Raw genomic sequence first — 72,089 nt, forward strand, 5'->3', positions numbered from 1 at the left:
ACTAGCACTATTAGCAGGGACCTTATCAGTTGTAATTCTGTTGGTGAGACAAACACAGGGACATGGTGTCTATTGTTGGAATGATTTTCAGAGGAGTAAATACGAACTGTAAGTGTTATAGGGGTGCTCTCAGGCGGAGTGGTAATTCAGTGACTGTAAAGTCAGTGTGTTCAGGAGGATAATCTGTGAATACAGTGTATTTCTGTCCCTCTGTTTTTAAACTAGTATAAACTTTTCACCTGTTTATATTAGCATTCATTAATGGAGTGAACAGAGAGAGGACACTGTTTCTCCAGTTCACCGACAGTTTGTGTCTCTGCTGCAGTTTTTATTTAATACTTCAAAGAGTTTTAAATGAATTAATCAATCCATGAGTGTGGCTCTGAGAGCAGAAACTACATCAGGTCACAAACACTCCAAGGACTGAGACTCTGCTGTGGAGCCAAGGTTTGTCCAAGAAGTCGCTAAATTTGTCGCTAGGTGATTTTCTTTTTTTTTTAAGGCAGTAAATGGGTCTCAAACTCTAAATCTAGCGTCAAAGTCCCTACATCAGTGACGCTGGCTAAGATACTGAACTCAATGTCTTGTCTGTGTGACACAGCAGAAACAAAAAATAACCCAAATTACAACAGCCCACTCGAAAGAGTTTTTCCTCCATTAAAGTAAAAGTGAATCCTCCCATTCTGCCTACACTGGTTCCAGAATATCTGCTATATGACTGAGCCTTTTCCTTTCATCCCTGATGTTTCATATTTCAGAGCAGGTTTAATATCACTGAGTTACTAGAATACATTTCTAACATCAAAAATCAGGTGAAATCAGGTGTTTCATGTCTTCATATAAGAGTGTCTGTGCTCAGTGTTGTTGTGTTTGTCTTCGTCCTAATGTGATCAAACTGACTGATGATGTGAGTGAACAGAAATGTGACGGTAACATGAGGACGCTAAAAACAGACTTTGTCATCATCATCACGAAGCGTCGGCTCATGAATCAAACACAGCTGCAGAGTACAAGAAGAATAACACAGCTTTATTAAAATTTAATTTGGCTACATTTATTCGAGCATGGTCATTTCCAAGAGAAATTAAAAATTCAATAATAATACTTCAGACATTTCAGGAATTCCTTCATCATAATCATCATCATCATCAGTCCTCCATCACCTCTTCAGTGGGATGAATAAAGTGGATTTTTTTTCTTACTTCAAAAATACAGTGTTTTCACAATAATCATCGTATCAAAAGTTCCCCAAATTTAGAATTTCCAGTAGTTTAAAAGGAAATAAAACAAAAAATCAAATAACAAACAAAAAAAAACAATGAAAAATTGAAATTTTCCAAATACCATAAACGCTCTATTCATATTTTTGCTCCAATAGTCAATGACAGAATCATCATTTTACTAAAATATATCTATTTGTGAGGAACTCTAATACTGTACACTACAGTATGAAATAAATAAAATTAGGTAATATAAAATGAGTCACATAAATAAAATGGTAAATTAAAAAAACAAACAAACAAAAAAAAAAACAAATTTGTGTTGGAAAATTAAAAAAAAACAAAAAAAGTAATACTGACAAAAATACTGTCATGGAACAAAAACAAACGAAAATACAGAAATTGCACAAACATATGTAAACTATCAAACTGCCGTCTATCTATGCTAATACTGACGAATCAAAAACAGGATGAAATATTTATTTAATACTGAAGCAGAGCAGGACACAGGTGATGTACACTGTACAGGGATGGCACTTTGCAGAAACGCACAGGTGAGAAGGTTTGCATATAAGGCTTTCTCTGGAGAAAAACACACTGAAAGGCTCTGTCCTTTTTTGTTCTCTTCTTTTAAACTGAGCCCTTCATATTCCCGCTTCTCTCTCCTTTTTAAGACTCACATTGACATTTTATTTTGAAAATCACACAGGTTTAAATGTTCCTTCATATATATAAAAAAAATCAGGAGGCCCAAAATCGTGTGGTTAGTTGGCAAAAGTAATAAAACAGGATAAAAATAAAAAAGTCACAGTAAATAAAACAAGACAAAATACAACAATAACACTGACAGGATGTGACCACGTATTCGAGGCTCTTTTCCCTCTTTTTTTTCTTTTTTTTTTTTCATGAATTTTTTTATTTTGTAGTGATTCGGGGAGTTGAGTGCAATTTCCTGAAGTGGGGTTTCGAACACAACAAGACACAGGAAGTTAAGAACATTATAGCACCACACAGCTTTTAGGCCTTTATAATACTGTACATTAAAACAGCTTCACTTCATTATAATGATCATCATTATTATTTCTTCTTCTTCTTTTAATTTATTTCATTTATTTTTTTGCATAATGTGGATTTTTAAACAATCCCACCCAGCTTCATGACGTGGACATTGGCGGTCATCATCTCTGGTTAGAGACTGAACAAAAATCACTGAGGGCTCAGAGACTCCCCCCGCAGTGGTATTAGTATTCTCTTAGGATCGCCCCCTTTTTACGAGACTGTAGGAAACAGAACTGATCCTGTTTGTGACGTAAACACAGTGTAATGTCACAGATCAGTAGAACAGTCATGTTGAACAGCTGTGACCTTTGAACTCTTAGGTTCAGTCTGTGATCTCTAAGGTTTTCAGATATCGAGCATCAACATTTTCACATCCTACAGAGAAACACTGACATAATAAAGTACAGCTGCAGTGATTATTGTTTAATTAAATAGGCAGAAAGGAAATCATTTTTAATCAAAAATTCAAAGATTAGTCGAAAGGTTTTCACATTGGTGCAACTGAAAACTCTGTTCTGTCCGAGACTTTGATCAGACTGTTTAACGACAGAATCTGTGAATTAATAACTGAAGGTAAAAGTTTAGTTTCATCCCACAGACACTGGACGTTAACGGTCGTTAAATTATGGTTGGAAATCAAAAAACTAACTGACACTGTGACGTTTAGTAGATGTTGGGTTTTACTCATGACCAGAAAGTCTGAATTTTATATGTTTATATGTCGTTACTTCAGACACTTTTTCATTGATGAGTTATTATTAATTACAGTAATTTTCACCAGCTCATGTTAGCATCAGCTGTGACTAGCATGTTAGCTAACGGTTAAAATCAGCTTTTCACTTTAAATGATATTTTAAAAAGATTTTTTTTTTAAACCTGACATTGAGCGACATTTAATAAGAACAAATGAGTTTGAACTTTCTCCATGAAAGAATGAACATTAATGTTGATGTGAACATGAAACCTGATGAGGTCAAAGGTCACAGATTCTTCACAGTTTTCTGTTGACTAACTGAGTAAATTAATAATGTATAAAACTGGGGTAAGATAAGTTAACCCCCCCCCCCCGATAATTTCTGTCCAGCCCCTTCAAAATAAAAGCTCTTCCCTGTGAACCAGGAGAAGCTGAATCGCGCCAACAGGACAAATGTTCAAAGCGTTTTTTTTGTTTTTTTTGTACATGATCAGTCCTTCTGGTCCGACTTGCTGTCTGTCTTCCCTTCTCGTGAACTCTCGTCCATCAGCTGCGTTGTGTCTTTGCCCTCTTTGTCCCTCACCGCGTCCATCTGGCTCCTGCTGTCGCCTTCCTCTTCTTCCTCCTCTTCCTCTTCCTCCTCTCCTTCCCTGAAACTTGCCTCCTGTCTGTCTGTCACGTCCTCATACGTCTTGTTATCCACTTCTCTCTCCTCCCGTCCTCCTCCTCCCTCGCTGACGTCCCTCAGGATCATACCGCCGCCGCCGTCCTCCTGCTGGTCCTCAGGGTCTGAGTATCCAAGCGGCCCCAGCCCCTGCAGGTAGGCCCTCCTCATCAACAGCTCGGTGGGCTCCAGACCTCCCATCACCACGCCTCCTCCTCCTCCTCCTCCTCCTCCCTTGTCCCGGGCCTCCCTCTCGGCCGCCTCCCGCTCCTCGGCCTCCCTCTTGCAGTAGGAGTAGCGGTGGTTCATGTGCTGTGAGTACGAGCCCGAGTGCGAGAAGCGTTTGCCGCACTTGTCGCACTGATACGGCTTCTCTCCGGAGTGGAGGCGGGAGTGTTCGATCAGGTGGTGTTTGTGTTTGAAGGCCTTCTTACAGATCTGACACTGGTGAGGACGTTTACCTGCATGGGTGGGGGTGAGGGGTGGGGGTGGGGGGGGACACAGAGCTTCAGTTAAAACAGAGTCAGAGCTTCATCTGTTTGTCTTCTCACGCTTCACTTCCTGTATTGATGAGCAGAGATTCATGCAACCTCTCACAGAGGAGCATTTATCAGTTATATTTACCAAGCTATTGATCTGTTGATCAATCAATAGGATTTAAATTCTTCTCTTTCCCTGTAAGTTTCTTCAAATTAAAAGACGTCTGTAGTTTTATTTCTCATCATTAGAAGATTTCTGTTTCACATCTCATTAATTATGAGTAATTACAACATCTGGTTTGTTATAATCACATTATCATGTTACATTTACATCTGTCAGTCAAAATCATGAGAGGTGATGTCATCGATGTCACTTGACTGTAATATATAATAGTTATGTATGGTGGCCCAGAGGCTCAAACACTAACTTCACAAACATCCTCATCAATTTGACACAATCTGCAGAAACTCACAACACAACAGACGTGTTTCCAGGGGACACTAAAAAGTGACGGACCCGGCTTGGGCTCCCTGTTACCTTTGTTGGAAAGAGCTAAAGGTGAGTTAATTTTTGTTTATTATAACGTCAACATCACATGATTCAGATATTATTGCAAAAATGTGCTGCTAGCTGTTAGCTTAGCCTTCAGGTCCGTCACTTTTTAGTGTCCCCTGGAAACACTTGTGTTGTGAGCATCTGCAGCTCATGTGTCAAACTGATGGCGCTTCTTCAGTTGTTTGTGTTTTGAGCTTCAGGGCCACCGTAGTTGTGACTTCTCTTCATGACAATAACTGATTCATCGATCAATGGAAACACATATTCACACTCACTGCTAACAGCTGACAGGTGAGTGTCATCACAGACTGACTGTGAACGACTCTGAACTTTCATCAGGTAAAGTTCATACAGACAAACACCTGTAGACTCTGCCCCCACATCAGCATCAGGTCACACACAGTTCCTGTCTGTATCTGACGAGTTTAGTTCTTCATCTGTCTGTGATGGGTGATAGCTCTCCTGATGCACATCATCTCTGTGTGTACTGATATGTGACTGTATATATGTTTATATATATCTATTATCTATATTATATATGTTATATCTATTATATATATTATATGTATTATATATGTTTTATCTACTATATACATTATATGTATTATATATATTGTATACCGTATGAGTGTTATGTTGTTTGGTGAAATACAATAGTACGAATCTACACTTTTTAAACCTGTCGTCTCAGAGAGCACGTTATCTCCAAAATAAGACTCCTGGTTGCTCCATGTGTCCGTCTGTTACCGTGACGACAGTGAAGCGAGACGAGATGCCTGAGACGCTGCGAGGCAACGTCAACCTGCGACAGGCTGCGATGACATCACAGTACCAGATTTAAATCTGAGGAGGAGCAGGAATCCTTCCACAGTCGTTAACACCCCCCCACCCCCCCACACACACACACACACACTAACACAGACACACAAACTAACACACACACTAACACACACACACACACACACACACACACACTGCTGGATTTACTACGACTCCGTACGAGCAGAAATTTCTTCCATCTGACTGAACAGGATGCTTCAGTCTGCTGCCAACCGACAGGCTGAATACCATCCAAACACACGTCCTACGCACACATGGACCAGAAACACAGCTCCACCACAACCATGCCAACACACACACACACACACACACACACACACACACACACACACACACACACACACACCTCCTCACAGACACACATGCAGGGAGATCACAGCCACAAATAGACCTGGAACGCCTGTGACATCCACCATAGCTGGCATAGTTCACTGTAACACACACACACACACACACACAGTTCAGCAAAAATAACCAAGACGGCGGATTCCTGCTGGGGGGGGGGGGGGGGGGGGGGTGATGATGCAATGGAGTGAAAGAGAGGGAGGTGGAGCAGGTCCTGTGGAGAGGACGGTCCTCAGGTGAGATCAGCAGGTTGTTTTATGTCCTGATGAAGTTTCAGTCTGTTTTATTTAATGAGGCTGTTTCACATCATGTTTCTATGAAGCACTGGATGTAACATCTGATGTTCTGAAGGACAGGACTGTGGTTTGTGATTTACACTTAACTTCATAGAAAAACACAGACTTTAGTTTGTACCTCTTGTTTCAGTGTGGAGATGGACCAGAACAGAAAATTGACGTTGACTCGAAACCACAACTTTATTCAACGTTTAGATTCATCCTCAGATTAAATTTGAATTTTACTTTCTGAAATGTTTGTTCACTCTGGATCTCTGTGGTTCAGATGCTGACTGCACATTATGAATATATATATATATATATATATATATATAATAGAATTGTGTCAAACCGCACAACCTTAATTTTTCATTTTTATATTGCACATGTACAGAACTGCCTAAATTGCATTGTATATTATTATTGTAAATAGTGTTTTTATTTTAATTTATTTATATTAGATTCTGTTTCTATTCTTATTTATTTCTTATTAAAATTTTCCCCTCGCGCTGCTGTGTCAAATTTACATTTCCTCTCCAGGGAACAATAAAGATTCATCTCATCTTATATGAACATGGAGACATCAGAGGGTTTAAATGTAGATAGATAGATAGTTGGATAGTTGGCTGCTCATCACACTCATACAGAAACATAAATATCAGACGTGGTGTCTTCGGTCAACACCTAGAGTTAGAATATAAACGTATAGGTTGTCCATCAGCTGTCTGTTAGTGTGTAATGTGTTGATGTGTGTGTGCTGCAGATGGAGGCTGACAGGCGCTTCACCTCTCAGTATTTACTCCTGTGTTTGTATCACAAACTGTTTGTTTCCAGTTTAAAAATGGAAGAAATGGACCATCTCTCTGCTGTAATTAATATTTCCTTTTGATCTTCCGTACAGTCAGAGTACACACACATGCACAAACAGCATCACATGCAAACATGCACACCTCCTCCCCCTCCTCCTCCATCTCTCTCTACACAAACACATCACAGTATGAATGAGATGCCGGAGAAAATGTTGCTTATATTTGGGGCGCTGAATGTTTATGTAATCCTCTCCATATTAAATGATCCCTACCCCCTGCTGAAAAGAAAGGAACATGTTAAAGGCCATGGTTTACAGAGAACAAAACAGAAAGAACAGAAGAGAAAGAAAAACTACGAGTGGGGAGCCGTGTGACTAAAAAAACAAAGAGAATGAAAGAAAATCTGAAGACATAAGATATGAAGGGTAGGAAGGGCACAAAACCATCGGGGGTGGGGTAAAAAAGAAGTGTGCAAATGTGATATATACCTGTGTGCTCATATTTGTGTCTTAGGAGGGAACTGGTCTTCTGGAATGTTTTGTCGCACAAGTCACACGCGTACATACCACTTTCAGTCTTCTTAATCTTCTTCCTGGAGAGCAGCGAATCGCTGTCTGTCAGGTCGTCCAGGCCTGACAGATAGTCCGCCGTCCCGTCCAGCAGCTCCCCCTGAGACACAAACACACTGTTTCAATACGACTGATAATCCCACACCTGTCGGCTTCACACCCAGAGACACCTTCTGCTGCGACCCCCCCACTGCCTCCATGATCCCACGTCTGGACAGAGCTTAAAGGCCCAACCTGGGTAAGTCCCTTTCATCCAGGAGACACTTAAAAAGGGGGAAACATATGGGACAGGGAGGTTTTGAACTAGATGTTCAGATTGTGTTTCCAGATAAAAACATACATACAACAGGTGAACAAAACTGATTTTTGATACTGAATTCTGACCATTTCTCCAAGAACAGAATGGAAAAGTGCCATCACCAGAGAAACTACCTGAATTAGCTAAAAACAACCTGACAACAAGATGCATCAGTTTCTCTTCAGGATCTGGAACATCTATCAACCGTCGTCTATCAACCATCATCTATCTACTGTCGTCTATCAACTGTCGTCTTTCAATTGTTGTCTATCAATCGTCGTCTATCATCTATCAACCGTCGTCAATCTACTGTCATCTATCAACCGTCGTCTTTCAATTGTCGTCTATCAATCGTCGTCTATCATCTATGAACTGTCGTCGATCTACTGTCGTCTATGAACCGTCATCTATCGTCTATCAACTGTTGACTATCAAGTGTCGTTTATCTATTGTTGTCAATCTACAGTCATCTAGCAATCGTTGTCCATCAATCGTTGTCTATCGTCTATCAACCATCTTCTATCTACTGTCGTCTTTGAACTGTCATCTATCAACCGTTGTCTATCTACTGTCGTCTATCGTCTATCAACCATCGCCTATCTACTGTCGTCTATCAATTGTCGTCTATCAACCATCGTCTATCTGCTGTTGTCAATCTACTGTCGTCTATCAATCATTGTCAATCAATCATTGTCTATCGTCTATCAACCGTTGTCTATCAAATGTCGTTTATCTATTGTTGTCAATCTACAGTCGTCTAGCAGTCGTTGTCCATCAATCGTTGTCTATCGTCTATCAACCATCTTCTATCTACTGTCGTCTATGAACTGTCATCTATCAACCGTTGTCTATCTACTGTCATCTATCAACCATCGTCTATCTATTGTTGTCAATCTACTGTCGTCTATCAAGCGTTGTCTATTGTCTATCAACCATCGTCTATCTACTGTCGCCTGTCAACCGTCGTCTATCAACCGTCGTATATCAACCGTCGTATATCAACCATCGTATATCAACTGTCGTCATTTTACTGTCGTCTATCAACCGTTGTCTATCGTCTATCAACAATCGTCTATCAACTGTCGTCTGTCTACTGTTGTCAATCTACTGTCGTCTATCAATCGCTGTCTATCGTCTATCAACCGTCGTCTATCGTCTATCAACCGTCGTCTATCGTCTATCAACCATCGTCTATCAACTGTCGTCTATCATCTATCAACCGTTGTCTATCTACTGTCATCTATCAACCGTCGTATATCAACTGTCATCCATCTACTGACATCTATCATCCATCATTTTTCATCTATAAACCATCGTCTATCTACTGACATATATCAACCGTCATCTATCATCTATCAATCATTGTCTATCAATCGTCGTCTTTCAATCATCGCCTATCATCTATCAACCGTCGTCTATCATCTATCAACCATCATCTATTAGCCATCGTCTATCTACTGTCGTCAATCTACTGTCGTCTATCAACCGTCATCTATCTACTGACATCTATCAACTGTCGTTTATCGTCTATCAACCGTCGTCTATCTACTGACATCTATCACCTGTTGTCTATCTACTACTATAACCAATCAATTAAAAGTTACAGAACAGCTACAAATGGACGACGTGGTCAGATTCTTTTGTCTACCTACAGTAATATTTTCCTGGTGAATGACTTCATGTTCTGTCCTCTTGCAGAGGCACGAAATAGCATCACATTGACTTAGTACCTCAAATCACATGTCTATTGGTTTTATTGCCTCCACGTCAGTGGCATCATGATCCCCAAGTCAAGATAAGACACTGCCCACTTCCCAACACTGACACATCAGGTATCCATAAAACATCCACGGGCACATTGTGGCTATTGTGTCCTGACTACTTCCTCTGTGTTTCTGATGTACACAACAAATGTTGAGAGGAACCAGGTCAGGGTGAATTCCCGAACTTACAAAGTTTGCAACTTTACTCACAGATCAATGTTGACTCCGACCAAAACTCTTCACTGATTTCTTTTAACTGTGAAGGCAAACATTCCTGAGCCTTGACCAAGAGGCTTTAACTGCCAAAACTAGGGGTGTCAACCATGAGCCATGAAGGGACAAAAGGACTTTACTCCAAACAAAGAGAGGAAGAACTCATCAGTGGTTGGTTAGAATAATAACCTACTGACCTTTGATAGTTTGACAAATTACTTACAAAAAACTTAGTTTTACCTGGAAACCTGGTTTCCGCTGGTACTTCCTCCTCTGCTGCATTTCAGCAAATGTGGCTGCCCCAGTGGCATAGGTGTAGGCCATGTGAGGCAGGAAGCTCATGGGGTCGAGGCCGGCGTAGGGCCTGAGGCCTGGGATGGTGGCCTGAGCAGGAGACATGAAGGTGGGAGGAGGAAACGCTCCGTGAGGTGGCAGGGAGGTGTAGACAGGAGCACCAGCGAAGGGATTAATCCCAAAGATAGGACTAGTGCTTTTCTCCAGCTGGTGGATAGAATTCCCTCCACCATCAGAGCCCAGGACCTCCTTCTTGATGTTGATCAGATCTAAAGGCCCGGACCCCTGCTCTCGTCCATGCACCTCCCCTTTGTGCTCGATGATGAAACCATTGGGTCTGGATCGCTTCTCCCCGACAGCGATGAGCCTTTGTGCCATATGTTTCGGCAGCGACAGATCCAGTGGTATGTCCCCATGGGTGTCCTCAGAAACCAGGCTGTTTGGAGTGTAAGAGCTACTCTGAGAGTTTTTGGAGGAAGTAGAGGAAAGGTTGAGGGGTGATGGAGTGTTGCTCCTCAGGTGGTCCAAGGGGTCTAGTGGTTTGTCCCCTGTTGTCTGCCTGTTGGCTGTAAACTGGTTGGCTTTTGTGAGTCTGTGGGAGGCGTCACCGTTAGTGAAGCCTCCGTGTAAATCTAGGGCAGGGACCGACATCGGAGACCGGCTCAAACTGTGCTTGAGGTCTGGTCCACCGTGGTCGGGAGGGGGCGACTTTTTCCTCAGACTGCCTCCATGGTGGTTTTTGCTCTTCCACTGGGCAAACCACTCCTTCACAAACTCTTGAGGAAGGCCGACAGCAATTGAAATATTGAGCAGTTCCTCTGAGTTGGGCTCAGTGTTCATGGCAAAGTAAGTCTTGAGCACTGACACGTGGTCCTTGAACGGGTTGATGGGACTGGTGGCCCGGTCGTTACTCGGCAGCTCAGAGGCCATCGCCCCACTCCGGCCAGCAGGACTAGTCTCCAGCTGCAGGACTGCTTTGATCTCCTCATTCATTTTGCAAAGGTAGCGCTCATGTTGATGCAGTGGGATGGGCCCAGGGAAAGTCTCCTTGCAGTACTGGCAGGAGAATGGCAGGAACTGGTTTTGGCCATCATGGGATTTCTCTTCCCCGCTAAGATCCACTAAGTGGGTCGGTTTCTCCTTCTTGATGTCCAATTGCCTCTTAGAGTCATCGATCAGACTTTTGGCCTCATTGACCTTCTCCAGTGTGTAGTCGATTATGCTTTTTGTGGGGCTGCTGTGGCCCATCGCCTGGAAACTGGCCTGGACCAGCTTCTGTTCCTCCATCTGGGCACCAAGCTCCTTCATGTAGGCCCTGAGCTTAGATATCTCTTCTGGATTCCCGTCCATCTTCTGCCTGCACACCGTGTTGTCCACGATCTGAAGCACTTTCTGGACTTCGCTCAAGTTGTTCCCAAGATGCCCAGTGTAGCCCAGCAGGGGGAGGTCCAGCCCCATGCCTCCCAGGTGTTGAAGAGGGCTCTGGGAAGAGCTATGGATTGCCAGGGGGCTCCCGCCACGGCCGTTCAGGTAAACCCCGGGTCCCCCAAACCCGTGCTGAGAGGCCATCAGCAGCCGGTACTCATTGAAGTCCATCGGCTCGGCTTTGATGTCAAGCTGACCCTGCTGGTCTGGAGGGCCAAGCGGGCGCCCATTTTCCAGTTTGTGGCGGAGCTGGGCGAGGGCGGGGCTCCCTGGCGATGAGGTTGTGGAGTTGGGGGAAGAGCCGGGTTTGCCATTGTTTCCGTTACGCACTCGTCCGTTGACGGCAATCAGGCCGATGCATTTCTTGCTGCTGATGTGGGAGCTGTAGGATCCAGAGTGGGAGAACCGCTTCTTACAGTTGGAGCACTCGTACGGTTTCTCACCTGCAACATGACATGAGACATGATTATTGTTTCTTTTCAGACTATACGTTTCATCTTGTAGAATGTGTGACAGTCAGAGTTTGTTTCTTGTTAGCTCTGCTGGGTAAAAGTTGTTCTGGGCAGCTCATGATAACTAGACAAGTTAGATGCTAACGAACCAGCTCCTCCAATCAGTCTGATTTACATGTACAGGGCACCAATAGTACTCTTCTGGACTTTCTGTACATGTACATGTATATATTTACTCTGACATTTCCTTCTTCAACTGATTGAGCAGGTCGGAGGCTCTGAGTCAAACCTGCCCCGACATTCAATGTTTTAGTGAATTATAAAAGAATGACTTGACATAAATGTGTAAATATGAATCATTCATGTAGCTGCAGAGGATCAGTGTCACTGCTGCAAAGGAAATGTGTTCAAATTCATTGCTCATTAAAATTCATTGTTAACACTATTCAAAGAAAAGCTGTCACTAGTTTCCACTTTGATCTGATTCACTCAGAGAACCAGGTCTAAGTTCAGAGAATGAGGTGAGTCATTCAGAGCTGAGGAGGAACACTATGAAGAGGAAGATATGGATCAGCAGTGAAACGACTCACCGCTGTGAATACGAAGATGCTCCTTCAGGTGATGTTTGTATTTGAAGGCTTTTCCACACTCGCTGCATTTGAACTTGCGGTTTCCAGCATCTTCGTTGAGCAGCGGCGGCTGCATAGAAAACACAGAGTGAGATGTGATGGAGTCAGAGTGGGAGTGTGAGCAGATTACAGCTGTGGAACAGAAGCTGACGGGGGAATTTAATAGTATTTAGTGAAGCAGATCTGATGGAGAAGAGATTCTTCAACTGTTTTTATCTTCAACACGTTCTGAGAAACAGTGTGGGCTGACTTTGTTCAGAGGTAACTGTCTCTCGTGTAGGTGCATTCCCGCCATTTGAAATGCAAATCAGGAGATAAACAAACAAAACGGGGGGGGGCGCTGCAGTGAGAAGTTGATGCTGGGAGTGGGAGCTCTGCGTTTAATGAAATCCTTTGGTTTCAGACAGTTGGAAGGAGGAAGACTCCAGACTGAGCAGAGACGATGATGAAAATGTCTTTTACCTCAGTTCAGTTTAAATTATATTATTATTATTATATTAAAACAAACGGATGATTATTAACTTCACCCAAATCCTTTACATATACGTTGTAACGAGTCTGAATGTGCTGATCAATGATCTCTGGATCAGTGTCATGTGTCAATTATTTATTGGTCTTTATCAGATTGGAACTGAACAATTCATCTTCATATGAATCACAATGTGACCAGCAGCAAACATCAGACCATGAATAAAGTGTGGCGAGCTGACGAGACGCTGCGGTCCAGATGTTAGAGCAACATGTGTGTTTGGTACAGGACCATCAACAATCACTTCATCATCATCATCTTTATTTTTTATTACTATAATCATGACTCATGTCACAATACACAAATATATCTGCACACCAGACGCTGTCTCTACATATATATACTGATGATGTGACTCTTTATGTATAAATCATCACCTGCAGTTTAAAAGTGTCTGAGACCCAGTGGATGAACCGACAGTAACAGTAACTGTCTGACCTCATGAAGATGTTGCTGTTGTTGTTCTTGTTGTTGCATTTGAAACAGTGCGCCAGAGTCGGTGTTTAACAGTTTAACTCAAGGACATAAACAAATAAACAGACACTTAAAGTCCTGTGAGGATTATTGTAACGCAGCAGGGAAAAGACCATCTGGTGCGGGGGGGTGGGAGGGGGTCAGGTACACTCAAAGGGAGGCTGACGGCTTATCTCATTAAATCTCATTATGATCAGTGTAATTGGAAAATGGAATGATTCACTGCTCAGTTAGTCTGAGGAAACATTTCACAGCTGCTCATTATTAGATTATTAGCTCACAGTCTGAGCTGTGTTTATAACTGTATATACACAGAGTTAGGTGTTCACTGTCACAGAGAAAACATACACCTTTCTTAAATACTGATCATTTCTAATCTGGTCAGTTCCAGTAGCATCTGATGTATTGATCTGATTGGTTTATTAGTCGAGTTTCGCCAATCAGGTTCGGGGGGGGCGGGGGCACACTAACACTGACTCCTCCAGGACTGACTGATATACAGTTCAATTAGAGCTGTAGTTAATCATCATTTTCATTATCAATCAATCTCTAATCGATCAGTCCAGTTAGTTAACACCATTTTTTTTCTCCCTGATTTAAACTGTGACACTGAGCTGAAGACTGATGGTCAAACACCAAACAATCAATGGATCGATTTAGAGTTAAATCATCATTGAATGATTTCATATTAAATTAAACTATAATTATTAATTAATTAAATTTAATGATCATTGAATTCATCAATGGTTAAAATGATCTGCAGCTCTTCAGATGAAACCTGACTGTTCTGCTTTCTTATTGTCTGACGTGGCTTTTGATGGAGTGAAGTGAAAAGGTGGCGTTCTGGTGCAGGTGTGTCTTACCTGGTCTCTGGCGGGTTTGTGCGTGGTCATGTGACGCTCCAGCTGAGTGCGGTGGCTGAAGGTGTCAGCGCACAGCGGGCAGGTGAAGCTCTCCTCGTTCTTCTCGTGACGATACTTGATGTGTTCCTTCAGGGATGTCAGACGCTTGTAGCCGCGGTCGCAGTACGGACAGGTGAGCAGCTGGGCGAAGTCATCAGGTGTGCCAGGCGGCAGGTCTGCAGCCACACAGACACAGGTCAGAGGTCAAGTAACTTTCAACTTTAAAGTCACAACAAAGAGAAAAACAACTAAAACACAACTTTGCTCCATAGTCAAAATAATCTGCATTAAACTCATTGATTAATTTTTTTATAGATTTCTATGATTTTATGAAGTTTTTTGTTTGTCTGATCTTCTTGTCAATAAAGATTCATTCAAATTCAAAACGTTTTACTGAGAAACACGAGGCACCATGTTATTATTTTCTCCTTATCACCATAAATGTCACAGATTCACAGACTCAAAGAGTCATGAGACTTTGAAACTAACATTTAAAAGAATGTTAGTTCATCTGCATAAAAACACACCTCCCGTAGTGGAGGTTGTGTGTTCAGTGAACACTGTGACTCTTTCACTGTAAAACATTTAAAAACAATCAGTCACTCGAACAGTTTGATCATTAACATCAATGACTCACAGGAAGCTCCATGAGTTTGACAGACACTCATTTTCAACTGTTTTCTTTTTCTATTAATTTATTAACACAATTTTGATCATATGATTTATTTAGCTGTCCCTGCTTCCTTTTTTAATAGAAAAAAAATTTAAAATTTAATTCACCTACGTTCATTTGAAAATATTATTTTGCATTAGTTTTGCAGATTTTCATGATTTTATAAAACATTTTTTGGTTGTAATATTTTTACATCATTTGCTATATTATGTCATTGATGCTTTTTTTTTTACAAACAAGGTTCCACGTCTTTGTAACTTTATCAATTATATATAATTAACTAGAAAATTTAAACTGAGTCAGATTTAATTTCCTTTACATTCAGAATTCACTTTAAACTAATTTCAATAGATTTTTTATTATTATTTTATAAAAATGTTTTGATCATATGATATTTATACTTGTTTCCTTTAATTACACTTAAATTAAGTTAATTATATTTCCTCAGTGTTTCAGTGAACACATCATCTGGTCCCAGCGTGACCTTCATGTTCTTCCTTCATTAGTTTTACATGGACTTCAGTATTCTGACGTTTCCTCTCTCACCGTGTTCATTCTCGTCCTGACCGACGGCCTCGGGTGTGCCCAGCCTCGTCACCTCCTCCGGGGCTTCTGGGTAAATGATGGCGGTGTCACTGCGTTGCAGGTACTCTGCGATGGTTGTGGGGTGACCATCGCCCTCGTCCAGTTTACGTTTCAGGAAGTACTCGTCCAGCTCAGAGACACCGTCCAGCCGCCTCACTGAGCAGGAAACAGACAGGGGGTTAGCTCATTGTGTTAGCATTTAGCATGAAAACAGCTAACACTAACACATCAGCCTGTGACATATTTATTCATGAATTTAGTTATATATTAATGTATTTATTTAGATCCCCATTGGCCACTGTATTCTAACAGTGGCTAAAACAAATAAAACATAATTGTCTGCATAGAAACAAACATTTGTCTGTGGAGTTTACATTACGTTAACAGAGCTAACATCATAAACACAGAGAACCAAAGGGAGCTAACCCCCTAGGGATGTTCAGACTTTAACTTCTTTCTGCTACAGAACTCAACAACCTGTAACTGAACCTGTTTTTTGTCACACGTTCTACTTTTGTAGTAAAAAAATATATTTCAAACAGGAATGAAAAAATATAATATAATATAATAATATATAATAATAAAAACACTCATTGTATTGCCTGTACTGTAAAATGTAGGTTGATACAAATTACAGGGAAAATACAGTGAATGTTTTAATGTTTGACATATGATTATTACATATTGATCTCACCTGTCCCGTTTCCCACAGTGTGCAGTGACACCTCTGGACCCAGAGGCTGGTACTCGTCCTTCCTGTCATCTGTTCAAGAAAACAGACACAGATGTTTACTCCTCTCCCCCCCTCAGGCAGGTCAGCTGGACTCCTCCCTGACACAATCACAATTTGAAGGTATTTCCACATAATGACTGAACCTACAACTGAGCTCTATTGTGTTTGTTCCTCCTGGGCCTCCTCATGTGACTCCTCAACAGGAGTCACAAGTATCATAAGCTTCATTCAGCCCTTCAAAGGAGGTACCCCCCCCCCACACACACACACACACACACACAGAGGGAGGGGGCACTGCCTCCCCCATCATCCCATAGCCCAGAGGGGAAAAGGAAGAATAAATGAATATGAAATTCTATGATGAAGTGTGTGTGTGTGTATACAGTATATATATATATATATATATATATATATATATATACATATATATTTATTCATATATACATACATCCATGTATATTTATTTATATAGCCCACTGAAGTGACATAAATACTAATATAAAGTAAATAAATATAATAAAGAATTAGAGAATGTCTCATGACATGGTGAGATTTATCCACTGATAGTTTGAATTGAATCATTAATATAAAGATTATTGATCAGTTTAATAACGTTTCTAACTTAATTATTACTTTATTAATATTATTTCATTACAATAAAGTTATTATTTTATTACAACTGTATTTATCTACAGCAGCTGTAGAGTCACACACAGATCTGATCAATACAGATCAATACAGAGGAGGTTGAAGTGTGATGGAAACAGCCCCCCCCCCCCCCCCGTTGTTGTAAAATGGAGGCTCTTTGGCTCTTTGTGTTTTCATTCCTCTTTTTTCTGTCCTCAGAGACAAGATGGAGGTGACGGCAGAATAAAGATCTTTTCACTTCTGTTTCTGAGTCGACAGCTGCTGCTTCTCTCTCTCTCTCCATCCTTCACTTCTTCATCCCTCTCTTTCCCACCATCCACATTATTTCATTAGTTTCTCCTTCCTTCTCTCTTTCCTTCTTTCCTCTCCTAACTTCCTTTGTTCTTTCCTTCGTCATGTTGCCTTTCCTGTGCTCAGCCCCATGAAGGATCCTGACCTGGTCTGCAGGTGCATTGTGGGAAATGTAGGATCCAGTGTTTATGGAGTTCCCCTGTATGTGCAGTGGACTCTGTCCTACAAAGTCTTGATCCTGGTCCATTTTGTGTCATCAGCATCGTTTCTATGGTAACTGGAGGTATCACGGTTAACGTGGTTCCAGGTTAACTTCCTGTCTCAGATCAGATCAGAGATCCCTGTGGGATTCTGGGTAATTGACAACAACCCTGAGGTTAAATTAGGTCATTGTGGTTCATCAGCAGACTAGGACACACAGACAGGTGCCGCTCACCACACTGACTCACCTGAGGATCAGGTTCACAACTAATCAACTAATCAACTAATCAACTAATCCATGAATCCATGAGATCACTGACAGAAAATCAATCAGCTGATTCATCCTTTCAGATGGAGGATGTGTCTTTTTGTTCTGGAGCTTTTTCATCCATAACAACAAGCCCCTCAGCTGCTGAGGAAGACCATGTGATATGACAGAAAGCTCTAGAACACTCACTCTGATCTGTGGTTTGATCATCTATAAATAACATACATATAATATAAGATATAAATAACATAGTATGGTATGGTGTGTTCAGGGTCTCACCGCTGCCGTTCAGGTGTGCGTTGGTGTCGTCTCCCAGTCTCCAGCCGTGGTGGTTCTGATGGTTCTGGTGGTTCTGGGCTCCCTCTCGGCCCTCTGAGCCCTCCTGGCCCCGGTATGACAGCAGGGCGTGTGCGACCCGGGGCGAGGCCTCCAGGGTGGGCACACCAGCCGGACTGCCCACCTCCTCCTCCTCCCCTCCCCCTCTTCCATCAGCGAGGCCTCCGTCCTCAGAGACCAGGGTCCTGTCGTCCTCGTCCGTCTCTGATCCAGTCTCCACCACGTTCTCATAGTTCAGCACTGAAACACACAACAGACCTGTGTCAACAACTACATCTGGACTAGGACCAGGAGCAGAAGGAGGACCGGGACCAAGACCAGGACCAGGACCAGGAAGAGGACCAGGACACAGTCCTGGACTGTCCAGTTCAGACTCTCAGGGGACTGAAGGCTGTAAACATAGACCTGGTTCAGACAGGGGACAGAGCGAGTCCTCTGATCCTTAACTGAGGTTAAAAAAACAGTCAGTCAGAATGAATAAACAGTCAGTCCGACAGAAGAAACAGTCAGTTAGAATGAAATACAGCCAGTCAGACCAAAGAAACAGTCAGTCAATGAAGAAACAGTCATTCAAAATGAAAAAAGTCACTTAGAACGAAAAACAGTGAGTCAAATGAAGAAACAGTCACTCAGACAGAAGAAACAGTCAGTTAGAATGAAATACAGTCAGTCAAACAGAAGAAACAGTCAGTTAGAATGAAATACAGTCAGTCAGAATGAAGAAACAGTCAGTCAGAAAGAAGAAACAGTCATTCAGATTGACGAAACAGTCAGTAAGAATGATGAAACAGTCAGTCAAACAGAAGAAACTGTCAGTGAGACAGAAGAAACAGTCAGTCAGAATGAAGAAACAGTCAGTCAGAAAGAAGAAACAGTCATTCAGATTGACGAAACAGTCAGTAAGAATGATGAAACAGTCAGTCAAACAGAAGAAACTGTCAGTGAGACAGAAGAAACAGTCAGTCAGAAAGAAGAAACAGTCAGTCAGAATGAAGGAACAGTCAGTCAGAATGAAATACAGTCAGACAGAAGAAACAGTCAGTCAGAATGAAGAAACAGTCAGTCCGACAGAAGAAACAGTCAGTTAGAATGAAATACAGTCAGTCAGAAAGAAGAAACAGTCATTCAGATTGACGAAACAGTCAGTCAAACAGAAGAAACAGTCAGTCAGAATGAAGAAACAGTCACTCAGACAGTATTTTATGTGTTGACGTCTTTTTAAACACTGATGTGTTTGAACCATGTGACACATGAAGTGGTCTGTGGTGACCCTGCCTTCACAGTGTGGAGGTGGGGGGTGGGTTTACCAACCGACAGTACAGCACCATGACATCATGAGAACCAGTCAGCGAGGCCTGTACAGTTTTCAGCCTGATTTTCAGCTCAGTTGTAAACCCAGACTTCGACAGGGTCTCTGGTCTTATCTCAGACCAGGACCCAGACCAGGACTGAGGGGAGCTCTCCGTCCTCCAGGGATTTTATCTGCTGCCAGTCTGTGTAAACCTTGCCGTGGAGAGGCGTTCAGGTTCCCAGGGAGGGGAAGTAAAAGCAGCTTCCCTTCGGGAACATGGAGATTAGTGTGTGCAGATCTGTTCATAATATGATCTTTGTCTGCTGGAGCCGCCGCTCGCTCCCGGACAACTGCACAACAGGTGCAAATTAAAAAGGGGAGCCACGGTGGGCCGGGCCGAAATCTGCTGACCTGGGCTGAATACCAAGAGCGGGGGCGGGGGTGGAGGGCGTGGGACAGGCCGGGCTTTAATAAGAGGTGTGACCGGCAGGATTTAGGGGGAGTTCAGACGGGGTAATGCCCTCTGTGATCAGAACCACAGAAGAAGAAAGAAAAGAAAGAGCTGAAAAGTGAGACGTGGAGGCTCATTGTGTGGTCTAAGGTATATGTTGGGATATAATATGATCTCACTCAGCGACTTAACCCCCTCACACAGACCCACAACCCCTCCCTCTACAACCCCCCTCTACAACCCCTCCCTCTACACCCACTGCTATTGTGCTTTTTGCCTTTTGGCTGCAAGAATGTGTGACCTGCTGCAGCAGCAAGAGAAGAAGAAGAAGAAGAAGAAAAAGAAGAAGAAGAAGAAGGAGAAGGAGAAGAAGAAGGAAAAGGAGGAGGAGGAGGAGGAGGAGAAGGAAAAGGAGAAGAGGAAGAAGAAGAAGGAACAATACACGTGGAACTACACTGAGAACCAACACCTGGTGACACTTTAACAATCCTTCCTCTCAGCACAATAAAGATCAACCAATCAGCTCGCAGCATCTGAGCAATCACCAATATCTGTCTTGAGTGTCACTAACTGACAATCAATCACTGCTGTGAATGTCTTTATAACACTTCGCTGTCTGTGACACAGTTGATTTCACTGTGAACATCTTCATTATTTCATGTTTATTTAATGTTTATATTAAAATCATGTTTGTTGTTTTTATCTTGAACACGTTAGACTATAGATTATATAACTACACATACATGACAATATAAACATGTCTACATTTACTGTGTCGTCTCTTCAGTCACATGTGAACGTCATGTAAAGTGCTCAGTGTATGACATGTAGGACTGTTAATAACAGCTGATCAGTGTTTGTGACAGTGACACAGGTTTGATTTTATTACGTCTCTGTTGCTCACACACACACACACACACACACACACACACACACACAGGTTCAGTCAAACGTTCAGGGATCATTTCACCTTAAATCTGCAGCCTGCTTCCTCAGACTCATACAGCAGGGTGAGGCTGCGCCGTGATTGGTCAGTGGATGCTAGTGGCAGCAGTGACCTCCCAAACAAAAGCCATTCACAGAGCTGTTTGCCTGGAGGGTCACATGACTGACGCAGAGTGGCAGATGTCACCGGGGGCAATGCAGCCGGCTCACATCTCTTAACACACTGCTGTCCACCATTTTGTCCCTCATATGAACACATGAACACATGAACACATGAACACAGTTTGATGGAGCGTTTCCTCGTCGTGCCCCCCCCATCTCGCAGCTCCATTGTGAGCAGCCGTCACCTCTGCAGTCGTCCACTCTTTGTGTCCATTCAGGGAGTCGAGGACAAAGCAGCAACGACACATCGGAGGGCATTACCCCCCCGACCCCCCCTCCCCCTACAACCAGGGCATTTTACAAAGACACATTAATCTTCCCCCCTCCCCCTCCTCCTCAGTTTCGTCATCCTATGCTCAGACATTTCTCCGACTCTGGAGGGAAGAACACACTCTGGGTTTTTAACACAAACAAATGCCTCCAGCTGTTTCTGAGGGGGGAGGAGGAGGGGGGAGTTTCCGGGCAGGTGGTCATGGGAAGGTATGTTACATGGATCAGACTGAACACTGGGCTGTGTGTCCTGATCTGAGGCTGGAGTGCAGGTGCTGCTCGTCTTTTCTCTATGCTTTTCATCCTGTCATCATCATCATCATCATCATCATCATCCTCATCATCCTCGTTGCACACTGACAGACACACGAGAGCAGCTGGGGGGGGGGGGGGTGATTAATCTTCTGATGAACAGAAATCAATGATTCATTTTCTAACTTCTACATCACACCAGAAAATAAAACATACAACCAGCATCAAACCTTGAAGTGAGCAGCCAATCACAGCCCTCCATTTGATGAGACTCGATGAAGCGAGGCGAGGAGGGCGGGGCTTCAGGGTGGATCCAGTCGGTAACAGACTGTCAGTCCTTCAGAATAAATGAAAGCTCCACTGATCGTCACCTGACGGAGGTGATCTACATCCTCAGGTAAAACATTTAATCCTCTGATCATCATCCAGGTGTCCTCTAACACACACCAATCAGCTGTTCGTCTATACACTGATGACATCACACACACTGGTCTCTGTCTCTGTCCAGGTGCTGCGTCCACATCCTGCCGCTGACTGCAAGGTAATGAGAGATGAAACCAGCTCACGCTATCTTTTCCCTCTCTCTCTCTCTCTCTCTCTCTCTCTCTCTCTCGCCTGAGAGCACATCACCTGAGCAAACCACTAGAGGGGGAGGGGAGGGGAGGTGAGTAGGTAAGACAGACGCTGCTGTGGAGAATGAGGTCGCTGCCTAGCGGCTGTGAGCTGGAAGTGATTCATCACAGAGGGAAAACACAGGCAGGTAACAGACACCAGGACAAAAGTATGTGGACAGCAGAACAACACACACATACACTTAATATGGAGCTTGTGCCAGAGCCTGTCCACATATTATATCTGTACCACACCTGGTTTAGTTTTAACTTATTTTAACACTTTCTGCTGAACATTAGACCCACCTGAGATTAATGTGGAGTTAGGTCACCTGACACCTGTGCTGCTATCAGCCAATAATATCTAATAAATAATTGTTTGGATTTGTGCTAAGCTAGGCTAACAGTTCCCCCTGCCTCCAGCCTTTCTGCTAAGCTAGGCTAACTGTATTCCTTTACTCTGGCTCTTATAGCTGAACACGTGTTGTTGTGTTCTGGGTGTGTCTTTGTTACAGGAAGGGGGGCGGGGCCCTGCTGTGAGGCGTTGTCAGAGTCCGGCCCCTAATTGAATTAAAGTCCCATTTATCAGCGGGGGCCGGTTCAACAGGCTGGAAACTAGAGAGAGGAGAGAGCAGCCAATGCCCCCCCCCCATCACAGCCCTTCCCTCCCCTCCCCCTCCTCTGATATGAAGACACCATCTGTGCCTGGCCTGCGCACATGTTATTGCTCTCAACAAATGTTCAGGGCACCCCCCCCCCCCACACCACAAAAACCCCCCCCCCCCAACATCAACACACCCGCTCACACCCACAGAGCAGCAGAGGCTGCAGACCCTGACCCCCCCGATCCAGCTCAGCCTAACCCCACATACATGTGCAGATCAACAACTATCTGTATGTTTATGGTTTAATGTGCGAGGACTGATCAGCTGATCAAACCTCTCATCTGATTGGACGACGTCTCTGCTCCAACAGTGACATCACAGCAGATCAATTAGCAGCTTTTTGTTTCTCTGACCTGATTCACTCTGATGGATTTTAGCTTCAGGCTCAAACCAGGAAGCAGAAGTGGAGGTGTTCAACACAACTATTGATCGATTGATCGATCGATGGCTGTGTTATTGTTACGGTTTGTTCAGTGAAGCCGTCAGCTGGTTTAACATGAAGTCTATAACAGCTCAGTCAGTCTGATGACTGTGATCTAGTCCAGCTGATCCAGTCCAGTTGAACCGGTTCAGACTGGAATAAAACCAGGACAGAGACCTTGAATCTATTATAATAACATACATTTTTACACCATGTTCAGATTCTGACGGAGTGATGTGAGCTCGACACCTCTCATTATCAATCATCAATCACTTGAAAATGTTCTAATTAACGATGTTGTGATTTCTGCAACTGATGAACTCATATTCAGTTTGTTTTAATGAGAAAATCAGAAAACTGATCTCGAGTCTGAATCTCTGCCACTGAGGGAGGGGCTCATACTGAGCAGTTTTGTGTTACTGCAGCATCAGACACTGACCTGAGACCAGCTCAGAGATCTGGACCTGAGTTTGGGTCTGGTCCAGACTCAGGTCACAGGTTCTAACGCCGTCGTCTACATAATGATCACCACCTGAGATCACATGATCACAGTCTCACCTAAAGATGTGTGTCTGGAGGCCACTGTCTTCAACTGTGTCCTCCTTTCCTTCCCACCCTCCTCCTTTCCTTTCCTAACTCCTCTCTTCCTTCGCTGACTGTTTGAATCCTTTCCTACCGTCCTGTTTCCTCCCTCTTTGTTTCCTTCTTCCCTTCCTCTCTCCTCCCGTTCTTACTGTTGTACAGAAACTTTTATTCTGAAAGTATTGTGACTTCTACATAAACAGGAAGCTCTACCAAATAAAACTGTCTAATAATTACTCAAAGTAAAGAGAGAGTGAGCTGATGATAAAGAGGAGAATCTCTCTCTCTCTCTCCGCTCATAAATCTTCCTCAGTTCCATGATGAGCTGAGCCACAGTAAATATTTGAGTCTCTATTGTTTATAATGTTTCCTCTGAGACCTCGCCGGCTCCTCAGGGACGCCCGCCATCCCCGATCACATGAGCCCCCCCCCCCCGACAGGAAGGAGGCTGAGGCCATTACAGTGTAACTGAGACAACACAGAATGAGGGATCTAATGAGAACAAAGAGTTAATATTTCTACTCTTATTTATGAGTTTGATGTTTGGATGTAAAATCTGAATCAAAACTAACGACTTAAGATCAAAAGATTTATTTCTGAGTTGCAGCTGCTGAAATATTTGACTATTCAGTTAAATTCACTTTTTGCACTAAAGAAAATTTAAGAAAAGTTTAATGTCATTCTTTGGGCAGAGTTTCCATCTTTTCCCTTTCCAGTTCCTCCAGATGATCAGACTGGACTGTTCTATCACAGTGAACTGAATGTGTTCAGGTTTACTGTCCAGTGTCCGACAGAGTTTCATGCTAACAAAGGTATTTAGTGTTTCTGTGGCTAACCAACAACACCCACCATGAAACGTCTCAAAGTTAAAATGAAGGAAGGATCAGATGAAGTGGATCGGACTGAACAAACTGCTGATTCTCCTCAGTCTGAGTCTGACACAGTTCGACCTTTAGACCAAGTCCTGGCACCAGGAACCCAATCATTTCTGAGGTATGTACTGTAGACGGACGATCTAAGAATGGAGAGAAAAATCCCTCAAAGACAGTGGTGACGGGGGGGTGGGGTGGGGTGGGGACCGCGTGTTGTGGGCGCGGGGCTGAGTGAGAGTTTCCATGGCCGACCTGTTGGCAGGCTGCTGCGTAATTACAGTCACCACATCCCAGCCTTTTCCCCCATGTGGTCGACCATTTAGAAAACAAAAAAAGGAGAGTCGCTCTGTAATTCACCCCTCGCTGGGTGGGAGCACGGGGAGAGATGTCTCTGCCTAAAAAAAACTCCAACCACAGAGAGAGAGGTTCAGGACATTTTACTCTGAAACACTCCAAGAAAAATGTTTCTGCAAAACAACGAGAGAGAAGAGTGTGATTAATCTGAGTGTCTCTCGCCCATTAAAGACAAACAGAAGAATAGGGCAACAACCTACTCAGACCATACGAACCTACTTAGACTATACGAACGTACTCAGACTATACGAACCTACTTAGACTATACAAGCGTACTCAGACTATACGAACCTACTCAGACTATACGAACCTACTGAGACCATACGAACCTACTGAGACTATACGAACCTACTGAGACTATACGAACGTACTCAGACTATACGAACGTACTCAGACTATATGAACCTACTTAGACTATACAATCGTACTCAGACTATACGAACCTACTGAGACTATACGAACGTACTCAGACTATACGAACGTACTCAGACCACATGAACCTATTCAGACCATACGAACATGGACGATACAAAGTGTTCAATCATAAAACATGTTTAATGCATATAAAAAAAACATCTGAATGTACACAAACCGTCTTCACCTCTGGAAACTGTCCAAATGTATAGAAACTGTTCTAGTGTACAAGAACCATCAGAACCAGCACAAAGAAACCATATTAAATATTCTATATTATACAACAGTCAGTCTCGACCAAGGAATCTGATTGGACGAGAGTGATATATAGAACAGCAGCACTGGGACTTTAACTCCACGTATCACTCCTCTTCACAGCTGTCCTATCAACTGTTAATCAGCGTCACATTAACATCGTTACCGATCTCAGATCGTAACAAACAAAGATGAAAATATTTCAGAAATATCTTTTGAATGAAACGATGTCGTCAGGAGAGGATGAAGGAAGAAGGTGGATCCTTCAGAAACACCTGAGGGAACGTGTAGAGAAAGTAGCAGCTAGTGTCACTGTGCAGGTCAGGAACATGTTTATGTGTTGCTTAGCAACAGTCCAGTTCCGGTCCAGTTGGAGCTATTTGTGGTGATGTAGACAAAGAAATTATGAAATAAACACGTTAATCATAATCTGTAGTTGCTTATTGAACTAATATGGCGCTCGTAGAACTGTTGTATCAAAGCAATATGACACTGAGGTTGTGAAGTTGTTCTGAATATCTGTACTTGTCCTCGTACCTTTGAACGAATCACAGCTGGGCTGATATTCAGTAACATCACGACCTCAGCGTGATATTTGTAAGATAAACTCAGAGGCCTCAATAAAACCTGAAAATACTATGATTGACCTTTAATCTTAAAATACAGAGACAAAGCTGAACTGACCAGGTGAGACTGAGTAGTTTTCTGTACAGTAAATATGAAATGTACCAACAGTAAAACTGTGTGTGTGTGTGTGTGTGTGTGTGTGTGTGTGTGGTGTGTGTTCTTATCAGTAAAGGTTTGACAGTACAGGAAGGCTGAGCAGCAGAGTTCCTCTTTGAACGAGTTGAGTCACACCAAACACTCTGCAGGACTTTAATCAGGTTTTAACACCTTGAGCTCTGCAGGTCGGTTAAAAACAGAACGTTAACACCCCCCATAAAAAATACAGTCACACCCTCCTCTGCCACCTATACCCTCCCAAACACCCCTTGGTATGAAGCATCAGAGAAGAGGAGCACCAGAGAACTTCAGGTCCACACCAGACATTTGAAACCCTTTCACTGTATTTACATGTCCCGTGTCCACACTGAGGGACTCGTGTCTTCAACACTACAAACACTGTATGAGATGACTGAGCTCCAGCCGACAGAGATCCACATCAACACTGACTGTCAGCTCAGATTACCTTTACATTAACCTCAAGCTCTAGGAAACTTTTTACAATTTTTTTTACATTTTACAAAGCAATTAATTGAGAACCTGAACAGAACATGGGTCAGAACATTAAAGGAAAGCTGTGAAGAAGAAGACAACCATGATGAAGGTGAAGTGAGTTGACAAAAAACACAAAAATCTGTAAAGATTCATCAAAGATTTGAGACTGTTGAACGTGTTTTACAACAGGAGACAAATGAACAATTAACACTGAATTAAAACTGGAACATGTACCTTCATTTTAACGTTAACCCTATCAGCAGCTCAGTGTGTCAGTTGAAGCCCCGCCCCTCTCACCTCGGCCTCGGTGTGTTGCCTGATTACAGAAAAACTACAGAGAACACTGCTGCTACTCCCTGATAAGACCTGACACTGATACCAACAACACTGTGTGTGTGTGTGTGTGTGTGTGTGGGAGGGGAGAATGTGTCTGAACCAAAGAAGAAGAAGAAGAAGGTCAGAGGTGTGAACAACTCTTTTCTTTTCTTGTGTTTTTGCTGCAAAACACAATCAGTCAACCATGAAGCTGCTGCAGCAGCTCGGTGTGGTGTGTGTGTGTGTGTGTGTGTGTGTGTGTGTGTGTGTGTGTGTTGAAGGTGTGAACACACAGAACTAGTCATATATAAATAAGTGAACGGAGCAGCAGAAGGTGGAGAAATGAAAGAATAAAGATTCTGGTTTGAAGTCTAGATCTTGTTCTACATGCGTTTTGAAGCCCATCAAACTCGATCTCTGTGTAAGCTTCAATTAATCATCAGTCTCTGTGGCTGGGGGGGGGCGTGTTGAGGCTGCGCCCCCCATATGAAAATGTAGGTTGCCTTAAGAGAAGTCTTCCTCAGTGAATAATGGATACAGTTGTTCAGACTGGTGCTGGCAGTGATGAGGCGGTTAGAGGGTTTACAGCCCACCAGCCTCTCTGGAGGGTGAGGAGGGAGAGGGAGGAGGGGGGGTGGTGGTATATATCCAAAAGGTCTGAATTATTCATCTTCCCAGGTGGAAGAAGAGTCTTTACAAAAGCAGAAGAGGAGGAAGAAGAGTTATTAAACCTCTCCGATGAAAACCTTCATCCTGCGAGCAGCGGCAGAGGAAAACTTTTCCCTCCAATAATTGATGACTGCAGGTGTTTTAACTTCCTGCTTCAACACATCAGGCCAACGCCCCCTCCCTCTTGCTCTGAGTGACGCTTCACTCGGTCTGGTCTCTGCTGGATCAGGATCAGGGCTTCAGATAAAGTGAAACCTGATCCGGTTTATGAACTTTGGCTGCTGTCTCATGACCTTCAGACTCGCACTCAACGGTGACACTGAGCCACAGTCTGCCCAACTGTTACAAGCTGAACCCTCACATTCTGCTCCTCCACAACTGAAACCAGCCTGGCAGCCAGGACACAGCCAGAACACAACCAGGACACAACCAGAACACAACCATAACACAGCCGGGACACAGCCAGGACACAGCAGGGACACAGCCAGAACACAACCGGGACAAAGCCAGAACACAACCATAACACAGCCGGGACACAGCCACACCACAGCTGGGACACAGCCGGGACACAGCCAGAACACAGCCAGAACACAGCTGGGACACAGCCAGGACACAGCCAGAACACAGCCAGAACACAGCTGGGACACAGCCAGGACACAGCAGGGACACAACCATAACACAGCCAGAACACAGCCGGGACACAGCCAGAACACAATCGGGACAAAGCCAGAACACAACCATAACACAGCCGGGACACAGCCAGAACACAGCAGGGACACAGACAGAACACAACCGGGACAAAGCCAGAACACAACCATAACACAGCCGGGACACAGCCAGAACACAGCAGGGACACAGACAGAACACAACCGGGACAAAGCCAGAACACAACCATAATACAGCCGGGACAGAGCCAGGACACAGCCGAGACACAGCCAGAACACAGCTGGGACACAACCAGAACACAGCCGGGGCACAACCATAATACAGCCAGAACACAGCCAGGATACAGCCAGCTGTACGACATTCAGCCGCAATCTGCCCAAATCAGCAAATCCGAGATCACAAACATGTCTTTCCACTGATGTGGCACAACAATAACCTTATATGTAACCTGATGTAACATAAAGAAATGAAACACACCCACACACACACACTCTCTCTCTCTCTCTCTCTCTCTCTCAGGTATTGCCTCACTCTGACTGGTCTTCAGAGGGATCGTGGATCTGTTCCAGGAACAGTTTGCAGAAGTGAAACTGCTGACTGAGACTCTTCAGCTGGTCACAAGACCTCGTCCACCAAAACCTGCATCTGGACTCAAGAGGGAAACTACAGCCGTCATCAGTTTCTCCTCACACACACACACACACACACACACACACACACACACACACACACACACTTCACGGTAAGTTGCCAGAGTTTGCCCCCTTTTATTTACGGACAGTGACAGAAACAACTGGAGAGTCCTGGTCAGACTCCTCCCCCTCAGACACTGATGAAAACTGTGTAAGCTGCCCTTGAGGTGCGACTGTTCTGTCATGGACTTCAGGCTGTGAGGTCTCAGAGGTTGGGAAAGACAGAGTTCACAGAGAAGACACATAGCAACAGAAACATAAACTGTCACTTCCTTAGCAACCGCCAACATCACCTTGACGACCACCTGTCTCACATCTCTCAGGGACAGACTCATCTTTATACATTCAATCTGAATCAGCAGCGTTTCCCAGCATTCACTCTGTCTGAGTGAACCCCCCCAGTTTCTGTCCTGTGTCTAAGTCTAGATTACTTCAAAATAAAAGTCTTTTTACATACCTGATCCAGGACTAATACTGATCCAGGACTAATACTGATCCAGGACTAACACTGATCCAGGACTAATACTGATCCAGGACTAATACTGATCCAGGACTAACACTGATCCAGGACTGACACTGATCCAGGACTAACACTGATCCAGGACTAATACTGATCCAGGACTAATACTGATCCAGGACTAACACTGATCCAGGACTGACACTGATCCAGGACTGACACTGATCCAGGACTAACACTGATCCAGGACTGACACTGATCCAGGACTGACACTGATCCAGGACTAATACTGATCCAGGACTAACACTGATCCAGGACTGACACTGATCCAGGACTAATACTGATCCAGGACTAACACTGATCCAGGACTGACACTGATCCAGGACTAACGCTGATCCAGGACTAATACTGATCCAGGACTAATGCCAGGACTGACACTGATCCAAGACTAATACTGATCCAGGACTAACACTGATCCAGGACTAACACTGATCCAGGACTGACACTGATCCAGGACTGACACTGATCCAGGACTAACACTGATCCAGGACTAATACTGATCCAGGACTAACACTGATCCAGGACTAACACTGATCCAGGACTAATACTGATCCAGGACTAATACTGATCCAGGACTAATACTGATCCAGGACTAACGCTGATCCAGGACTAACACTGATCCAGGACTAATACTGATCCAGGACTAATACTGATCCAGGACTAACACTGATCCAGGACTAATACTGATCCAGGACTAATGCCAGGACTAACACTGATCCAGGACTAACACTGATCCAGGACTAATACTGATCCAGGACTAACACTTATCCAGGACTAACAACAATCCAGGACTAACGCTGATCTAGGACTAAAACTGATCCAGGACTAACACTGATCCAGGACTAACACTGATCCAGGACTAACACTGACCTGATGGAGTCCACTGCGGATCAGGACCTGGTCCAATTGATTGATTATTGATGGTGTTGCTTCAGTTTGTGACTCTTCCAGCCAATCACAGAGCAGTATGGTCACACATCATGTCGGGGTTGATAACAGTGGGGGCTGGCTGCTCATCAGGGGTGAAGGACAAACTTGAAGTGAGGTGTCGTTGGAGCCGGTCATTGCCCGGGGCCACACCTTTGGACTGACAGATGTGTCATGTGACCTGGGAACAACCTTCCTGCCCCCTGTTCCAGGGGGGGTGATTACCTCCCCTTCCTCCCCCCTCGCTCCCATTTCCCACCATCCACGGCGGTGAGCTGAGGTGACGTGAACTGACAGGCGTTCGGGCTCCGGGGCCGAACTCTCCAGTGAAGTGGAGGAGCAGCCGCAGGGCCTCAGAAATCTAACAAATGACTCATGAATTGTCACTTGGTCACTGAACGCCTCACTTTCGTCCACTGGTCAGCTGATCCGACATGTGATGTCACCAACAGTGACAATGTAATAAACTGTGATGTCATAATGTCACAAGATGTATCAGGAAGTAAGCTGACACTAACCCAGACCAGAAAATTAATGTAACGATTTAAAAAGTAACAAAACAAAACATGTTATCATGATTTAATCTCCCATAATGCACTGCAGTGTGATGTAATGTAACATTCAGCTTCTCTTCCTCTCTGCAAACTTTAATCAAACCACATCCAAATCCCAGGTGGAGCCAGACCAGGTCCAGCAACAAACCCAGAGCCACCTGCTGCCTCTGCAGCAACAACAGGCCATCTGTTCATCCAATCAGGAACCGGCGCCTTTGGCTTCCTCCAATCACAGAAACAAGCAGAAATGTAAAGATGAAGACAGTGAGTCTGTCATAGACACAGGGACCAGTCTGGATCTGATCTTCAGAGTCTCTGGGGTCTGATTGTGATGCTGCTGCTGTCCTGAACAGAGCAGCATCTCCCTGCTGACAATAAGAGCTGAGGGGAGTCAGGGGGGGAGTCAGGGGGGAAAGGGGTGGAGAGGTGGGAGGAGGATGTCGGTACAATGAGCCCAGTGTTACCGCGATGTGGTCTCCATTGTACCTCTAAGCTGAGAGGTGTCTCCACTTCCTGCTGCCGGCTTCACAGAAAAACCACCAACCCCTTTGAGTCTGAAACCAGCTCAGCTCCCAGAGATCCTGCTGGTCTCCACTCAGACCTGTGTCCAGGTGCTGGACCACCTCAGGTCACCTGGACACAGGACGTCTCAGAGCTTTAGAGTGAGTCCAGGTCCAGAGCTCAGGCTCAGACCTGTGACCAGGACTTCAGGTGGTGGACTGACTGATGCAGGTTCATCAACAGAAACTGGATCAACAGTCTGAACTACATTTAAGACTGAGCCTGCAGTCAGCTGACAGGAAGTGAGTCATCAAAACTTCTCTGGTTCTTAACCGATGATCAAATGAAGTGATGAACTGATGAAATGATTAAGTGATGAACAGATGAAGTGATGAACTGATGAACAGATAAGCTGATGAAGTGATGAACAGATGAAGTGATGAGGAGATGAAGTGAACTGATGATGTGATGAAGAGATGAAGTGATGAAATGATTAAGTGATTAACAGATGAAGTGATGAACTGATGAACAGATAAGCTGATGAAGTGATGAACAGATGAAGTGATGAGGAGATGAAGTGAACTGATGATGCGATGAAGAGATGAAGTGATGAAATGATTAAGTGATGAACAGATGAAGTGATGAACTGATGAACAGATAAGCTGATGAAGTGATGAACAGATGAAGTGATGAAGAGATGAAGTGAACTGATGATGTGATGAAGAGATGAAGTGATGAAGAGATGAAGTGATGAACTAATGCACAGATAAACTGATGAACAGATGAACTGATGAAGAGATTAAGTGAACTGATGAAGTGATGAACAAATGAACTGATGAAGTGATGAACAGATGAAATGATGAAGAAGTGAACTGATGAAGAGATGAAGTGATGAACAGGTGAACTGATGAAGTGATGAACAAATAAAGTGATGAACCGATGAAGTGATGGACAGATGAACTGATGAACAGATGAACAAATGAAGTGATGAACAGATAAAGTGATGAAGTGATGAACAGATGAACAGAGGAAATGATGAAGAGATGAACTGATGAAGAGATGAAGTGAACTGATGAAGAGATGAACTGATGAAGTGATGAAGAGATGAAGTGAACTGATGAAGTGATGAACAGATGAAGTGATGACGAGATGAAGAGATGAATTGATGAACATGAACAAATGAAGTGATGAACAGATAAAGTGATGAAGTGATGAACAGATGAACAGAGGAAATGATGAACAGATGAACTGATGAAATGATGAACAGATGAACTGATGAAGAGATGAAGTGAACTGATGAAGAGATGAACTGATGAAGTGATGAAGAGATGAAGTGAACTGATGAAGTGATGAACAGATGAGGTGATGACGAGATGAACAGATGAAGTGAACTGATGAACCGATGAACAAATGAAGTGATGAACAGATAAAATGATGAAGTGATGGACAGATGAACAGATGAAGTGATGAACAGATGAACAAATGAAGTGATGAACAGATGAAGTGATGAACAGATGAACAAATGAAGTGATGAACAGATGAAGTGATGAAGTGATGAACAGATGAACTGATGAACAGATGAACAGATGAAATGAAGAGATGAAGTGATGAACAGATGAAATGATGAAGAGATGAAGTGATGAAGAGATGAAGTGATGAACAAATTAAGTGATAAACAGATGAACAGATAAAGTGATGGACAGATGAAGTGATGAACAGATGAAGAGATGAAGTGAACTGATGAAGTGATGAACAGATGAAGTGATGAAGAGATGAACTGATGAACAGATGAAGTGATGAACTAATGAATAGATGAAGTGATGAAAACATGAAGTGATGAAGTGATGAACAGATGAAGTGATGAACAAGTGAAGTGATAAACAAATGAACAGATGAACTGATGAGCAGATAAAGTGATGGACAGATGAAGAGATGAAGTGATGAACAGATGAAGTGATGAAGAGATGAAGTGAACAGATGAAGTGATGAACAGATGAAGTGATTAAGAGATGAAGAGATGAACTGATGAACAGATGAACTGATGAACAGATGAAGTGATGAACAGATGAACTGATGAAGTGATGAACAGATGAAATGATGAATTGATGAAGTGATCAACAGATGAAGTGATGAACTGATAAAGTGATGGACAGATGAAATGATGAATTGATGAAGTGATGAACAGATGAAGAGATGAAGTGATGAACTGATAAAGTGATGGACAGATGAACTGATGAACAGATGAAATGATGAATTGATGAAGTGATGAACAGATGAAGAGATGAAGTGATGAACTGATAAAGTGATGGACAGATGAAGAGATGAACTGATGAACAGATGAAATGATGAATTGATGAATTGATGAAGTGATGAACAGATGAAGTGATGAACTGATATATAATCAATAATAACCAGTCAGCTCTCTTCACTCTGTAACAAACTGTTTCTGACTTCCAGTAAAACCGTCGCCACTTTCTTCTTCTTCACCCTCCTGACCGCAGGCTGCTCCTTTAACATCATCATCATCATCATCAGACCCTGGAGGAAGTTAAAGGCTCTTAGCGCCGGGCGGCGGCTCCACCAGCCATTTGTGGTTTTCAGGAAATGTGTAACATGAAATATGAATGTGATGGATGAGAGAGTGAAACAGGCCGAGGTGCAGAGACAGCGAGGTGACGACCAGGCACCTGTATGACATCACCTTCATCTTCATCATCCTCCTCTGCAGCAGGTTCACAGTGATCTGAACTGAACTCAGAATCTGATGCAGAATTAAACAAAAACTATTAAAAACTAAAAAAATGAACTAAAAATGTAAAAAAGTGTTTTCAGAAGAATCTGAAAATCACGTCTTTGTGAAGAAATAAAAGCTTTTCTTTAAACTGTCTGTCACTGAACGACAGAGACTGAGTGAAAGTGAAGAATTCACGCGTTCATCAGAGACTGTTCTTGTCTTTAAAACAAACAACTCTCATTCTGATTCTTAAACCTGAACCTTCCTACAGTTGGTTTGTTGTGTTCCCTTGACAACGAGCAGCAGAGGAGACACTGCAACTTCCTGAAACATCACATTACTCAACGACTTCATTACCTGATCAGAGCTAAAAAACCACTTCTGTTCTCTGACTAAATCATGCAGAGGGGGAGGGGAGAGGGGAGAGAGGGGGGGGGGTTCCTGGGCTTCCTTCAGCCCAGCAGGCCTCGGTCATAAACGCTGGTTCTTTTGTTCACACACAGTTGGCAGCAGGAGCACGAACAATACGAAGCCCCATAATGCACTGTGCTCTGAGGCTGCTGTCTGAACCACAGACATTAACCCTCTCATCTGTCAGCTACATGAACACATTAACCCTCTCATCTGCTGCAGCAGCCCTGGTGATTAAAGTATCTGATCAATGATCAATAAGATCAAAGTTATATAAAGAGAACTGGACCAGTTTGTGACAGTCTGTGTTGTGGACTAATGTGAACCTGGTCCTGGACATCACATGGGGATCAGGTCTCCAGGTGAACAGCTGATCACAGAGTGAATCCAGGAATGTTCCAGATCATCAGCGTGAACAGGAAGTGATCAGTGTGACTCCTTCTTCTCTCTGATTGGTCGGTTTCCTCATGACCGACCTGCTTACACACTCTCCGTGATGACTGTGGAAGATTTGACACCTCCACGCCGTTCACCACTGTCGTCACGGCGATAACCACAACACGCCGCCTCCTGACCGCGTGCTTCATGTTCTCCACGCTGCAAAGTGTTGACTCCAGGGGGCACGGTCTATTGAACTGAACTGGTCTCTGTCCCTTTAAGAGTCAACTTCATGTCTCTAGATCACTGTGACACTGAAGGTTCTGCAGCCTCTGTTTCTCTGGAGCTTTATTCTGGAGGGACATCTCAGGAAGAAACATGTGGTTCAGGTCTGACTCAGGACTCTAAGGACCAGTTGTCTTCATCCACCTGCTGACAAACCACACTCACTGACTTCAACGCCTGGACACACCTGGACACACCTGTCCCTTTCACCTCACTGCATCACTGAACCCCTCCCATCAACTCTCCCCCCTCACAGTTTACTTCAGTTAAGGGTCTGAACACGAGGGTCTCCAAGTGTTGTTGCAGCTGTCAGGTGTGTGTGTGTGTGTGTGTGTGTGTGTGTGTGTGTGTCAGTCACAGTGTCATTGATGGACTAAAAAAAGACGTTGGTTTTTGTTCATTCCTGAATCATGCTGCCACTTCTCCTGCTTTAAACTCCACACCCCAAACACACACACACACACACACACACACACCCCCACACACACACACACACACTCACACACACACTCAAACAGAGGAGCCCCTCCCTGTAGAAACCTGGTAGGAATGTAACCACAGGGTCACTGAACTATTTGGGTAAGGCTGCCCGTGTGTGCGTGTGCGTGTGCGTGTGCGTGTGCGTGTTTAGGTTCACATCAGAGTCTTGGATCTGATCTCATTCAAGATTTGGTGTTTACATGAAAACCCTAGTCATTCAGATCTCTGGTTCTGACCCTGATCCAGATTCTACCACAGCAGGTTATAGGTTCTGTCTGAGTTCTCAAGACCCCACATCCAACCAAAAACCAGGATCTGGTTTTTGAAATCTGATCCTGAGCATAGAGTGGTCCAGGGTGACGTCTTCACACGAGATTCACTTCAATTTGACTAAGTTTAATTACCTGTAATTACCTGTTATTAAGGTTGGTGGATCTCTGTGGATATTTTTACAGTGTAAAAGTTAAAACACTGTTGGAGGTCAATAAACCAATAAACAGGCAGATAACATGTCACACTCCTTCTGTGTTCACTGCCCTTCAGACCGGGGGAGGGGGGGGGGGGGGGGGGGTCCCGCTGCAGTCTGAACGAGGCGACATTTTTAATCCTCTCCAACCACACTCTCACTGCTCTTCAAAATAATAGCTCTTTATTCTCTGTCCTCTCAGCCAATTAAAACATTTAAGCAGCAACTCCTTTGTTGAACAGCGTCAACACTCAAGACTCCTCCTCTCTACAGCCTGAGTGTGAGAGAGTGAACCACTCAGAGGGAGAAGACGACGGAGAAGAAGGAGAGAAGAGGGTGTGACAGTTTGTTTTCTTTTGTTTCATAAACAACATGTTTATATTGTTCAGGATGTTTGATTCACTAACTCTCTGATAACATATCAATACTAATATCAGATGTTTTACATCCTCACTGACAATTCAGTCTTTATCTGGAAACATATCAGAGACGTACATTAAGATGTTCCTCAGGAGTTCCTCATGGTTCTGCTGAAGAACCTCTCCTGTTCCTCATCAACACTCAGCCGTACGAGCCAATCACAGCCTGAGACAAATGGTCACATGGTTTCATTAGCACCACAACAGCAACAACACGACACAGTGTCAGTCACAGGCCACTCCTCCATGTGAAAACTTAGATTTAAACTCCACACTGAGGCTCCTGGTGTCAGTCCACAGACCCTGAACCTGCTGCAGGGATTTGACCCTGCTCAGACACCGGGTCAGACCCTGACACTGGTGATCAGGTCTGGGTCATGTTGGGGGGACTGGAGGTCTGGGCTCTGAGCCAGTCCAGATCTTCCAAACCAAACTCGGAGAAGCTTTTCTCTGAGGTCACGGTTAAACAGGAAGAGACAAACACAAACTGTTGATACAGAGCTGGAGGACTCTATTGTCTGAGAGTCATTGTGTGACCAGGGACCACAGACCCAGACACAGACCCAGACCCACTGGTCCGAGGTCTGAGGTCTGAGTTACATCAGTGTGACAATGAAGGGATCAGTGAAATATAAAAGCTTTGATCAAACTGTTATGTGTATGTGATTTTTACAGTGTAGTGACATAAACTGGAACCAGAGACCAGATCAGAAACCTGGACCTGGGTCACATTTCAGGACTCTACAAACTATTATCTTCATTAATGATTATGCTGCTGAATTTATTTTCATCAATCTTTTACTAAACATCAGAAAACGTCAGAAACTGTCTCACAGGCCGAGGAGACGTCTCCATCAAAGAAAAGCATCAGACGTTCAGGAGGAGAAGGACTCAGCAAACGTTTGTGTTGTTGATCAACTGATGGATGAATGGACTGATCATGGCGGAGCCTGTTACACACTGTTTCCACAGTAAAGACGACATGAGAACGATCAGAGCTGTGGCTGCTGTTGAAACACTCAGATCTCTGCTGGCACAGAGTCCGACACGAAGATCCAGAGGATTCACAGAAGAAGGTAACAACGTTAGAGAAGTGGGAAGTGTGAAAGAAGAAAAGGAAATAAAAGAGTGTGAGGGCATAACAGGAAGGTGTGTGTGTGTTTAAAGTGTGTGTTCTCAGAAATGGAAGAAGAAGCAGCCGTGTGGTGACAAGGTCAACAAACCCCATGAAACAGAGAGTCAGCAGATTACAGCAGAGGGAAGTCAAGGACACTTCAGTGTCGACAGAGAAAAGAGGAAACTCTGAGTGTGACGGTTTTCATCAGGCGTGGTTCTTACCTGCTTTTCACACCACCAGTCGTTTCAGGTCGAGGAGAAGAGCCGCACCACAAAAAGAGGAAAGAAGAAGAAGAGATAGTGTCAATAAAATTACAGCAGAGTGATTTAAATCTCAAAGAGTCTGTTCATTCACCTGGAAACACAAAACAAGTTCATTAAAGCGTTTTATTACTGGAGGTAAGAAGATATGAGATAGGGAGCAAACAGCTGATCAATCCATCAGCTGATCAACAGATAATTAATCAATAAATATGTTTTTGTCTGTTTTTCTTGCTCTGAAATTGTCATGAACTAAACATCTGGATCACTGGTCATAAACAGCTGTTTGATGCTGCAGGTTCTGTGAGGAGCATTTCTATGAGTTTATCAACCAAACGATTGACTGATTCATGGAGACAATAATCAGCAGATAATCAATAATCACTCACAGCCCTGAGAACAGATCAGAGCTGTGCAGACACGATGAACCACAAACAACACGCAGACTTTCATAAAGAAAGCAGAAGCTCTGCAGCCGAGACTTCTTCACTGCTTTAAAACAGGTCTCAGCCGAACCAGACCCCAACCAGACTGAAACCCATTTTGAACTTAAAGATGTGGCGGTGTCAAAATAAAAGTCTTCCACAAACAGGCCTTTAGACGTGAAGATCAAGAGTCATTTGTCACCAAACAAACTCTGCACAGTTTTCAGACAATTCACATCCTGTAACAGAATCAATTTATTCAGGTTTAGTTTATTTAACTTCTAATAAATATAGAAATTCAGACGGAGGCAGTGTGGATGAAGATGAAGGTTTAACACCGTCTTCCGTCGTTTTAACAGAGAAGTTTTACAGTGCAGATCAACTCCACTTCTTTATTTAAAGACCTGTGACTGGTTGACACCTGTCCATCCTGACTCACACTGCTCCACTGTTTCCACGGGGACGGACGGTGTGGAGCAGCTTTGTGTTGTTGTCGTAGTGACTGCTGTCCATTGACTTGAATGGGGCTACAGTGCAGATACATCCAGGTTTGACTGAATTCTCTTCTGGTCTGTTGCACGGACACATAAGTCGGATGGTAATTATTGTCTGGTAGCGCTTGGATCGATTTGCATTTAACCCAGATTTCAGGGACCAAAGAGGATTGTGGCGCGTCACTCCGACAGAAATGGGGACAGGAAGTCGTCTTATCGTCTTCGCTCTGTTATGAAATAAACATGTCTGCTGTTTCCCTCTGTCGTTCAGCTCAGACACAAATCACTGTCTCCACTTTTCACTTCAGCTAACGGGCCAGACGTCCAGGACAAAGGAGGATCCTGAGACGATGTGGAGACCCCACCTCACCCCACCCCACCGCTACTGACACCCCAGGGCAGGCTGTGTCCACTGGGTCACCTAGTTCTGTCCCAGAGGGGGGGCTTCTTTTCCCAGGCTCATTAGAAGTCTGGAGGAGGGACGGGGGGTGAGGGGGGGTGGGGGAGAGGGGTGAGGTCAGGCCTGGTGGGACCATTAGTTTCAGGTGAACTGGTTTACACAAGGACTGGACAGACTCCCAGTACAACACTTAGCTTTACTCCTCAGTATAGCCTGTTAGCAAAGTTTATTATGATGTTCACTGATGTGTTAGCATGAAGCTAACCTGCTATCACTGAGTGTAGCCTGTTAGCAAAGTTTATCATGATTTTACATGATGTTCACTGACATGTTAGCATGGAGCCTTCCATTAATAAACAGTAAGGTTTATCTTATCAAGTTATTAAGCATGTGCTAGGTTGTTAGCGCGTCAGCGTCAGCCAGTGTTTGCTCCTCTGTTACTGGGAGCACTGGCATCACAGTGTTTTCTGTCCAGTGTGAACAAAAACACATGAAAATGTTTTAACCTACATCTCTGACGGCGTCTGACCGGATTGGGGCGTTAGGTATCGATTGACCCGTTTCCGCCTGTTTTCCTGTCACATCATCATCATCTTCATCATCATCACTGTGGCTGAGTGAAGTGATCCAGACAAACAGGCTTCATGTGTGTCACATCGATCGCTCCCACCGACTGAAAACTGATCACACACACACTCACAGAGGAGAGGGAACCACACACACATCAATGACTTCCATTGAATCTGGTCCCTTTGAGCGAGGCACAAAGCCGGCCTTTCAAGTTCATCTGGACTGATGTAATAAAATTGACACATGGAGTCGGCTGAATTCTGGGGCGCCTGTTACCTAAACTCTCATTTCCAAAGCACTGTCACCTCCCCTCACTGCAAATGAATCAATTACAGAGCAGTATAATCCTGTTAGGGGGGAGATGAATGCATACCTCCCCGTTGGCAGGTGCTGGCAGGCTGAAGGGGCTTATTGGAGCAGGCGATATCAAAGCTGGGGGTTTTATCTGCCACATTAGAACCACTGCAAACCGGCGAGTACAAGCCGCTGTGCCTGCTCTCGCTGTCTTAGCCTACACAATGAAATACTATTCAAAATGGAGATGATAGAAACAAACATCACGCTGTGGGTCGGAGCTGCTGCTTTATTTACTCTGAATCTCTCTGGTTCCTTTAACTCTCCATCATCACCGTGTCCCTACTTCATTAACATGTGCTTTTATTTATTATTTCACACCTGTGGAAACTCACTTTCACAATAAAATTCATTATAGTTTGAAAATTAAACTTATTTTAGATCTAAAAAAACATTAATAGACTCTGAGAGTCCAGGTTTTCAGGTTGTGGAACTAGAATCATAATTCTACATTCTACATTCATTCTAGAAAAAAAGGTTCTACGTCTGTGATCCTCTACATGTCAGAACTACAGTTTTACTTTTAATGACATTTATAAAATCTACATCTACAGATTGTGTGATGGAGTCGTCTGATCTTATGTAACTCCGCCCACTTCTCTAACAGGTTATTATCATGTCAGGCGTTTCAGGTCGATGAGGTCAGAGGTGACGCACCTCCCTCCTTTTTCTTTAAATCAGCTGTTTGCGTTTGATTGTTGAAGCTAAGTGAAACTAAAAGTTTCTGTTCACTGATGTGAGTGTGACGCTTCCTGCGGCAGAGACACCAGGTGACCTTCAGGTAACCTCAGCTGAGGACGAGCAGTTAAACTGCAGGTCTGTCGTCAGGTACAACTGTTACTGTTGGAGGATACAGGGCAGCAGAGTGGGGGTGGGGGGTGTGTGTGGTGGGAACCAACAATCCACCTCATTGTTTTGGCGGTGGCGGCGCTCCTGGGCGCGCTCAGCTCCGACACATTCACAAGGTCCAATCTGTCTGGCAGCGGCGGCCGACATTCTGAAGCACCTTGTCAGATAACTGCCCCACAGAGGAGGAGCCGGGGGGCAAATAATGAACCAACAATGACAGGGGGGGAGGAAGGGGGAGGCAGAGACAACAAGATGGAAGGAGAGAAAGAGATAGTGGGAGAAACATGAGGGAAGGGGGGACAACTAAAGCCCCTGCTCCTACCCCCCCTGCCTCCCCCATTCACCCCCCACCCCCCACTGTCGGCCCCGGCTCACCCAGACCATTGTGCACCCGGGGGGGTTCAGGAGATAAATGGCCGCATGTTAACCACGTTTGACAGGCTGCACAAAAGGGGACACCTCGGGTCCCATGACGCAACCTGTACCCCCCCCCCCCCCAACATCAACATCACCCAAACACAGGAGGTGCAGGAGGACAAACCCAGAGTGGGATGGGGTTGAGTCTGCAGAACCACAGGAAGTGGATTTAAGGCAGTTAACACTTCATTGTTTCAGAATAAAAGCCTCGGTCACAGTTAAGTTTGTCATGTAGAAAGTTGTCACAGTGAAGCATCTCTCTGGGGATCTCTGATCTCACAATAAACATCTGATCCTTCATCGTCATTAACCATCAGCTGTTAGCTCGTTAGCATACTTCCCAGCATGCACTGTGTTTGGTTTATTTTCTGTCTGAACTCAAGGCTCTGAATCTGTCGTCTGAGATCATGACAACTGGTCTCTGGACTCTGGACTCTGCTCTTTGGACTCTGGTCTCTGGACTCTGCTCTTTGGCCTCTGGACTCTGGTCTCTGGACTCTGCTCTTTGGCCTCTGGACTCTGGTCTCTGGACTCTGCTCTTTGGCCTCTGGACTCTGGTCTCTGGACTCTGCTCTTTGGCCTCTGGACTCTGGTCTCTGGACTCTGCTCTTTGGCCTCTGGACTCTGGTCTCTGGACTCTGCTCTTTGGCCTCTGGACTCTGGTCTCTGGACTCTGCTCTTTGGCCTCTGGACTCTGGTCTCTGGACTCTGCTCTTTGGCCTCTGGACTCTGGTCTCTGGACTCTGCTCTTTGGCCTCTGGACTCTGGTCTCTGGACTCTGCTCTTTGGCCTCTGGACTCTGGTCTCTGGACTCTGCTCTTTGGCCTCTGGACTCTGGTCTCTGGACTCTGCTCTTTGGCCTCTGGACTCTGGTCTCTGGACTCTGCTCTTTGGCCTCTGGACTCTGGTCTCTGGACTCTGCTCTTTGGCCTCTGGACTCTGGTCTCTGGACTCTGCTCTTTGGCCTCTGGACTCTGGTCTCTGGACTCTGCTCTTTGGTCTCTGGCCTCTGGTCTCTGGTCTCTGCTCTTTGGACTCTGGTCTCTGGTCTTTGGTCTCTGCTCTTTGGTCTCTGGTCTCTGGTCTCTGGTCTTTGGACTCTGGACTCTGGTTTCTGGATTCTGGTCTCTGACTCCAGCAGACAGTCCAGGATCAGAGGCGTCTGTCAGCCTCAGCTCAGAAGATGTTTGGGGCTGGGGGGTTGGTTCTGGTTTTGGTTGGGGGGTCTAACCTTTTCACTGCTGCTTCTTTGATGGCTGACAGGACTCACAAAGGCACCTGCCCCATCCCCGAGTGCCCCCCCCCTCCCCTGACCTGACCAGCATTCCTGGCCTACAGGGGGTCCTCCCCATGGCTTCCTTTACCCCGCCCCCCCCCCCCCCCCAACCAAAGTCTGGTAATCCCACTGCAAACACGGCTGTTGCGGCTCACGAGACTTCTCACAGTTGCTCGCTCCGAGTTGACGACTGATGAAGCCCGTCGCCGTGGGAACCAACAGGGAAGAAAATCATTAAAATGCATCATGGGACTGGAGGAGTGGGAGGGGCTCTTAGAGCAGAGAGGAGGCGGAGCCGGACGTGAGCAACAAATCAGAGGATTAGTAATCAGTTTTAATCTTCATCATCGTCATCGTCATCATCATCATCATCATCATCATCTTCATCTTCGTCTGAGTCTGTGATGAAGATGAGGGTCACTGACTGAGATGATGAAGATGATGCTGTTTTTAGCCTCAGTGGTAGGTGCTCTTTAGACTCATGTCTGAATTAACGTGTCGTCAACAGTTTCATTAAAGGTCAAAGGTCAAATAAACGACTCTTCTCTGACTCAGGTCGTTGTGATGTTGGTGTTTCACAAAGTTTATGGACATAAATATTTTCACTGAACAAAATGTTGTTATGTGTATTTCAGCACTGTGGTAAAGACGAGTGAACACACACACACACACACACACACACACACCGTCACGCTCGTTTCTCTGGATGAAAGACGTCGACCTCCAGCTGTCACCACAACAATGAGACGCTCTCAAAGAGAAGGAGTGACATCACCAAGGCCCCGCCCAGCCCACCTTCCCTGCCCCCTGACATTAACCAATCAGTCCTGTTTGGGGGGTTGGAATCATTCCTGCGGTGGTTGATTTTAAGATCTCAGGTCATGTGATCATCGTCCAGAAAATGGATAATGATGAGAACTGTAAAGACTCAAGACTTCCACATGTTTCTCAGTCTTTTTCAACTTAATATAAATAAATAAGTCTGAGTTTAATAAACTTCATCTTTAAGATTTATTACATTATATTTTTAATCATTTAGAATTTTCAGTGTTTTTACTTTAATGTCATTTTATTTATTTATTTATTTATTTTCATTTTTAAGTTTATTACATATTCATACATATTTAGATTTTTAATGATAATAATTCATATTTTTCTAATTTCATTTTATTTGTATTCATATTCTTATTTGTTAATTACAATTTTATTTTGAGAAAAATATTCTTAAGTCAAGAGTCACTTACTTAGCTTTTCCCCATGGCCCTCTTCCCCAGAGAAGAAAAGTGTGCTCCAAGTGAACCTGCAGATATTTATTGATATTTACAGTGTTACTGTTTATTGATATAACCCCTCCTGACCCCCCACCCTCAGATCATGAGTCTTCCTCTCCAGTGAACCTGGGTCAGTGTTTTCTGACGGCTCTACACTCGCTCGTGGTTCAGGACTCGTCAGCGTCGTCTCTGAAGCTGGCGATGATGCGTTGGTGGTAGCTGCGGCTCTGGACTCACCGAGGCTGCGGAGGTGGAGAAGTTTCCTTCAGACCGGACTCTAAGGAGCGGCTTTGACAGGAGTGTCAGCTCAGATACCTCAGACCAGAGGTCAGTCCAGCAGGACTCCCCCCGAGGCGACCAGCCTCACCGAGCAGCGCTCCTCTGCCTCATCACTTTAATTGGTGGATCTGTGACCAGGAAGTGGTGTCCGCTCATGGCGGCCTGAAACCCTGCTGAACTGATCTGGCCTGAGGAGGTTGTCATGAGAGTCCGAGAGGAGGAAGGTGAAAGAATTTGAAACTGTTCACAAGACACAAACTCTGACAGACAGAGAGGAAGTTAGACTGAGACCACTTCAGACCTGGTTCAGACCCGGTTAAGTCCCGGTTCAGACCCGGTTCAGACCAGGTTTTTGTCTGGAAAAAGAAAATGGATCGAAGTGACCCAGTTTCTTTATTACATGACAACATCGTTCATCTTGAATCTTTGTTTGATGATGAAGATGATGATGATGAAGATGAACTTCATCTCCTTGTTGACACGTTTTAGAAACGTCAACAACCTCAAGTGACTCTCAGAAACCACTGAATACCCATGATCCTTTTCACCACGTCCTCATTTACCTGTTACTAAGAGACACAGCTGCTGAAACTGAAAGCTCAGATGTCTGAGCCTCCTTGAATGCAACATCAGGTCGCTCACACCTGCTCCACACCTGTACCTGTGCACTGCTGCCATGAGATGTTCAGTGTTCACCGGGAAACAAAGTCTTCATGACAACAGGCAGCAACAAAACCAGATCAAACTGACTTCAAACAGATGCACAGGGGTGGGCGGGCCTGCAGCCGTGGACAGAGGTGTGTGTGTGTGTGTGTGTGTGTGTGTGTGTGTGTGTGTGTGTGTGTGTGTGTGTGTGTGTGGGGGGGGTTCCGGGAGGGTTGACTCATTCGGCCATACGCTGGCGGTCTGGACACACAGATGTCATGACACCTTAATCCAGCCATCCGTTATTGATTGTTCCATGTGTGGTGACCTTGCCGCAGGAGCTCGGCCAATCAAACGAACCGTTTCTGTGAGGGAGGGGCCAAAGAGAACAAGTGTGACAGTAGAAACTCTCAGTGAACCTGAACAGGTCTACTCTTCTGATGGACCCGGTTCTGTACTAACGTCAGGTGAACAACTGAACACATCACAAAGACAATCCTGACAAACTAACTGCTTTCATTCAGTTTTTAACTCACTGAACGTCTTAGGTCCAATCGAACCTGAATGCATCATGGACTGAAAACACAACAAATAATAATTATTTTATATCTTCATACGAATAAAGTGAAATTAATAATTAATAATCAGACATCTGATGCTTTTTAACTTTTTTAGGTCACAGCTGGAAACTCATCTGTTTCTACTTGTATTCATTCATCAGTATAGTTGTAGTTGTAGTAACAGTGCCCCCCCACCCCCTGTTGTCTCTGCAGTGACGTACCTCAGCTCTGACCTTGATGAATCTCTGTGTTTAGGCTAACGGCGACAAAATGTCACCGGGCGGCTCAGAGCTCACTCATGAAGAAAATGTGCACATGGCACCATGGGGGGGGGGGGTCGACAATACACGCATGTCAGTCACCTTGAAACATCACAAACACTAGAGGAGTTTTACACCAACACCATTCCACTGCACAGAAGCATCATGGGAGGCGTAGGAGACGTCTGAGGAGTTTTTGTTGTTGGTGGCACAGAGACGAGCTTTGTGTCAGCAGAAGAGACCGAGGAAGAGGAAGGAAAAGAAGACGAAGAATAAGAAGAGCAAAAAGAAGACGAGAACAAGGAAGAGGAAGGAGAAGAAAAAGAAGAGGGAGGAAAAGAAGAAGAAGAGCAAGAAGAGCAAGAAGAAGAGAACAAGGAAGAGGAAGGAGAAGAAGATGACGAAGAAGAAGAGTGTGGCCCCCCTCCCTCAGTGACAGATGTTAGAGGAGGAGTAAATCTGTGGAGGAGGCTGACAGACTGGTTGGGGGGGCCTGTTATGACTTAATGAGCAAGCGTACTGGGGGGGTCAGGTTTTGGGGGGGGTCTGTAGATGTAAACAGAAGTAAGTGTTGAGCTCATTACAAACAACTTGAAACTGAAGAATCTGAAGATTCAATATGAAAAATATTAAAATTCAAAAACAAGAATCAGAATGAAGGAAAAATCTCAAAATGTCAAGAAAATAAAAAAAGAAACAAGCTGGAATCAATAAAAAAAAAAGGAAATACAAACATCCTCATTACGTCGGAACCAGAGAAGAAGAAGAAGAATCAGAAACGACGAGAAAATAAATAAATAAAAACATCAAGAGAAAAATTTATAAAAAGTCAAAAACATTAAACGATAAATCTGGAACGACATTTACTCATAATACTTATACGTGACTGTGATGTCACCATCACATTATGTGTGTTTTATTTTGGAGGGGTGGAGTGGTGGTGGGGGTATTAACCAGACCACTTCCTGTTGTTAAGATAATATGTCTGAACAAAGGGCCCCTTCTTCCGAGAGTGGGGCCCCGGCTCCTCCTCCACTGTCCAACCAGAGGTGTTTGGTGAAGTAAATCTGCCTAAATCCTGGGGGGCGAGTGAGGAGGAGGGAGGGGGGTGAAGGTGAATAAAGATAATCTGCTTTTCTTCACAATAAAACGTCTCTGAGAGGAGGAGGAGGGAAATTAGGAATTCATATCACATGGTGCATTTTCTACTTGATTCCTGACCTGTTCCCGAGCAGCTGAGTTCAACACAAAGCTGCAGCAGTAAGGGGCCTGGGGGCCCTTGGGGGCCACCGAGGGCCCCCTACAGGCCCAACATGGAACAATGCTATGTGGAAGCTGGTTTTACTTTTACACTGAAAACATAGAAAGAACTTTTATTTTTGACGTCAACTAACAGGAAAATTCTCAAAACCACTCAGAAAAATGTAGAAACCAGCTGATTGATGAAACCAGAAAACAGTGAATCTCAAAAATCATCATATTATAGAAATGATCTGGAAACAACAAGAAATCTGTGAAACCATGAAAGAAAACTAACTAGAAAAACTCAAGAAAACGGAAACTTGTAAAATCCAGAAAACGGAAAAATAAAATTCCTGAAATCAGGAAACACCTGATTCATTAAAAAATAATGTCTCACTTCTATCAACAGTTATTCTGGAAATGACAAGAAATCTGTGAAACCATGAGAGAAAACAAACTAAAATCTCAAGAAAACGGAAAAAAAAAATCCTGAAACCAGAAAACAAACAAAAACCAGCTGATTCAACCAAGAAAATGAACTCTCACTTCTTCTTTCAACGATTATTCTGGAAACCACAAGAAATCTGTGGAACCACAAGAGAAAACAAACTGAAATCCAGAAAACGCAAAAATAAAATTCCTGAAAATGGAGAACAAACAAAGAAAAAAATTACGAAACTGTGAGAGTGAAAATAACAGAAAAAAATCCTACAGAAAGATCTCATGGTGTAAAAATAAAAAATGTGAAACCATTGACCTGAATTAAGGATCAGGGTAAGACACCTCCCTGAATGAGGAGGATTGACAGAAAACCAAGGATTGAAACAGGTTTTAGTTTAAATGTGAAACACTGAAGACGTTCATCAGTCTGAACACAGATTCACTTCATCATCTCTCTTTCTCTCTAAGTCTTTCTTCGTGTCTCTCGTCCGTCAACTATCTCTGTCCGTCCATTAGTGTGGGGGTGGGGGTCATGGTGGTGGTGGGAGGGTTTATATAGGGCACATAGACAACACACACCTTCCCTCCACCTTCCATCCTCCTCTCTTTCTTTCTTCATCTCCTCCCCTCTCTCTTTTCTTTCTTTTCATGTGGGACGCGGCAGCAAGCGAGCGAGCGAGCGAGCGAGCGGCCCCGGCGGCGGTGAGAGGGTCTGAATGGTGATTAAGACGGAGGAGAGAGGAGCTGCTTTTCTTTGTTCTGCCCTGAGGGAGGTGTTTACTGAGGGGGGGCAACATGGCGGAGCAGATATGAAAGGCATTCAGGTCAGAGAGAATGACAGCGACAGAGACACACACACACACACACACACACACACACACACACACACACACACACAGTTAAACGTTACAGTCAAACTTTATTAATACAAACATCAAATGTGACACAGATCGGCGTCTTCAGTTGACACTGAATTTAAGCCTGAAACGAAGCAGAACTTGAACGGCGGGTCAAGATGACATCACGGCGTTCACTCTTTTTATTTAAACCTGCAGAAGACGACAGAGTGGGACACACACCAGCTCCACACGAGGAAAACACACCACCATCAGAGTGGAACACAACCGAGCTTCGTCTTACAATCCGCTCGTTTCAGTCAGGACAGAAAATCAACGACAAACAAAATGATTTCTGTTGAACCAGGTGAGAAAATCTCAGGTTTCATCTCTGGGATTTTTGTCAGAGTGAGATCTCCGTCTCTGGATCTTGAAACCAGCTGATTCAGTTAAGAAAATCATTTGTCACTTCTTCTTCTGTCAACGATTATTCTGCACATGACAAGAAATCTGTGAAACCACCAAAAATACAACTCCAGAAAACCTCAAAACCACCACATCTTCATCAACAACATGACACAGTCTGCTCAACATCACTCTGTCACTGGTCATGTGACCTCAATGTTCCTTATACAGCTGAACAGATCCGGATCGTCACACAGAACCAGACCAGGTCTCTGGTCCAGGTCCAACTGTCAAACACAGTCAAAGAAAGACTCAAGTCTCTGAGACTTCAGACCCTCATCATGTATCCTGCCTGAGATCATCTGACCCCACACACACACACACACACACACACACACACACACACATATATATATATATATAAATACACTGTTCGTCCACTTTATTAGGGACAATCTACAATCTAATCTAGATTATAAATCCAGAACCCTTCAGACAGAGACCTAGTTCAGCGGACTGACGTAGAGTCCTGATCAGAGACTCACGTATCAGTGTGACTGAAGGTTCAGACCCGGACTCTGTGGTCCAGTATCGTGGGTCTGAGTCCAGCTGCAGCTCAGACCATAGATCTGGTCCTGGGTGGAGACAGTAAACAGCAGCAGAGCGTCGTCTCGCTGGACAATGACACGGCTGTGAGACATGTGGCATGAATGGTACAGCAGGAGCCTGACACGGCTGCAGGAGACCAGACTCCTCCTCCAAAACCAAGACCTCCCCTGCAACACCACTAACACCACCACGGCTGCTGCTGGAGGAATCAAACCTGTGACGCTCAACAGAAACACCTTCACTGCAGTGAGTCTGACAGTGTGTGACTCTCAGCTGGTTGGTCTTAAACACAGAGACCAGGACCAGGACTCTCTTCCACTCCTGGTCCTGGTCCTGGTCCTGGTCCTGGTCTCCTCCTCTGGTTTTTATTATAATAAAATCAACTTCAGTCAAAACAACATATATATAAAAAAACATAATTAAAATCTTGTTTTCAGTGTGAAGCAGCAGCTGAATTTAAATGTGTCCAAGTTCCTCCACCGTCACATTATAATATATATATATATACACACATATAAATAATACACACACACACACACACTATAATACTAACCACTGTAACCTTCTTGTCTTTCACTCAAACTGATCATTTCATTTACACACAACCTTCGACTCTGAGTCTGAAATAAACCTGGACAAACCTCAGAGAAACAAACGCACTCAATTTAATAGTTCACACTTTCCCTAAAACTCATCTGGACTCATCTGGACTCATCTGGACTCATCTGGACTCATCTGGACTCATCTGGACTCTATCGCACTTTGAAATGAACTGCTTCATCTTAAACTTCAGATGAACACGGAGCTTCCACCGAACTTCCCGCAGTGAACGGAGGATTTTAGAAACAGCTGGATGTGACGGACAGACGTCCAGAGGTGGAGGAGGCCAGCCGGTCCTCAGAGATCCTGTTACACCAGGCCCTAATCTGACCCCCCTCACCCCACTCCCTCCCTCCTCCTTCACCCTCCTTCAACAACCCCCCTGGGACCCCTGAGAGGAGGAGACGGAGCCGCATCCCGGGACGAGGAGAAACCACAACGACGTCACAGAGAAACATTTAAATTCACATGTAATCCAGAGATTTAACATGTAACTGACAGGAAGTTCAACACTGATCAACCGTAAATGTATCCCCCTTAATTCATTCACATTTAATTCATTCACATTTAATTCATTTATGTTTGTGATTTATTTTATTTGCTGAAATAAATATCAGTGATTTTAAACTGTGGAACGTTAATTTTTTTCATCATCAGAAAGATTCAGTTACTTGTTTTAAATTCTTTAGTTTGTATTTAAATGACGGACTGAGTCTTTACATTTACTGAGGCCTTTAAACGTCTCCATGGTGTATTTACTGACACACAAATAAAAACGTCCAGAGAAACTGCCGCGGCTTCATGATGAAGCAGCAGCTGCAAGACTCGATCCTGCGACACAGACTTTAAATGATCTGAGCTCAGCTCATTTAATGACGCAATTCATTAATAAAATTTATTCAAATTAAATTCTTTTTGTCGCTGAACTAATAAATAAAAAGGATGTTTGAGGTTAGTGAGTTTGTGATCTTCCTCCTCTTCCTCCTCCCGTGGAAACAAACAGGAAAATAAAACAACATGAAAATGTTTCTGTCATTTTCATTTCTCACAATTAAACTGAATATTATTATTAATATTAATAATGATATTACTACTAATAATGATAATAATAATAATAATAATAATAATAATAATAATAAGATTTTATACAAATTAAACTAGAATTTGATCTAATGTTTAATGAATAAAAGAAGCTGTTTCTGAACTGTTTGTTGTTCGCGGCTCTCCGTGACAGTTCTGAGTCAAACACACACACACACACACACCACACACACCACACACACACACACACACACACACACGGAGGGTCTCAGGGACACAAAGTGACCGTCGTGCTAAAGTGTTTTCCCGCGGGAAACAGCAGCTCGAGGTCAGACGTTTAGACTCACGAGCCGCGGATCCACAGGTCTGCACGCGGAGTCCGGATCTAACGGTTTTTCCTGTTTGAGTCTGAACTCAGACCTCCTCCTCCGCCCGGCGGGTCCCGGCGGGTGACGCGGGGTCCCGGCTCCGCTCCATCACACACCGACCCCCGCAGGCTCCACACTCCCCCCCCCCCCCCCCCCCCTCCCCCCCCTGGAAGCTCCACACCGTCCCGTTAGAAAACTTTCTGAGTGTTTTGTCTCCGACAGACGGGGACCTCCCGGCCCGGGCCGGGCGGGGACAGCCCAGTGCGGCGGAGTTTGCGGGAGTTGTTGCGGGGCTGTGTGTCGGTGTGTGTCGGTGTGTCTTACCGTTCTTCCTCCGAGGGTTGGCCTGTTTGCGCCTCTTGCAGCGGGGACCCTCCGCCATGATCTCCTGCTTCATTGATAAGTCAGTCCAGTCCGCATGGGCTCCTCGATCCGGCTCCGCTCCGCTGCTCCCCGCTCCCTGACAACCAGCACACACAAAGTAAATCCCAGACCCAGACCCCGGACCCAGATCCCGGACCTGACTGTACTCAGCACTTTGAGAAAGTTAAAATCCAATTAAGTCAAAGTCTCCGAGTTTCTTTGTTTTTAGTTTGTTTGTTTTGTTGGAGACCGTGCACCGAGCGCACCGCCGCCCCGCGTCCCCGTCCGCCTGATCTCTGATGAGAGGAGCGTCTCTGCTGGTCTGACAGAGGAGGAGGAGGAGGAGGAGGAGGAGGGCGGACGGACACACACACACACACACACACACACACACACACACACACACACACTCCTCCTCTTCCACTTTTTGACATTAAACTTGTTGATTTTTGACGCGTCTGTTTTCCGCACGCGGTCTGCGCCTCTGCGTTTTTCTGCGCGTTAAAATGTGTCAAAGTTCACCTGAGCGGCCTGACCGCTCCCGGACCACTCATCGATACATCTATCAGCAATATATTGGTGACGGGCTCGTGCGTGTGGCGGGAATGTGTGCTTATATAAGCTGTGGTGAAATTTAGGCCTGTTGTTGTGTAACCATGAAACCGCATCAAACATGAAGAAGAGGAGACCAGGTGACCCCCCACCTGCTGTCTCCTCACATGTTCAAGTGTCTCATGTCTACACCCGGACCCGCTCCCGGACCCACACACCCCGCTTCATTCCCCGTCAGCTGTGGATGTGTGAGCGGGGAGCGGCAGCAGCGGGACGCGGGGACAGACGTTTCCTCTCCGGCCTGCCTGCCTCCCTCCACCCGCCGTCATCTCTGGAGAAAATCACCCCTCCCCGCCCCCTCCCGCCCGGTCCAGAGAGATAAAACACTCTCTTCTCTCTCCATCCAAGCAACACCTAGGGCTGCGGTGAGCGAGCGGGAGCGCGCACCTCTCCTCTCCTCACCTGGCGGCAGGTAAAGCAGCACAGGTGAACCGCGCTTTGATTGGCTCCTGAAAGAAAACAAGCAGAGGGGGGACGGGGGGAGCAGAGGGAGCGGGTACCTACCGGAGACAGTCCGTGTCCTCCCGCTGAAGAGAGAAGCAACGACGAAGAGGAAAGTGCTGCTGCGGCGCGTGCACCCCCTCCCTAAAATATAAAAAACCTGGACGGGGTCTCGGAGGGTCCCGGTGAGTCCCGGAGAGTCCCGGTGTAGGAGCAGCGCCGCGGCCGGGAGGGGAGGCTCGGTCCGGGCGACAGGTCGGGACTGATCCGGTGTGTGTGTGACGCCTCCCGCCGGAGCCTGTCACACAAACAGGCGCGAGACCTTCTAGCACCACGCGCCACCTATCTTCACGCGGAGGGATAATTGAGGAGTGTTTCCCGCCTCCTCCTCCTCCTCCTCCTCCTCCTGCTCCTCTGATCTGGATCTCTTTGTCTCTCATGAACCGAACGGTTCTGGTCTAAATGAGCAGCTCGTGTCGGATCACATCGATCTGCTCAGACCAAAACAAACGAGGGCGCCGAAGCACCTGATTGGCTGACACAGGTAGATTACCTCACACAGGTAGTTTACCTGAGCAGGTGAAGCCTCTTATCTTCCCGCGCTCTGTTCTTCTCTCTCCACAGGGAGAAGAGAGTCAGGAGCATGCGCAGACTGCTCGACCGAGCAGATCTGGGTTTTCTGTGTGAACAGGTGTAACACGGACTGACGTCACGTGTTCGGTCCAAATACATACACATCCGGAGTTTGATTGACAGATGAAATGACCTCAGGTCAGATTTGAATAAATACTAATATATATAATATATAATATATTTTATTTAATTCAAAAAATGAAAATATATTTACAAAATATTTTTTAAAAATATTTATTAAAAAATACATGTAAATAAAAACGGTTTATTAAAATATATACATTAATGACAATCGTTAAAAAAAACTATAAAAAATAACCTAAACAAAATTAGTTTCCAAAAATAGAAACGAAAAAAAACAATAAACCAAAACAGAAAAATAAAATGTAAATGACAAATGAAATTAACTGTAAAACAATATTTATTTTACATTATAACATATATAATTCTAAATACCACACCCATAATTACTCAAATATATTAGAATGTTAAAAAAATAAAACCTAAAATGATTAGATAGATAAATAGATCGATAGATAGATCGATCGATAGATAGATAGATAGATAGATAGATAGATAGATAGATAGATAGATAGATAGATAGATAGATAGATGGACAGATAGATATACTTACTACTAAAAAAATAAAACTTAAAATGATTAAAATTAAAATGAAGTCACTTAAATACATTTATAGTAAATACAACGTATCAATTTAAAAATGATAAAATATATTTTGAAAACTGAAAATGTCAGTTATTTAAATAAATAATAAATATAGAAAAAAAATATTGCTTGACAGACTTTTCAATAAGTCCAATATATTTTGAATATTATGAATAAAATGTATTTAAAAGGTAAAAAAAACACTTTAATGTCATCCTGTTCAAACCTACACCTTCAAATTAAAGATTTTCTGTCAAAATAAAAGTCCTGCGTCAGGCCTCACAGAGCAGTTCTGATGGTGAAATTTCAAAATAAAGTTCCCAGATCAGTTTTAGTGTTTGTTCACCTCTGAGGGAAAAACAAAGAGGAAGTGAGAAACCTGCTAAAGGTTTGTCATCCACTCATCATGTGACCACACACACACACACACACACACACACACACACACACACACACACAGTGTGTTCTTGCCTCAGCTGTGTTACAACATGACGAGTTGAACAAACAGAAACATTAAAGGTGACAGATGAAGTTCACGAGAGGCTGACAGAAAGCTGCTGAGTCACTGTCCTGACTCACCAGGCAACAACAACAACAACACAATTCAAAACTACACTATACATAGCTACAGTAAATCACACTGATAAATGATGAAGAAACAACTGAACATGTTCATTCGTGTCCTAACAACAAATGTCAGAGGTCAAAGGTCAGAGCTTTAACTCCATCTCATGGTCTTCATCTGTAAATGGATCATTTGACCATATGATGAACACCTGAACTGGAGCCAATCACTACTCAACAAGACGTGATGTCACAGATGAGATAATAATAATATTGATAATAATAATGATAATAATAATGATAATGATAATGATAATGATAATGATAATAATAATAATAATAATAATAATAATGAAGCAGATTATTCATTATCCTGCTAATGACTATAATTCCATTATATACGTTTTTATTTTTAATGCTTTTGATTCTCAAAACTTAAACATTCATAACAATTTGATCAATATTATTAACTAATATCGTCATATGTTTGTTTATTTGTGATAAATGTAAAATATTAAATAAATACAATTTAATAAATGTTGTTTAGTTAGAATTTTTAAAACATAAAAATGATTAACAATACATAAACATATATAAATAAAGACACAAACACACACACACACTGATCCAGAGTCAGTCAACATGAACAGTAATCTGTAATCTGCAGATATCTCTGTAATAATGCTCTATGTTACACAGAGTGGGGGCCAGATAATCCTGAAGGGGGGGGTTCACATTTGGTCTGTGGTCATGACTCAGAGTGGGGGAGGGGGGGTGATGGGCTCGTGAAGGTGTGACAACCTGGACAGAAGCAGATCAGGTGACCTTTGACCTTTATGGTCGGGTCTGTTTCATAAAGGGGGGTTGGACACGGTGGGAGGGAGAGGGGGCGAGGCTGTTATTCATGGATCAGTTTCACTTCAGGATTCAGTGAAAACATCTGATTTCAACACGTATGATGCAATAAACGTCCTGATTGACCTGAACACGCCCACTCACCTGTCACCTGTCAGGTATGATGTGAGATACAAGACATAAAGTAATAAAATCTGAACAATAAAATCCTGAAATTAAAAATTACATCCAAGAAAAACAGTCACATCAGAACATGGGTACTTGAACTCATCATGGTGCCTGAACTCACCATGGAACATGAATTCACCACGGCACTGACTGATGGTCATGTGATCACCTGGTTGGTGTCATGTGATCAAATCTTCTCATACAGGTGGATGATAATCCGTGGTCGAGACGTTTGGATTACCTTAATCTGTGTTGTGTGTGGGGGGTATTAAAGGGGGTGTTGGGGGGGTTTAAAGGGGTATTACACAAATCACAGTATAAGTGTTCCCATTAGGCTTACAGTTGCGGGGGAGGGGGGGGGGGGGGTGTCACATCTGTCTGAACCCTGTCTTTCTCTCTGTCATCCAATGAAACTTGTGTTTTCAGTTTTAGAGCTTTGTGTGTCTGTTGTGCTTGTGTCACATGTGAAGACCATACTGTAACACAGCACACAGGTGAACTCTCAGGTGAACTCTCGGGTGAACTGTGTTCAGGTGTGAAGTTTACCTGTTTTTTATTAGCCTTTATTAGATTTCAAAAGATTGTAAAGGAAGTGAAGAAACACATGATGTTTAAATGTGACCTGATTCCAGCATCAACAAGAAAAACTAAGAAATTGTGTTTCACATCACAGGTCACATTCACACCAGAGGTCAAATTCACACACTCACTGGGGGTGGGCATGATTAATCGATGATTGATAATTGATTGTTTTTTTTTTGTTTTGTTTTTTAGTATATTTTTTGGGCTTTTTTATGCCTTTATTTGATAGCACAGTAGAGAGACAGGAAATGGGGAGGCAGAGAGAGGGGGAATGACATGCAGCAAAAGGCCGTCCGATGCGGGACTCGAACCGAGGCCGACTGCTGCGAGGACTGTCCCGATAATTGATTGTTAAGAGTTTTGTCGATCACGTGGAATCTGATGGATCTAACGTGTATCAATGAGGGTGTGTTGTGTAGTGTGTCTTGAAGCGATGCAGTGAATGTCACTACGTGGCAGCAACCAGCCACGGCACAATTTAAATTTTCAACAGAGAGAAATGAATACTCAGCTGCCGGCGTGCGGGCTGCCGTAGACATCGCAGGTAAACATGAAGAGAGCAGGGCGAAGTTTGGTGTGGGAACATTTTGAGCTGAAAAATAACGAAGCTCATTGTAAACATTGCAACGGCGTGTATAAGCGCCGCAGCTTTGGCTTGTTATTTGTGAAGAGGTTTGGCTCAGAGCCTCAGGCTCCGCTGCCTTTAGGAGCCCTAAATATCTTTTCTGTTCTGTTTAATAGTTAAACTATTAAACGTTCACTGCTTTGTTTAAGAGGATTGTTGTTGGACTATAATTTCTTCTTGGAAAAAAGATTTAATTGAGGAAAAAGACACTGTCTCTAGTATTTTCTGCCAGAGGCATTTTTTAAAATAAAGAATTAATAATTAATTGATAATGGATCGTTAATTTTCCTGATGATCGATCAAGGAAATTTCTTCAAGTGCCCATCCCTTACGCTCACAAACTCACACATTCACAACCGGTTTTAACAACAGTGACACTCAGTAATGAACCAAGTATAACTCATAATGGGACATTAGTGAAATGTCCACTGGTCTCAGGTCAGCCCCCCAGGTCAGCCCCTCCCTGCCGGGAGCCTGAGCTGCTGATCAGATACCTGAGGAGGAAACATGAGTGTGAGGAGATTAGAGCTCAGTGAAGTGTCAGAGTGTCAGAGTGGAGGAGGCTGGTGGTGACAGGAGGAAGTGACTGTGACCACTGATAGTTTAACACAGAGGACGACATCAGGCTGTCAATGAGCTGAAATATGAGTCCACATATGAGGACCATCCTCCACCAAGAACCAAACCAGCTTTGACTCTCAAAGCTCCAGAGTTAGAGACAGAGACAAAGACAGAGACAGGACGTTCAATTCACTTCCTGTCTGCTCTGCAGGTAAACAGTTGTGTGGATCTACAGGGGGTTTCAATCTCCAGACATGTTCCACCTGTTTCTCTGCCTCTACCTTCTTCTTCTGTTTCTTTGTAATGAATGACTTTGTATCACTTTGAGCTCCATCTCTTGTGTGAAAAGTTTTCTTTAAATAAAGTTATTATTATCATTATTATTGTTGTTATTATTATTATTAGATCCTCAGTGTGAGCTGCAGCAGTGTCTCTGACTGACTGTAAATAAAATACAGCTGCAGGAAACCTCTGTCAGATGCCAGTTCATCCGCCTACCTGACTCACTGTTAATCCAACAACAGACCCTCAGGTTTACAAGACCCCTCTCTCTGATGAATGGACCCTGCCGACCTTTCGTTACCACATTTTGACATTCATCATGGCTGGGGAGGATGGACTCTGACGGGTTTTGTCCTTTTAAAAAGAAGCGGAGATGGAGCAGAGTTTTTTAATGTGAAGCTGAAACGTTTGACTCTGGATTAGTGTGAGTGGCTCAGTGTGAGCCTCGGGCCAGGATTACTGAGTACCTGTGAAAAGCCTGTCAGGTAGATTGAACAGGAAGCTGTGATGAGAGGAGGATAACTGGAGGAGGAGAGCGGAGGAATCTTATTCCTCCTCTTTAATCCAGCCTGCAGAGGAGTGAGTGGGATCACACTCAATAACAGTTTGTGTGTGTAGACGAAGGACGATATCATCATCATCAGCAGCAGGAAGACGAGGAGGCATCAGAGAACAGCTGCTGCTGGAGGCCAGGAATGTTATCCACAGGCTAACAGGCTAACATACAAACAAACTAACAGACTAACAGACTAACAGGCTAACAGGCTAACAGGCTAAAAGACTTAACAAGCTAACAGACTTAACAGACTAACAGGCTAACAGGCTAACATACAAACAAACTAACAGACTAACAGGCTAACAGGCTAAAAGACTTAACAAGCTAACAGACTTAACAGACTAACAGGCTAACAGGCTAACATACAAACAAACTAACAGACTAACAGACTAACAGGCTAACAGGCTAAAAGACTTAACAAGCTAACAGACTTAACAGACTAACAGGCTAACAGGCTAACAAACTAACAAACTAACAGGCTAACAAGCTAACAAACTAACAGACCAACAGACTAACATGCAAACAGACTAACAGATTCAATACACTAACAGGCTAACAAGCTAACAGACTAAAATACTAACAGGCTAACAAGCTAACAGATTAACAGGCTAACAAACTAACATACTAACAAACTAACAGGCTTAGAGACTTAACAGACTAACAGGATAAAAGACTTAACAAGCTAACAGACGTAACAGACTAACAGGCTAACATGCTAACAAACTAAAAGACTAAAAGACTTAACAGGCTAACATGCTAACAGACTGAACAGGCTAACAGGTTAACAGACGTAACACACTAACAGGCTAACAGACTAACAGACTGAAAGACTTAACAAGCTAACAGACTTAACAGACTAACAGGTTAACAGGCTAACAAACTAAAAGACTAACAGACTTAACAGGCTAACATGCTAACAGACTGAACAGGCTAACAGGTTAACAGACTTAACACACTAACAGGCTAACAAGCTAACAGACTAACAGACTGAACAGGCTAACAGGCTAACAGACTTAACACACTAACAGGCTAACAAGCTAACAGACTAACAGGCTAACATACTAACAAACTAACAGACTAACAGACTAACAGACTGAAAGACTTAACAAGCTAACAGACTTAACAGACTAACAGGCTAACATACTACCAATCTAACAGACTAACAGACTAACAGACTGAACAGGCTAACAGGCTAACAAACTAAAAGACTAACAGACTTAACAGGCTAACATGCTAACAGACTGAATAGGCTAACAGGTTAACAGACTTAACACACTAACAGGCTAACAAGCTAACAGACTAACAGACTAACAGGCTAACAGTTTAACAGGCTAACAGACTAACAGGCTAACAGACTAACAGGCTAACTGGCTATTCACTTCACTATGACATTATGATGTCATAGTGAAGTTGACCTTTGACCTTTTGGATAAATCTCATCACTTAATTTTATCTTTATAGACAGTTGAGTGAAATTGTGTCATCATTTGTGCAATATTTACAGAGTCTCTGTAATTAGTTTAAGATTCGTTACTAAATCAGTGGTAATGATGTTCTCACTACAACATGAACACAGGGTTAATCCTACAGTCAGTGTCTGAACCACAGTCACACTGGCTCCAGGACCTGGTGTCAGTCTGAAGGATCCTGTCAGACCAGACTGGACTCAGTGACAGTAGCAGCTCAGTCCAGTGGAATCAGTGTGTCTGCAGAGACCCGGTCCAGCTGAGAGTCCTGTATGTTCTCAGCAGCAGGTTTCTGTCTTGCTCTGACATCCAGGAGGTTTTTAGCTGATCTGTGTTTATGTAGGAACTGGAGCGGGGTCAGGACGTCCTGACAACTCTGTCTCTGATCCCCCCAAACATGTTATTTTAAGAGTTTTATTCAGTATCTGTCTCTGGACTCCCTAAGGACTGAAAGTGGACCCAGAGGACTGAAGGGGGACACATGAGATCTGATCCTCGCCATTAAAGACTCTCAAAACAGCCAGTTAAAGGAAGTTGTTTCTCTGAGGCGCCTGTGGTGGTTCTTTCTCTCCATACAACACATCCACCCCCGCACTGTGAGAACACAGTCTGCTGAGACAATGAGTACGTCCCACATGCTGCATAAGCCTGTCAGCCTGTGGATGGAAGAAGAAAAATCGGAGCCAGAGTGACGAGGCTGAGAGGAAGTTACTGAAGAGTTTGTTCGAAGAAGAAGTAGAAGAAGAAGAGTGTGTCACACTGACAGGAAATGAGTTTAATCTGTGTGGGAGGAGACAAACACAGGAGAGAGGACTTGTCTTCTTTAGACGCACACAGCTGTAACACATCTGGTCCGGTCTGACCTGGGTCCTCGTCTTCCATCAGTCCAGTCGGGTCCATATACAGCAGGTCTAGACCAGTTCTTTATAATGTTACAGAGATCAGCTGTCCACCACCAGCAGACTTGGAGACAGAGGAGAAGAAGACCTCCAACAGAACCAGAACCAGGACCAGGACATGTTCATCAGAGAACCTGACTGCACTCCCACTACGTAGTTATATTATTAATGTGGTGTCACTTTAAATGTTGCTGCTGCAAAGAATTGTGGGACGGCACCACCTCCTTCCTAGAGGAGATGAAGCTCCTCCCCTCATCATGGCTGCTGGTCACCTAAGAACTGAAGACTACTGTTAATGGATTCACACTCAGGTGTCTTCACTGACAATGATGTCACAAGCTGCTGCGTGATTGGATGAAGTGTCATGAGATTGTTGGTGTTGTGATCATCTGGTCTGGTTCTGGTTCTGGTTTAGAAACTTGAGTGGAGGGGACAGACCGGATCAACCTCCTGAGGGGCCCTGGGGCCGACACTTCCTGCCAGGGCCCTCATTGACTGCTGGTCGATATTTTATCCACTGATCGATCAATCAATGGATTGATTATTGAAGACAATACCTGTCAGATGTACTAACCAACTGAGACTAAGAACAACTCCCACCATGCATTTCTGCAACAAACATCCAATCCCAGAGCTCCAAGTTCTGTCACATGAAATCAGTTCACTGCTGAATCATTAACTCTGATTCACAATAACCCACCACATGTAACCAGATCACTTCAGGTCTTAAACCCACATTCAACATGGAGGATGGAAGACCAGATACAGCTGATGATCCACCAGTGACGATGTGGTGCGGTGTCATGTGGTTTTAACCTGGGCCTTTTGGAGGGTCTGGATGTCTGGAGGAGTCAGTCCAGTCCTGGTCTCCAGATCACCCCAAGGAAACAGACTGTTGTAGGAACTGATGAATCAATATCCAACTATCAGATCAAATGTGTGTGTGTGTGTGTGTGTGTGTGTTTGTGTGTGTGTGTGTGTGTGTGTGTGTGTGTGTGTGTGTGTGTGTGTGTGTGTGTCCATATGGACCCATCTGCTGTGTGTGCTGCAGGCTTAACAACAACAACACCTCCACTTCACACAGTCTCTGAACTCTGGATTTAACAGAGTTTAACCTTCTGTTACTGAGCACATGCAAACACACACACACACACACACACACACACACACACACACACACACACACACACACACACACACACACACACACAGATCATATCTGAGGGTAAAACCTCTTAACTCCACGGAAAGTATTCAGGAACTAGAACCTGAGACTAAAACCAGATCCAGGTCCTCAGACCTGAGTCAGTCTGACTTCATGTGGATCTGTACACACAACACAAACACAACAAAGAGCTGTGTACAAACAACATGCTGAAGAAGTGAGTTCTGAGCGGGAAGCTGACTCCATGAAGACCAAGTCTTAAGATTCTGGAGTCTGGGTAATGGATATAAAAGCTGAGACCAGAACCAGGTCCCAGGTGGTTGAACACGAACACATGAGAAACATTTGTAGCTTTGAAAATGAGGCTTGATGTTGTTTTGAGTTGAAATAGTTCCTGACATAATTATTATTATTATTATTTTGTTTTTTAAATGTATCTATTTTTTAAACATTGTTATTATTATTATCATTTGATTATTTATTGATTTATTAACATTATTATTATTATTATTATTATTATTATTATTATTATTATTATTATTAGTGTCTGTTTCATGAAGACAGTGAGTGGAAACATGGACACATCTGTGCCAGATGTTTGCAGCTGTACAGATGTTGTATTCACAGAAACAACAGGTCCAATCACTGAATATTAATTGAAATCATTTTACTGTAAAACACCAAAGACTGTATGGTTCCAGCTCCAGAATAGGGGGTCAGTCAGTCAGTCAGTCGGTCAGTCAGTCAGTCAGTCAGTCAGTCAGTCAGTCAGTCAGTCAGTCAGTCAGTCAGTCAGTCAGTCAGTCAGTCAGTCAGTCAGTCAGTCAGTCAGTCAGTCAGTCAGTCAGTCAGTCAGTCAGTCAGTCTGAAGTCTGCAGACTGTTTGTTCCATCAACATTAAACGGTCCTCACATCACTGCAGGATGTCTGGTCCAGAAGGTGTGGTCCTGATGTTGTGGTCCTGAAGGTCTGGTTCTGATGCTGTGGTCCTGTGGCTCCGGTCAAGATACTGTGCTCCTGATTCTGTGGTCCTGAAGGTCTGGTCCTGATGCTGTGGTCCTGTGGGTCGGGTCCTGATGCGGTGATCCTGTGGGTCTGGTCCTGATGCTGTGCTCCTTATGCTGTGGTCCTGAGGGTTTGGTCCTGATGCTGTGGTCCTGTGGGTTTGGTCCTGATGCTGTGGTCCTGAACCTGGTTCACACAGAGACAACCTCAATGTAATTTTATGTTTTCAGTCTGAATAAATGAAAGATGGAAAATGAAAAATGAACTTCCTCACTGAAGAGAGTTGAAAGGTTTTCCATGACACACACACACACACACACACACACACACACTGTGAAGCTGTTTAAACAGCAACATGGCAGCAGCAGGTGGTGCAGCGTGTAGCAGCAGACCTCAGTGGTCTGATCCAGGATCAGGGTTCAGCTCGTCACATATGGTGCTGCAGCTCACGTCCCCTCCTCCATCTGTGAGCGTCCTCAGGCAGCGCTCTGTCAACACACACCGTTTGTTCTCTTTATTAACTTCACCTGTTTGAACTTCACCTAAGGAAATCTGTCACCTCTCACTCTGTCACTTCTCACTCTTTCACCTCTCACTCTGTCACCTCTCACTCTGTCACCTCTCACTCTGTCACCTCTCACTCTGTCACTTCTCACTCTTTCCCCTCTCACTCTGTCACCTCTCACTCTGTCACTTCTCACTCTTTCCCCTCTCACTCTGTCACCTCTCACTCTGTCACTTCTCACTCTTTCCCCTCTCACTCTGTCACCTCTCACTCTGTCACTTCTCACTCTTTCCCCTCTCACTCTGTCACCTCTCACTCTGTCACTTCTCACTCTTTCCCCTCTCACTCTGTCACCTCTCACTCTGTCACTTCTCACTCTTTCCCCTCTCACTCTGTCACCTCTCACTCTGTCACTTCTCACTCTTTCCCCTCTCACTCTGTCACCTCTCACTCTGTCACTTCTCACTCTTTCCCCTCTCACTCTGTCACCTCTCACTCTGTCACTTCTCACTCTTTCCCCTCTCACTCTGTCACCTCTCACTCTGTCACTTCTCACTCTTTCCCCTCTCACTCTGTCACCTCTCACTCTGTCACTTCTCACTCTTTCCCCTCTCACTCTGTCACCTCTCACTCTGTCACTTCTCACTCTTTCCCCTCTCACTCTGTCACCTCTCACTCTGTCACTTCTCACTCTTTCCCCTCTCACTCTGTCACCTCTCACTCTGTCACTTCTCACTCTTTCCCCTCTCACTCTGTCACCTCTCACTCTGTCACTTCTCACTCTTTCCCCTCTCACTCTGTCACCTCTCACTCTGTCACTTCTCACTCTTTCCCCTCTCACTCTGTCACCTCTCACTCTGTCACTTCTCACTCTTTCCCCTCTCACTCTGTCACCTCTCACTCTGTCACTTCTCACTCTTTCCCCTCTCACTCTGTCACCTCTCACTCTGTCACTTCTCACTCTTTCCCCTCTCACTCTGTCACCTCTCACTCTGTCACTTCTCACTCTTTCCCCTCTCACTCTGTCACCTCTCACTCTGTCACTTCTCACTCTTTCCCCTCTCACTCTGTCACCTCTCACTCTGTCACTTCTCACTCTTTGACCTCTCACTGTATCTTCTCACCCTGTCACCTCTCACTCTGTCACCTCTCACGCTGTCACTTCTCACTCTGTCAGTTCTCACTCTTTCACCTCTCACTGTATCTTCTCACTCTGTCACCTCTCACTCTGTCACCAGTCCCTGGTCAGCAGCTCCTCTCAGGTGAGGTTTGTCAAAGAGGAAGTTAATCTCATTTCGAAATCCCACACAGTGTCTCAACGTCTTCATGTGAATCTTAGACAGAGTGTGGACATAGAGCTCTTCTCTTTATTCTTTCATAATCATTCAAACTGAATATCTGTCATATCTGTGCTTCACTGCTGTCACTGTACTGATTGACCTACACGTGACAGTGTCACTGTTGTGGGAATTTCAGGAAACAGAGGACTGACAACAGGAGAGTGGTTTTTCCAGTTTATTCTGACACTTGCAAGGGGACGCATCAGCCAACAACAATAGTGTTACTGACGCAGAGCGCAATGCATGTTTACTACAGACTGCTTTTATACACTCAATTGTCACGACACCTGTACATAAGTCATCACTCTTGACATGACTACCTTGTATGGCACTAAGCCAAGATAAAAGTAGACATGAACAGAAAAATACGAATGCACATACAGCAGTGTAGGCGCCACAAGTTCTGTAGGCGTAACATAAATAGAGTTTTATGACCCCCAAAGATAGTATGAGGAATGTGCTGTATTTTCCTAATACAGTCACTTATACTCATCTGTATTTATTATTGTATATTCCGATTGGATGACTGTTACATCTCACATTATGTTACATGACTGTAGTTCACTTCCTCTGTAATAAGAACAGTCTGAATGTACGTCCAACTCATTTACTGTGTATTCAGTACAATGTGTATGTGTGTTACTGTGTGTACCTGTGTGTACCTGTGTGTACCTGTGTGTACCTGTGTGTACCTGTGTGTACCTGTGTGTACCTGTGTGTACCTGTGTGTACCTGTGTGTACCTGTGTGTACCTGTGTGTACCTGTGTGTACCTGTGTGTACCTGTGTGTACCTGTGTGTACCTGTGTGTACCTGTGTGTACCTGTGTGTACCTGTGTGTACCTGTGTGTACCTGTGTGTACCTGTGTGTACCTGTGTGTACCTGTGTGTACCTGTGTGTACCTGTGTGTACCTGTGTGTACCTGTGTGTACCTGTGTGTACCTGTGTGTACCTGTGTGTACCTGTGTGTACCTGTGTGTACCTGTGTGTACCTGTGTGTACCTGTGTGTACCTGTGTGTACCTGTGTGTACCTGTGTGTACCTGTGTGTACCTGTGTGTACCTGTGTGTACCTGTGTGTACCTGTGTGTACCTGTGTGTACCTGTGTGTACCTGTGTGTACCTGTGTGTACCTGTGTGTACCTGTGTGTACCTGTGTGTACCTGTGTGTACCTGTGTGTACCTGTGTGTACCTGTGTGTACCTGTGTGTACCTGTGTGTACCTGTGTGTACCTGTGTGTACCTGTGTGTACCTGTGTGTACCTGTGTGTACCTGTGTGTACCTGTGTGTACCTGTGTGTACCTGTGTGTACCTGTGTGTACCTGTGTGTACCTGTGTGTACCTGTGTGTACCTGTGTGTACCTGTGTGTACCTGTGTGTACCTGTGTGTACCTGTGTGTACCTGTGTGTACCTGTGTGTACCTGTGTGTACCTGTGTGTACCTGTGTGTACCTGTGTGTACCTGTGTGTACCTGTGTGTACCTGTGTGTACCTGTGTGTACCTGTGTGTACCTGTGTGTACCTGTGTGTACCTGTGTGTACCTGTGTGTACCTGTGTGTACCTGTGTGTACCTGTGTGTACCTGTGTGTACCTGTGTGTACCTGTGTGTACCTGTGTGTACCTGTGTGTACCTGTGTGTACCTGTGTGTACCTGTGTGTACCTGTGTGTACCTGTGTGTACCTGTGTGTCCCTGCGTGTACCTGCGTGTAACTGTGTGTACCTGCGTGTACCTGCGTGTATCTGTGTGAAATCTGAGCTCTGCTCATCAACATGAGGAAGCCTCTGGAAAACTCTGCTGGTTTATTTTCTCCTCATAAAATCCCCTTCAGTGACTCACTCAGCGACCCAACACAGTGACACAATCTGCTGCTGCTGGATGAAGAGTCTCCTCCTCCTCCTCCTCCTCTCCCTCCTCCTCCTCCTCCTCTTCCTCTTTGGTATGTCACTGCTCCTCTGGTCGCAGACCAACAACCACAGAGGGCGGGAAACAAGGGAAATACGGCTTTTATTTTTTCTTTGTGTGCAGAGATCCAGATGTTTTAACTCCTCACTGTTGAGTCAAACTGAGTCTGTCTCAACTGATGTAACAGAAAAGATTCTTCACAGAAATCAGTAATATTTTATTGTGAAAGGATGAATCCAGATGTGGAAGTTTTTCATTGTCCCTAATCCTAACCCTATAAATCAGCACAAAAAAACACACAAAAAGTCAGTAAAATATCCAAGAAATGTATAAGCAAATATACTAATAAATACAGTATCAATAGAATCAAATAAAAAATATGTGAAATCTCAGACAAAAATTATACATATCTGAGAAAAATGTGTTAAATATGCAAAAAATCATTAGTAAAATTGTGGAATAATATTAGTAAAATATCAGAATAATACTGATAAGACATTGAAAAATAATATGAATAAAATCTATAAAAAAAATGTTGAAAACGATCTGACAAAAGTGAATGAACTGAAAAGTATTAGTTTGATATGTATTTATTACAATGCTGAACTATATTATATGACAAGTCAAAACCTTTAAAGATGCGTGTGTGACTGAAACCTGAAGAGTGAATATAAACTCTTCACGTGTGATGACATGACACTCTCCTGCAGCAGCAGAAGAAGAAGAAGAAGTGAGACCTGAAGATTCATCATGTTTGAGGGTCAGTATTTATTAGTTGCAGCCTCTGTATTCCTGTATATGATGAAGTTAGTCTGTAGGAGGCTGACACACTCCTGCAGCAGCAGAAGAAGAAGTTGTGGAATATCTCCTTGTGTTCTTCTTAATGTTCATCTCTGTGGTTCATCGTCGTCAGTTGGACTGCGACCTCTGACCTCCACCCTGCATGATGATGAAGCTCATGTCTGATAGTCGAGAGTCTGACTGACTCCTCATTGTGTGACAGGTTACTGAGCGTGCTCAGACCCCCCCCCCCCACCCCCCACTGGAGGCTAATACTGGCTCATCAGAGGAATTCAGGGGGAATTTATGCACCGTCTCCCGGCTAATTGAATTAGACGCATGGTGTCGACAGTGTGGCCATTGTGGAAGCCGCACAATGTTGGGTTTCATGCGTCCAGAGCTCAGGGTGGAATTCTGTGCCATTTAGACCCCCCCCCCTCACACACACACACACACAACGGCATCCCAACCACTGGCTCTTTTTTTTTGTTCCACTCAGTGATCTGCCCCAGGCTTCAGGCTTCATCAGTGGACTTGGGCCATCATTAACCAACTGGGTTGGGGGTGGGGGGGCAGTCAGCACCACAGGATCAGACCGGGGGGGTCGAGTCACCTACAGGGCAGGAGGGAGGGGCTGAGTGGTCATTTCTTCACACACAGTGATGTGACTACTCATGAACATATATGTGTTGACTAATGAACAAATGTGAAGAAATGGACCGAACGTGTTCATGTCGGTCTCACCACGTGTAACCATAATAAATAATATATATTTACATATATAGTCTGTTTTCATATATGTGGTTAAACATATGTATTTCATAGTAACCCATGTTTAAAATACAGAAGAGAGCAAATTAAACTGAGTTAATCAGTTAAACTCAACAGCACCGGACTCAATGTAACGTCACACACACGTTAAAATTTGTTAGAAATAAAAATTAGGCCCAAACTCGGCGTTAGCTGCCTATTACTGTGACGTTTAGCAGACTCTGGGTTTTTCTCACGACCAGTGTCCATATTTTATATTCAGATGTTGTTAGCATGAGACGTTTAGAGGATGTTCGATTTTAGTTACTGAACAACAAACTTAAACAAAACTTTAACAACAATAAGATAACTGACGACAGCTGATGTTGGTGTTTGACATTGTCCTGACAACCTACATTCAACCAAACATCTACATCTACTTCTAAATCATTGGTGGCAGCTGCCTGCTGGGAATTTTATTTTTAACTAAGGCTAACTTCTCCTCAGCTATTTTTTTCCTTTTGCCTCCAAATAACAAACACTTTAATTTTACATTATGTGGACTAACGAACTGAATTCTAACATGTTGGTCTGATCATCTGGATATTTTTCTAACTAAATTTCATCTTCTCCACAGCTAGCTTCATTTCATTCAGCTCTGCTGTGTAGCTTGTGATCTTCAGTGGATTTTGATGTTTCCTGTAATTTTTTTGATCACTAACTCCAAGTAATATCCAGTTAACTCACAGTTAGCTTCTAGGCAGTTAGCTTCTAGGTTCAGTTAGCTCAGAGTTAGCTTCTCTCACACTGTTAACTGAGATTTAGCTTCTAGTGCTTGACTTCCCACTTCCGGTTATTGTGCTAAGCTAGGCTAACAGGTCCCCCTGTTTCCACTCATTATGCTAAGCTAGGCTAACAGTTTCCCCCTGCCCTAGTCGTTTTGCTAAGCTAGGCTAACAGGTCCCCCTGTTTCCACTCGTTATGCTAAGCTAGGCTAACAGTTTCTCCATGCCATAGTCTTTGTGCTAAGCTAGGCTAACAGGTCCCCCTCCTTCCAATGGTTATGCTAACGCTGGGACTGTCTCTGTAGCTGGAGAGCGGTCACAGAGACAGTTTCTCTGACTGGTTTGCGAGTTCCCTGGAGGCTGATGTACTTTTGTGATTTATTGTACAACTGAACAGTGAGAGAATATTTTCACATGGACGTCAATGAGCTGCTGCAACACTGAGACCTTCAACTGCTAACGTCTTAAATAAAATAAATATCTGATATCTTCACTGTCATGTTACTCTATCTATCTATCTATCTATCTGCAGCATCTATCTATCTATCTATCTATCTATCCCCTGCTCCATCCGTCCGTCCGTCCGTCCGTCCGTCCGTCCATCCATCCATCTGTGGTGCAGTAAAGGAACAACAGCAGCAGTAACTGAGGTCTTTGTGTTGCAACCTTTCCCCTCTGGCCTTCGTGCATTTCACTAAAACCACTAATTAGCATGACTTCTGATAGTGGCAGCAAATAACAGCACAGGCCTAATGGAGCAGTCACAGGATCACTCATATGACATTGGATTTTATTTGAAAATTACACATTACGACATTAAAGCAGCAGCTTTTTGATGTTGTGTGACAAAAGGATGGAGTGGGGAGGAGAGTAATGTCCTTGTTTTTAAGTGTCAGGACTGAAGCTGGTGAGTCACAAGTTTAGACGTAGTAACTGTACATGTTGTCCTAATGTGAGCCACTGACACTGTTTGTGATTTTACCACATACACGTTGTGGAACTTTTATTTAACCAGGAAGAATCTGAACAGAAACAGTTAGTGGATTATTATTAGACATTTTACTTTCATGTGGACGTTCTTCACCAGACAGCGCTGACATCGGATCATTCGTATTACAACTTTTGATTTTACGTCTCAAACCAGTATTTTAAAATAATTTAAAAAAAATTTAAAACAGTATCTGCACAAGGATACTGCAGTTCAGTCAGGATTAAAGTCTGGTCTGAGGCCCCATGCCCATCCACCAGACATGAGACACACTGTCTGTGTGGGACAGTTGTGGTTTCTGATCATTGACAGGCGACATCCACATATCAGATTAAATCATGTTTAAATGATTCTGTGTGTTACGTCTGAGGAATGTGTGTCGGCATCTCTAATGTGTGGTTTTAAATGTTGTTGTGGAGTTAGCTCATCGTTCATCCAGTGAAAAATGTTCCACGTCCACCACAGATAAATGTCCATAAATCATAATAGAAAATGTGGAGATCTTTGACAGTGATCATAAAGTTTAGATTTAGAAATAAATCATATAAAACCTGTGTGACTGAAGAGACAAACTGTTTTTCTACAACACGTTTCATAAAAATGTTGTTGACATGTCCAGAGCCACTGACCTGCCAGCTGATGTCAGTCTGAACACAACAACTTCTGAGACCAGATCAGATGTTTAAACTATAATCTACTGAATGCTCATAGAGTAGAGACCATGTGATGATGTCATCACAGGTGGTCAGGAGACTCCTGGACCAACCCTCATGTGTTCATACCTAACCAGTATCAGAGAACATGTCTGTTCAGACTGGGTCTATAAATATGTGGAGAAAAAAAGCTCCTTTGTGGATGAAGTTTGGTCATAAATTCCTTCGTGCAGCTCCTCATTGTTCATGATCCTCGTACAGTGGAGACATTATTTCTGCTCCTGGTGGAAACTTTGTTTACAGACTCACAAAAACCCCCAAATCCAAGCTGATATGCTAATGGAGAGGAGTACTACTGAGACCCCCCGGCCATATCTGAACAGGGTGACACCACCAACAGACGGGCCTTTTGTCTGGTCCAGGACTGGGACTGTGGCCCTGGATCCCTGGCCTCAGGGATCTGTTATTCAGATGGCGTCTGGTCTTTAGTGACTGAACATGACAGACACGCATAGCTCTGCTAATTCTGGAGCGCCTCTGGTCAGAGAGAATGAATTAAGTGATAAATAATGAAAGAACAGAGGACAGCTCTTCATGGAGAAGAGCTTAACCTCTGATGGTCCGGGCTGACCTCAGACTCCCAGAGACCAGTCTGATCTGTCCACACTGAGGACTGCTCTACAAGTCTACAACCAGAACCAGGTGGTCTTACACCAGAACCAGAACCAGGTGGTCTCAGACCAACGACCAGAACCAGAACCAGGTGGTCTCAGACCAACAACTAGAACCAGAACCAGGTGGTCTCAGACCAGTAACCAGAAAAAAGGTGGTCTCAGACCAACAACTAGAACCAGAAGCAGGTGGTCTCAGACCAACGACCAGAACCAGAACCAGGTTATCTCAGACCAGAACCAGAACCAGGTGGTCTCAGACCAACAACTAGAAGAAGAAGCAGGTGGTCTTAGATCAGAACCAGACCTGCACCTTAAACATCTCCCTGTAATGTAGAAAAGGTGTCAGTTAAAATCATCTCTATGGACTGAAACATGAAACTGAATAACATAAAGGCAGATATTTCTACTGCAGGACAATGAAGCATTGACATCCCATCATGCCCTGGGGTAGGTATATGGGGCTCAGTCTCTGATGATCAACTGGCTGCTGCTTTAACAGACTCGGTGAAATGGGTCGACATTTGATGATGTTCAGACAGAACAGAA

At 44.0% G+C, this 72,089-nt stretch overlaps 1 protein-coding gene across 1 annotated transcript; it reads right to left on the minus strand.

Moving 5' to 3' along the window:
- Nucleotides 1–1,547: 1,547 nt before the first annotated feature.
- Nucleotides 1,548–43,239, minus strand: LOC111230433 (zinc finger E-box-binding homeobox 2-like). Its single transcript, XM_022757174.1, has 12 exons — nucleotides 43,202–43,239; nucleotides 42,336–42,868; nucleotides 28,333–28,917; nucleotides 23,732–23,824; nucleotides 18,168–18,599; nucleotides 16,442–16,510; nucleotides 15,709–15,903; nucleotides 14,451–14,665; nucleotides 12,546–12,654; nucleotides 10,025–11,946; nucleotides 7,430–7,610; nucleotides 1,548–4,098 (listed from the first exon to the last, which is right to left on the minus strand). Exons 1-12 carry the CDS (start codon nucleotides 43,237–43,239, stop codon nucleotides 3,464–3,466), a joined length of 5,007 nt encoding a protein of 1,668 aa, XP_022612895.1. The 3' UTR covers nucleotides 1,548–3,463.
- Nucleotides 43,240–72,089: the final 28,850 nt, after the last annotated feature.

Source organism: Seriola dumerili, unplaced genomic scaffold, assembly GCF_002260705.1.
Source record: "Seriola dumerili isolate Sdu_G_001 unplaced genomic scaffold, Sdu_1.0 BDQW01000266.1, whole genome shotgun sequence".
Classification (NCBI taxonomy): Eukaryota; Metazoa; Chordata; class Actinopteri; order Carangiformes; family Carangidae; genus Seriola; species Seriola dumerili.

Coding starts and splice junctions, on each gene's coding strand:
- LOC111230433 (XM_022757174.1), bottom strand. CDS start 43,239: ATGGGGAGGACCCCCTGTAGGCCAGGAATGCTGGTCAG. Junction 15,904..16,441: donor CACTGTGGGAAACGGGACAG/GTGAGATCAATA, acceptor TTTCCTGCTCAG/TGAGGCGGCTGGACGGTGTC. Junction 4,099..7,429: donor ACACAAATATGAGCACACAG/GTATATATCACA, acceptor CCACCCATGCAG/GTAAACGTCCTCACCAGTGT.